The sequence below is a fragment of the Phodopus roborovskii genome, unplaced genomic scaffold (genome assembly GCF_943737965.1).
Source record: "Phodopus roborovskii unplaced genomic scaffold, PHOROB, whole genome shotgun sequence".
Taxonomy (NCBI): Eukaryota; Metazoa; Chordata; class Mammalia; order Rodentia; family Cricetidae; genus Phodopus; species Phodopus roborovskii.
In genome coordinates this window covers 1,333,568-1,405,182 of record NW_026126645.1, presented here as the reverse complement: position 1 = coordinate 1,405,182, position 71,615 = coordinate 1,333,568, and the positions used below count along the sequence as shown (strand labels likewise).

The window sequence follows — 71,615 nt, the reverse complement described above, 5'->3', positions numbered from 1 at the left end:
CACGTAAATATCCCCTTCCTTCTGGCTCTTTCGGGGTCACTCCTGATCAGCTGTGTTGCTCTGCTCTTACCCATTTTCCTTTGTCATCCTCACTCCTACAGGTCCTGGGATGTGCATCTCTCAGCCTGGTCTTCCAGGCTTATGCTGTGCAAAGCCATCCCTGTTAGCGACAGTCAGGGCCATGGTGCTTGGCCAAACCCTTCTCAGTCCAGGAGTGGACCCAGCAGCAGCAGGGCATGGGCTGGCTCACCAGAAGAAAGGAGTCCTTCCAGAACCACACCTCCAAACACAGAGGCCAGAAGCAGATGGCAGAAGCAGATAAGTTCAAGGGTTTCACTTGTCAAGAGTCTGATGGTGTCTGGGAGGGATCAGCTGAGACAAGGGGCTGGTTCTGCCACAGGCTGTTCCTGGCGTGTTGTGGGACGAGGCTGGGCAGAGGCACACAGTGTTCTGCAGGAAGGCAGGCAGGCAGGCTCCAAATACGGACATGCAATAGGAAGCTTGGCTCCAGGAGTGCAGACGCCTCACACAGGAAGCAAACCAACCAGCCCAACCCAGCTCCCAAGTGTCACACAAGCTGCCAGCGAGGGAGGGAGGATGGGGTTGTCCCGGGCATGGGGTGCAGCTGGGAAGACATCAGACCCGCACAGCTGCTTCTGATTCCTGCCTTGCAGGGGCTCTGCTGGCTGCTGGGATCCCAGGGCACCTCAGAACTGGAGAGCGCCTTTATTCCTTGGGAAGTGAAGGGCTCTTGCCATCTGGGAAAGGATATGTTCGCTGTTGAGTTTCAAATGGCTTCATGCCCCTTCTGCTTGAAAGCTGCAATGCCAGGAACTGATTGTCTAGGCTTCAAAAGACCAAATAAATAAGCCGATAAATGAACCGTGAACCACCAAAGAACCCTGAGCCACCGAAGAGGGGAAGAATGGTCCTCAGTCAAACCAAACTTTCTGAGGAGGGCTGGCCTACTCAGCTCTGCTTTTGCATAGCCGCAGCTGAGAAGCTGACCATCCCTGCGACTCTCCCAGGGCAACGCTGGCTGCCCCTGCACTTTTCAGAATGGGAAAATAGCTTCATCCGAGCCAGGGCCACCAGCTCCACGGTGAGGACCAATTCTCTATGTTGAAGGTCAGGTTTCTACTCTGAGTTGAAAGAATAACTGGAAAGCCAGGCATCTGGAAGACTCCTGCCACCCTGTTGCCACCCACGTGATAGCTGATGGTGACTGGGGGGCAGTGGGCTGTGAAATGTGCCATCTGAAGTCAGAGCAGACTTGAGTTTGAACACCAACCACCCCCTCCACTTACCAGCTGTTTTACTCTGGTAAGTAATGTATTCCCATTAAGCCTCCACCTCCATGTGTTAGAAGCACTATGACACTCAACCTGGATGGTGGAATGGAACCAGACAGTGAAGTCTCCTAGACTGATGAACAAATGTCTACTCACCAACCACAGACCAAAAAAAAAAAAAAAAAAAAAAACACCTCATATCCTTGACATCCTTGTCTGGCTTGGTGTAGCAGTGAATTTAATTAGGGTTACTTACAGGTATATGGCAGCTTGTGAGCTTCTACACACTGGAGAAAAGGTTTCTTACTCTCCCTCAGTCACAGTCCATATATCCTCAGGAGGAGCAGGGTCTTGTAAACCTCTTGCTCCAGGAACCTTTAACTGTTTTTGTGCACATAGGAATGGATGGCTTGAAGGCTCTCACCCAGTGCTCCTGTCAGTCACGGAAACAAAACTGGCTATAAATCCTTGGGTCAGAGCTTCAGAAGCCTCTCCCTAGCAAGGGTTAACTTTCTCTCTCTGTCTCTCTCTCAGTGTGTGTGTGTGTGTGTGTGTGTATGTGTGTGTATGTGTGTGTGTTCCTGGGCTTCAGAACCACTCCCATCTGGAGAGTTTAAATGGCTCAGTCTTTGCAAGTTTCTTTTGAGTAGTCCCAGTTGCTGAGAATTCAAGGCAAGGGCCTTGTCATGCGTAGAGGACAGATAGAGTTCCCAGCAGATGGCACATTGCTGTGCATGCGAAAGGCGCATATTAAGTGTCCCATAATCCTCGAATGAGAACGAGATGATGGTGGTGATGATGATGTGAACTTTGAGTAGGAAGATGAAGCCAGAGTGAGCTTGAGGCAGATATAGGGGCCAACCAATGGGCAATAGGTGGCATAGGATGACATTATCCAGACAGCCGGTTCTATCCATTTTCAGAAACCTTCAATCGAATTTTTTTGGAGGGGGGGTTTGAGACACGGTTTTTCTGTAGCTTTGGAGCCTGTCCTGGTACTCACTCTGTAGACCAGGCTGGCCTCAAACCTGCCTCTGCCTCCCCAGTGCTGGGATTAAAGGGATGTACCACCACTGTCCAACTCCTTCAATAGAATTTTAAAAGCTTTTATTACTCTCTCTCTCTCTCTCTCTCTCTCTCTCTCTGTGTGTGTGTGTGTGTGTGTGTGTATGTGTGTCCATGCCCAGACCACAGCATGTGTGTGGACATAGTAAGACAACTTTTGTTTTGAGATAGGATTTCCCTATGTAGCTTAGGCTGGCCTTGAACTCATCATATAGCCAAGGCTAGCCCTGAACTCCTTATAATCATAAGTCTCCAGTTTCTTAAGTGTTAAGATTACAGGCTTGCACCATCACACTCAGCTCAAACTGGCTTATATAACAGACTTACCATCAAAGTGACTCATTAATCTATTAATCCTGGCTGGATTAATCCATTCCTCCAGGCAGAGTTCTCTAGACTAATCGTTCCTCTAGCCAATGAGATGGCTCAGGTGCCTGGTGATGGATCTGATAATATGAGTTCAGTCTTGGATCCTACATGATGAAAGGACAGCACTGATTTTTGAAAGTAACGGTCTGGGGGCTGGAGCGATGGCTGCTCTTACAGAGGACCCGGGTTTGTTCCCAACACCACATGGAAGCTCACAGCTATTTGTACCTGCAGTCCCAGAGGATATGACACCCTCTTCTGGCCTCTGTGGGTACTGTTTGCACATGGTGCACAGACAAAACACCCATACCAAAAAAAAAAATTGTTTGAAATACAGATTTTTTTTTTTTTTTTTTTTGAGACTCTGTGGATCAGGCTGGCCTCGAACTCACAGAGATCCACCTGGCTCTGCCTCCCGAGTGCTGGGATTAAAGATGTGCTCTGATTATCTCAACCAATTAAACAAGTGTTTCCAAACCCTCTCCCTTGTTCTTCATAGTCCGCTCATTTAATATTTTCACACACACGAACACTGTGGTACCTGTGCCTCTCTCCTCTCTCCTCCCATCTTGTAGATGTCAGGAATGAAACTCAGGTCATCCAACAGCACCTTTGCTTGCTGAGCCATGTGGCTGGGAATGTCCTTCATAGCCCTCATTGCTGTCTCCTAGCTTGAACATTTTGGTTTGGGTACTTGTCTATTGAAGTCTTTTCAAGAGCCAAATTGCTGTCCACAGCTTGACGTGTAGTAGCCCCTCAACAAAGATCAGGGGCTAGCCAGATGTGGGAGCACATGCTCCGAGCACAGCACTCGGGAGGCAGAGGCAGAAGAATCTTGGTGAGTTTGAGGCCAGCCTAGTCTACAAATTGAGTTTCAGGACAGCCAGAGCTATGACACAGAGAAAGCCTGTCTCAAAAACCAAAAACAAACAAACAAAAACAATCAAGTCAGTGGCTTGAGTAAATAAAGAGATGCAATTAGACTACATAGGACTTAACTGTATATGCTAGTGTGTCAGTAGAAGGTCCTCCTGATGGAAGAGATTGGATTCAGAACACTGACCTTATTTGGGTGGAAGGCCATCCAGGATTCAGCTGCAATGTGTATCGGTGCAGAGGGGTGGAGGAGGAGGAAGTGCTTCCTCTCTCCAGAGTTAACGGCCTCCCTAGGAACCCAATCCAATTAAGGGTCTGGCTTCAAGTCAACTTGGGTTCCCTTCCTGGCTGGAACAGCTTCCAAGTGACAAAATGAAACCGGTGACTTCCCTAAGACAAGCCAGTCTTTTGGCCACAGAGCTGAAAGGGGTAGGTAGGGGGCAGGGTTTCTTCTCCCAGGGGAACAGGCTACTAGGAGCCTAGAGGATTTGGGTGGCCTTGGGGGAGAATAGAGCAGGGCTGCTGTGAGCAGAGACAAGGAGCTTAAAGCAGGTCAGGGGTCAGGGGCTAGTCTTTTTCTGTTTCCATCTACCTGGAGATAGGGAAGGGAACTAAATGAGTCAAGGAGGAAGAGGCTGCCTGAGGCCAGAGTACCTCTCCAAAGAACGGGAAAGACAAACAGCTGGCCCCTGGTCGGGCTCAACTGCTTACTGGGAAGGCACTAAAAACTGTTTTTTGTTGCTTTGTTTGTTTTTTTCTTTTAAAAATGTATTTTGTTTTAAACTGGGCATGGAGGCACACCTTCAATCTCAGCACTCAGGAGGCAGAGGCAGGTGGCTCTCTGAGTTCGAGGGCAGCCTGGTCTACAGAGTGAGTTCCAGGACAGGCTCCAAAGCAATACAGAGAAACCCTGTCTCAAACAAACAAATAAAAACAAAACAAAACAAACAACCCCCCCAAACAACAACAACAAAAAAAGAGAAAGTTCTAGATTAGCCAGAGCCACATAGCAAGTCCCTCCCTATAAATACATAAATAAATAAATAAATAAATAAATAAATAAATAACTGTGTGCTTAATCCCAGTACTCAGTTGGCAGAGGCAGGCAGATCTCTGAGTTCAAGGCCATCATGGTCTACAGATCCAAAACAGCCAGGGCTACATGGAGAAACTCCGGGGAGGGTGGGGAGGATGAAGCGAAGGCTGGAGAGCTGGCTCAACTGATAAGGGCATTTGTTGCTCTTAAAAAGGGCCTGGGTTGCCTGGGAGGAGAGGAAAGAAGGTGGGAAGGGGAAGGGGTTAGGGCTATAACTCAGAAATAGAGGACTGGATATGGTGGAGTATGAGCTAGGCACTGGGCACTATGCCCAGCTTTGCTTAAAACAAGACATCACAACAGCCATTTGTTTGTTTGTTTTTCGAGTCAGGGTTCTCTGTGTAGCCCTGGCTATCCTGGAATTTGCTCAGTAGACCAGGCTGGCCTTGAATTTACACAGATCCACCTGCCTATGGGATAAAGGTGTGTGCCATCACAACCTGCTTCAACAACAACTAAATTTTTAAAAAAAAATACAATGGTTGAGGGGGCTGGGGAGATAGCTCAGCATTTAAGAACATGGATGGATTACTTGTCCAGTGGACCAAAGCAGGTCTCATTATGGAATCCTAGCTGTTTTGGAACTTGTTATGTAGGCCAGGTTGGCCTGGAACTCAAAGAGATTTGCCTTTCTACAGTTCTGGGATTAAATGAATGTGCCATTTTGCCTCAACATATCTTCTGAGGACACATTCCCCCACACAAGGAAGCTAATGTGAAATGATTTGCCTAAGTAAGCAAGCATCGAGTGGGATTTGAATGAAAGGTCTTTAGCAGGAAACCATGAAGCAATGGACAGATAGAGCTGGAGAGTGGGTTGTACAGAAAAAGCAGGGAATGTCTGGGGGCATCTACAACTGACCATAACTCCATAACTGTATACTTTTTTTTTTAAATTTAGTTAGGCATGGTGACCCATACCTTTAGTGAGGCAGAGGCAGGAGGATCTCCTGTGAGTTCAGAGCACACTCTATTGACCAGGTTGGCCTCAAACTCAGAGATCAGACAGCCTCTGTCTCCTGACTGCTGGGATTAAAGACATGCACGTTGCTCAGCATGCCTATTGTTCTGAATTCCCCCCTACCTCCTCCTTGTGATTCAAACTCAAGCCCTCTTGCTAGCACAACAAACACCCTGAAATTATAAATGTGAGCCTCCATGATCAGTTTATGGTGTGTTGGGGTTCAAACATAGGGACTTGCACACATTACTCAAACACTCCACCAACTGACCCACGTTCACAGCCCTACCTTGTCCTTTATCTTTAAATTACGTGTATGTGTGTGGGTGCGCACATAAATGCAGGTGCCCTTGGAGGTCAGATGCATCAAATCGGATCCCTCTGGAGCTGGAGTTACAGGGCTGTGAGTCATCTGATGTAAATGCTGGAGCTACACTCTGTTCTCCTGGGAAGCAGTACTAGCTCTTAACCATGGAGCCATTTCTCCAGCCCCACACACTGTTTAATGCTTATAATAACTCTGTGAGGGCCGGGTGGTGGTGGCTCAAATCTTTAATCCCAGCACTCAGGAGGCAGAGGCAGGCAGATCTCTGTGAGTTTGTGGCCAGCCTGGTCTACAGAGAGAGTTCCAGGACCAGCTCCAAAGTTACAGGGAAATCCTGTCTCAAAAAACAAAACAAAACAAAACAAAAAAACACAAAAAACAAAACCAAAAAACCCCCAAAAACCCCCAAAACCCCCCAAAACAACAAAAATCCCAAAACAACAAAAACAACAACAAAAACTCAAAACAAAGAACTCTGTGAGGCTGCAGAGCCAGTGACAAGAAAAAAATGGATTTGTTTGGCTCTACTATTTACTAGCTGTGGGACCCTAGGCAAGCAGCTTAACCTCTCTGAGCCTTTTTTTCCCCTCACTGTATACATTGTGCCTAGATGGTCTTTAGTGAAGGTTCAGTTACAGGCTGGTGACCAGGAAGAGATTCTGAGTTTTTGACTTATTAGCATTTTCCCTGAGCCGAGAAATGTCGTCTCCACCTCTCAGGTTTGTTAAATGATTTGATCCTTCTTTGGCACTGGAAAGGTCGGTCATTCTATAAATGGTGCAATCAGGTTATAAAATTCAGCCAAAAGTATGGCTTGGCCACAACTCCCATTGTACTGACACACTTGAATTCAAAGCCAAACTGAAAATTTCCAGAGCAGAGGTGATCCATAGTGGCCACCAAAGATTAATTGAGTAGTTATTATGTGACAGGCGTCTGGAGAGAAACAGCCAAGCAACACTCAAGGGATGGGAGGTATTTGTAGTGAGATATCCACCCTGCCCACACCTGTGGCACTGACCACACCCATTGGGGTGTAGAGACAGGTGCCAGCGTGACCTGGGGGGACTAGGTCTGGGATCCTGGACCCCAGCTCTCTCTCTTTCCTGGTTGGAGACAGAGAGCATCCGGAGGCATCCTTGAGACAGGAACCTGTGGCCGTCTTCTGTTTCTGGTGTAGTGATTTCTACCCTGAATAAACATCCATCAGCCTATTGTTTCCCAGATTCTTATTTACCACTCGATAGGTGTTCATTCATACTTACATTCTTTTTTTTTTGGAGACAGGTCTCATATGGCTAGGCTGGCTTTGAAATTACTGTTGCTGAGGATGACCTTTGTCTTAGTCACTATTTTATTGCCATGAAGAGACACCTTGACCAAAGCAACTCTTACAAAAGAAAGCATTTAATTGAGGGCTTGCTTACAGTTTAGAGGGTGAGTCCATGACCATCATGGCAGGAAGCATACAGGCATGACGCTGGAGTAGTATTGATAGCTTTACATCTGGATCCATCCTAACCCACAGGCAACAACCTTCTCTGCCAGGGCCACACCCACTCTAATAAGAGCACACCTCCTCCAACAAGGCCACACCTCCTACCCTTCCAAACAGTCCATCAACTGGGCATTAAACATTTATTTATAGTTTATGTGCATTAGTGTTTTATCTGTACGTACATCTTGGTGAGGGTGTCAAAGACCCTGAAGCTGAAGTTATAGACAGTTGTGAGCAGCCATGTGGGTGCTGGGAATTCAACCTTGGTCCTTTGGAAGAGCAGTCAGTGCTCTTTAACCACTGAGCCAAATCTCCAGTCTGGATTAAGAGCTTAAATATGTGATCCTATGGGGGCATTCTCATGCAGACCACCATAATCTTGAACTCCGCCTGACCCTTCTTTCTTATCTCCCAAGTGCTGGGATTTCAGGCATTCACTACCCTGTGGGCTAGAAGGTGGAAGGCCACACAGCATGCTGTGCGCCAGAGTGTGCTGACTGATCCTGCCAGCCCCTGGAACTGGCAAGAGCTCCTGTCCTGGGCTGAGTGGCACTACAAGCACTTCCCAATTAGGTCATGGTGGAGCCTGTGAAATGGGTTCCTATTGTGTGGGAAATAAGATTCCGGGACACAAGGGACACAATATAGGCTGACTGATGTTTATTTGGGAAGGGATCACTTACACCAGAAACAGATGACTGCCATGGGTTCCTGCTCCAAGGACGCCCCTGGATGTCCTCTGTCTCTGACCAGGAAGTAAGAGAGAGAGCTGGGGGCCGGGACCCCAGACCTAGCCCCCACAGGTTACTTCTGCACCTGTCCCCAGCCCCCAATGGATGTGGTCAGTGTAACATGTGCGGGTGAGGTGGATATCTCACTACAGGTTCCAATTTAGACCTGCTTTACAGAGCACAGAGAGTGTCAGTAAGCCAACCTAAGCTGGTAAATGACAATCAGGATCGGATGGAACCAGGCAATCAGCCTGCTGAGAGCTCACTGGACATCCCAGCTTGTGCTTTGGAAAACCCAACCTGTTTTGACATGGTATTTATTTATTTACTTAGATCACACATCTCATGTAGCAGCAGGTGATCTCAACCCTTAAGCCATCTCTCCAGCCCCCTTTCCTCCCCCACTTTTATGTGGGTTCTAGGATTCAAACTCAGGTTGCCAGGCTAAAGTGTCAAGTGCCTGGGCCATCTCACTGGCCCCTCCCTTTGCTTTTTTAGACACAGGGTCTCACTAGATAGACTGGAGGGGCCTAGAGCTGGCAGATGCTTTCCTGCTTCAGTCTCCAAGCGCTGGGATTCAGGAACCTTTGGTTCCTGGTGGTTAGGCCATGTGCCCAGGTACATGATAGGTCTGTAGTATGGTTGATGTGGTGGATTGTTTCCTGCAGGCCTGGTGTGACCATGGCCATCATGGAGAGAGCAGCTGTGGTGACCCACAGAAGACCTTGACCTGCAGTCATAGCAACGGAAGAAACAAACCTATACAGGAGACACCTAAGCCTAAGGTATTGGGGCTGTTGACATTCCCTCTTTGAGAAAGGAGATCCCAGGACCCTCCCCTGAGATTGCAATCACCACTCCCTCCTGCCCTGGCCATGTCATCTTAGACATGCTGAGGACCTAGAAGGCTACAGACTAGGGTGGGACTTCTCCATGCTGGCAGCTGTTTGTGAGTCACTCTTGTCCCTGTAAGTATCCCAGGAAACTCAGTAATTCACCAGGTGGACCTGACAGGGGTTTTCTTTGTTCTGTCCCCTCCCTCCCTATTGGAAATGAAGTCTCCCCAGGAGAGTCACCCAACCGCAGGGCTCTGTCATCCTGTGTACCCTCTTATTGACTAAGCAGGGATATTAAGGAACGTAGTCATCGCTGAAACCCAGCAAACGTCTCCCCCAGAGAAGTGTGTGTGCTACTGGGGAGCAGTATGTTAGTTCCCTTTCTGTTGCTGTGACAAATAACAAGACCAGAAGCCACTTAGGGGAGGAAAGGATTTATTTAGCTTAAGCTTTCAGGTCACAACCCTTCCCTGAGGGAAGTCAGGGCTGGGACTCCGGCAGGAGTTTGAAGCAGAAGCCATGGAACGCTGCTCGCTGGCTGACTCATGGTTCAGCTCACTCACACAAGGTCGGCTTTCTTATACAACCCAGGACCACCTGCAGGGACCCGCTGCCCACAGTGGGCTTGGCTATCCTGTATCAATTATAATCAGAGGAATTCCTCACAGATGTGCACACAGGCCAATGTGATCTAGGCAATTCTTCAATTGAGACCTCTCAGATGAGTCTAGGCTGTGTCAAGTTAAAGCCACCTAGGACTATATACTAGGAATACACACACACATACACACACACACACAAAATACACATATATACACATTATACACATACACACAGTATATATACATATAATATAGACACAACATACATATATATACACACAGTATACACTATACACACACAGTGTACACCTACATTATACATACAACAGTACACACACACACACACACACACACACACTTCTGGAGAGGAAGTAAACAGAGGCTGGGCGAGTGTTGGTAGTACCCACAATGCACAGGTGGTACCTAGTGAGACTTCATTTTTTTTTTTTTTTTTGAGACAGGGCTTCTCTGTGTGACAGTCCTGGCTGTCCTGGAACTCACTCTGTAGACCAGGCTGGCCTCAAGATCACAGAGATTGGCCTGCCTCTGCCTCCCGAGTGCTGGGATCAAAAGTGAGTGTGCCACTACTCCACCCAGCTTTAGTGAGACTGCTAAGAAGTTACAATCGAGCAAAGAGCTGAGGGACGTGTGCAAGAGTTCTGGTAGACAAAGGGTTCAGAGGTAGATGAGAGCAAAGGCCCTGAGGCAGCCGTGTGCTTGATACGTCCATGGACTAGGAAGAAGGCAGGTGGGGCTGGGGTGGGGCTCACAAGGGAGAGTGGAGGGGATGAGGTCAGCGGGGTGTGTGTGGAGGAGAACACACCTCCACCCATCACCATTTCTCTGTTATAAAAACAAACAGGAACACTGGGCAGATGTAAAACGGTCTTGTCTTTAAAAGTTGGACACAAGGTGCTATGGGACCTCCCAGTATAAACACTCTTCCTTTCCCCTTCCCAGGCCAGTCCTCCCATTGCTCGTGAACATCAGAGCAGATACTGGGACCCCCTAGGCATGTCTGTGACCAGGTTCCCAGGCACAGGCTTCAGGTCTGAGCCAGGGCCTGAGGGTGTACAGGTGGACAGGGGCAGTCCTGGGGATCACACACCTTAGGGCTTGGAGGAGAATGTCACAGGTTCCCTTCTACTTAAGATTTGTATTTAAGCAAAGAACAGGAAGACTCAACACAGCCCTACTGTGTTCCTGTTTCCAGCGTGGGTCTCTCTGCTGGAGAACTGTGGGCCAGCGTGGGCCCAGCACAAAGTAACTTGGATTAAACCTAAATGGGACCCAGTGGATTCATGCACATCTTTGGGCCAGTCTGGGGTCTTTTAGGCTGTGCTGGGTCATTTTAGGTGTGCCTGTGTTTTGAACTTACCATTTAGGATCATGGTGGAAAGGGTAGGCTGCGAGGGAACTTTAATCAGCTCACAGTTCTGTGAAAAATTAACACAAGGCCCAGTTCAGAGTCCAGCCTTTACTTTGGTTTGTTTCTGGGCCACATTTTGGCCTACAGGACTATCTTCTTACTTTTCAACAAACTATCACTGAGTTGAATGTGATACCTGCCTCATCATGAGGTATCAGCTCCCCCTAACTAGTCAAGGCAGTAACCAGCACCACCCTGCTAGTCTAGATACTGAAAGGAAGTCTTGGGTTTTTGTTTTTTTGAGATAGGGTCTCTTATAACCCAGGCTGGCTTCACATTCATACAGCTGAGGCTGCCCCTAAAGCCCTGACCTCCTGCTGCCACTTCTGGAGTGCAGGGATGACACACCCAGTTTATGCAGTGCTGGGGACTGAACTCAGGGCTTTGAGCATATTAGGCAGACAGTGTACCAACTGACCTACATCCCTAGTCTAATTAAAAGTCACTAAGGAGGCAGAGGCAGAGGCAGGCAGATTGTTGAGTTTAAGACCAGCCTGGTCTACATCTCAAGTTCTGGGACAGCCAGGGCTACATAGAGAAACCCTGCCTCTATGGGCACATGCCTTTAGTCCTAGCACTTGGGAGGCAGAGGCAGGCGGATCTCTGTGAATTCGAGGCCAGCCTGGCCTACAAGAGCTAGTTCCAGGACAGGATCCAAAGCCACAGAGAAACTCTGTCTCAGAAAACCAAAACCAACCAACCAACCAACCAAACAAAACCACCTGTCTTCAAAAAACAAAATTACTATTATTGTTGGTTGCGGTGGTGTGGTGGTGGACACTTTTGACCCCAGCACTTGGGAAGTGGAGGCAGAGACAGGCAGATCTTGGAGTTTGCCAGCCTTAACTACATAGTGGGGACTTAACTTTTAAAAATGTTGTATGTGTGTCATGTTATTCATGTGGAAGTCAGAGGACAACTTTGAGTTGGTTTTCTCCTTCAGCCTTTAAGTGAGTTTCCCCAAAATCAAATTGCAATCTATCCAGACTGTCCTCAAACCCTTAGCTCTCCTGCCTGAGCCTTCTGAGAGCCATGCATGTGTCACTAAGTCAGGCAGAGGAGGTTAAGGGTCTTTTAAGGTTATCGTCAAACTGTGAATTTAAAACAGTTGCATTTCAGAGCATTGCTGGAATTGCTGAGGACAGCATCCCTTTCAGAGAGAATCTAGTAACTTGCATTGGATTGAATGAGGAGGTGAGGGTAAGTTGCAAGTTGCATCCTGTGCTCACACATCATTCCAGTTTGTTGAAGCATTCTGATCCACACCAGGATTCAAGATACTTGTCGTTGTAGTCCCCGCATTTGGCCTTTCTAATCAACTCACTCATCACCCTAACCTGGGAAGTACGCAGAATGACTAGATTAAGGAAAGCCAGAAGGCACGTTTTCCAGAGGTGACATTCACCCCAGGCATTCCACAGCAGACCACGTGTCTTTCTGGTCTCTGCCCTCAGGGTCCAAAGTACTCTGGCCCCTGCGCGCTGAGGGCGCCATTCAGGTGGCTCTAATGCGCACTGAAAATTCTCCAGGTGAACTGAGGAAAGGAATCGGTACAGGTGGTGCAAACAGCATGGACAGCGATTTAGAAGTCTGGCGCTGCTTCAGGCACCGGGGTTATGGTGGAGCAGGATCCTGTCCCATCCTTTCGGCCTAACTCGGAGCACGGCTATATATGAATTTTTGAGTATTTTGACATCTAATAGAAAAGCATCCTGAGAGGAAGTCCGCAGTCAGAGTTAGGAAAAAGTTCTTCTTAAGGACATGAAAACTTTCGCAAAAGTTTTCCAGGAAAAGGCGGCCGCGCCTAACAGAAGGAACCGAGGAGGCCGCCGCCCCGGGACCGGGCGGGGATGATGATGAGTCCCGCGGCAGCAGCGGGGGAGAGGGCGCGAGAAGGGCCACCGTATGAGGTCACCTGGCACCCAACCAGCAGCAGCTGCGGAGGACGCGGGCGAGCCCCGGAGGGAGGCGGTGTCAGGCTCCGGCTCCGGGGGCCTTTCCCTCCCTCCCCTGGGGGGCGTGGCTCGGGGATCGCCCCACCTATCCGCGCTGGCCAGCCTAGGCCGCGCCCCGCGGCGTCCTCCTGGCTCCGCAGTGGCCGGTCCGCTGAAGCTAAGGCTCCCCCCCCCGCCCCGCCTTCCTCGCCTGAGGCCACGCCCCTCGGGCCCGCCACGCCCACTTCCCCCGCAGAGTCCAGAGGCGCCGGGCTGTTGCCCCGCCCACACCACGCCCGCCGGGCCCGCCCAGCGGTTTGAAGTGGCTGGGACCGCAACCCCCTCCGAGTCGCGCGTGAGGCGTGAGGCGGTGCTGAGGATCCGGGCCGCGGGCAGCTTGAGGCCGGGGCGGGACTGTCCAGTGAGCGAGCCAGCGAGCGAGCGCGGCGGGAACCCGCAGCCACAGCAACCCCGGAGCCACAGCCGCAGCCACCGTCCGCGGAGCCCAGCCCAGCCGGCCATGGCGCTGTCGATGCCCCTGAACGGGTTGAAGGAGGAGGACAAAGAGCCCCTCATCGAGCTCTTCGTCAAGGTGAGCGCTCGCCGTCTCGGGCGGCCCGTGTCCCCCACGTCCCCGAAGCGCCCCCACGCGGCGTCCCCGCGGCCCGAGGCAGCGCCGTGCCTCCCGCGCCCCTTCCCATTGTCTCGGCCCCGCGCCTTCCCGCCTCGCAGCGGGACCTTGGCGGATCCTGCGGGTGCGGCGACAGAGAGCCGACTCCGCAAGGCGGGACGCGCCTCGCCGCGTGGGTCCTGTCACCCTCCTCGCCCTGTCCGACCCCACCCCGCCCGCGGAGCCCCAGTCTCGGGCTGCCGGGCTGATCGCTCGCTCAACTTACTCGAACGCTGGCGCTCCGCTGGTGTGAAACTGAAACTTTCATTTCGATGCAATGTTAAAATAAAGGGGAAAACCGGGAGCGGGGCTGGGTGGCGCACGCCTTAAACCCAGCAACAGGGAAGGGGGAGCCAGGGAGATTGGGAGTTCAGACTTAGCCTTGGCTCAGCCTGGGTTACTTGGGACCCCTCAACCCTGCCCTCCTCCTCCACGGGGGAGGGGAGGTTCCCCCCCCCATGCGGGCGTGGTGACTAGGCTATGACCCAGCAGTTGAGGCTTGAGTGCCTCGAGTTCGAGTCCAGTAAGGGCTACAAATGTGAATGTGAGCCCTTGGTACACACCCCAAAAACCCCAGACAACAGGAAAAAAAAAAAAAAAAAAAAAAAAAAAAGTAAAGGAAAAGCAAAAGCGAAAAGAAGGGTGGATGCCCCAGGGCTTCCGGGAAAGACAGACGGAGATTCCCGACTTGGGTTTTCCTGTCCGGTATTTTACCACCATCTGGTTTTCTTGTTTCTCAAGCGCGGCGCGTTTTTACATGATGCAACCTTTTGGCTGCTCCGGTTGGTGTTGCCACCTCGGCAAGCGCTTTTGGTTCAAAAGAAAAATTGATTGCCAGGAAGAATCCTTAGCTCCCTTGGCTTTAAAAAGCTCATTCCTCTCGCCCCCATCAGCTTTTAAATCCTGGAATTGCCTTCTTCGCCTACGAACACTATCCGAAGGCTCTCCGCGCCCCTCCCTTTAGTAGCGTAGTGAAGGAGAGAAAAGTTAACAAACATCTGGGTCCTCTGCTTTCCTGATCCGCTTTGAAACTCTGAGATTATGTGAGACACTAAATGGCCAGGCTTAGGTAGAAACAGACAACACATTAGAAATTCAAAAGGAATTCAGTCCTAGTCCGCCCTTTCTTATTTATAATTCGAAAGAGCGGAAATTATTGAGGATGTGTTCCAGAGATGGAAGGAAGAAATCTACAGGGTGGTAGCAATGTTTTTCTTAGTATTTTTCTGTCACTTGCCAGTTCTAGAAACGTTTTGGTCTAGAGCAGTTGTTCTCATCCTGTAAGTAGCTTCCCCTGGATCAAACGACTTTCACCTTAGTCCAATGGCCTAAAACCATTGGAAAACAGACATTTACATTACAATTCATAACAGTAGCAAAATTAGTTATGAAGTAGCAACGAAAATAATTTTATGGCTGGGAGTCACCACAGTATGAGGAACTGCAATAATGTGTCACAGTATTAGGAAGGTTGAGAACCACTGGTCTAGAGACTTGAAAAGAGAAAGGCATAGGACTCCCCAAATAGCATTTTCTCTGTGACTCCAGGCAGCAGACAAAATTTAACTTTGAGGTTGGTAGGAATCTGAAGTAAGAGAAAAGGAAGAGGGGAGTGGGAAATGGCATAGAGAAGGGAAAAGACTAGACTAGAGATCTAGACCTAAGAGTTTTCCTCTTCCCATGTGCTCTCTCTGTTTTTCTGTAGTCTAGGCTGCCTTGGAACACATGTAGTCCAGGCTGCCTCAGCCTGCTGGGTGCTGAGATTACAGGTGTGAAACATCATACCCAGCAGGAAGGCTTTTTGATAAACAACCTCCAAAGTGTATGTATTAATCTGGAGAACAGTGCTTATTGGTAAAACCTTAGAAGTGCTATTCAACTCAGTATTATAAACTTAGTAATACAAGGCTGGCCCTTTAATCCCAGCACTTGGTAGCACTTGAGTCGAGGTCAGCCTGGTCTACAAAGTGAGTTCCAGGATAGCCAGGAGTGTTTCAAAAAGAACCCTATCTCAGTCCCCCCCCCCAATTGCATTTATTGTGTGTCTGTGTATGGGACCACACATGCATGGAGGCCATTGGGCAATTTATGAGAATTCTCTCTTACTTTGTGGGTTCTGGAGCTGGTCTATATATTTTCCAGAGTACCTGGATCTTAAGCTACTCAGTATTAGAAAGGAGATTGCTTCTTTCCCTTCTAGGACATTTAAAAAAAATATGTTTAAAAGTCATTTTTATCTTCAGGTGTGTATGTATATGTCTGCATGTGTGTATATGCACGTGCTTGCAGATGCCTTCAGAAGAGGATGTCAGATCCCAGGAGATGGAGTTACAGATGGTTGTGAGCTGCCAACATGTATGCTGGGAATTGAACTCTGGTCCTCTGTAGGAGCAGTGAGTGCTCTTAACCCTCAAGCCATCTCTAGATAATTTGTTGTTGTTAGTGTTTGTCTGTCCTTATTTGAAATTGGAAACAGTTTTCTCTTTCTCCCCGACCCCCATTTTTGGTTTTGGTCTTTTTATTTTGGACATGTTTTTCCTTTGTATCTTAGCTGTCCTTGAACTCACTATGTAGCCCAGGCTGACCTCAGCTTCCTGAGGGCTGACAGTACAGGCATGCAACACCCTGCTCTTCTTGAAAAACTTATGTCTTAGATCCTGATGTTCTGAGTCATGAACCTTGATCCTTTGTCCTGCTCTGTGTAGCCTCTGTTTGCTAGTACCATGTGATTTTTATCTACTTAACTCTTTTTCCTTCATAATTTCATACTTCTGGACTTTTTCTGTCATTATTTTCCACCAATGTTTCTTCTTGGCTATATCCATAATTGGGCTTCCAGATTTCTGTTTAGGGAATGGTAAATAAATATTAACTCAGACCCACAGTGAAAGGAGTCAAGAGTGATTACTGACCTGTATACCTGGTGTCGCCTGCTTTTTGTTTGTTTATATATTTGTTTGAGACAGGAACTTACTGTGCAGCCCAGGCTACCCTTGAATCTGTGGTAGTTTTCTTGCCTCAGCCTCCTGAGTAAAGAGATTACAGTAAGCAGGAGGAGAGTAATTAGGAGTTTGGATTTTTGTTTTGCTTGTATTAAGATCAACTTGTATTGACACGACTCTACTTACTGTTTCTCCCTCTCACATATGAAGTGATACATTTCTGATCCAAGTAGGAGGCAGTCCTTCTGTGTTTAGTTTGATGGGCTGTAATTTCAACTTTATGAAATACCCTATTTAGTTGTGATATTAGTCTACAGTAGTTCCTAAGCTGGGATTGGAAGTGGGATTTTTTTTTTAAGACTTATTGATTCATATATTTTATGTATATGAGAACTCTGTCTTCACACACACCAGAAGAAGGAATCTAATCTTATTACAGAAGATTGTGAGCCACCATGTGGCTGCTGGGAACTGAACTCAAGACCTCTGGAAGAGCAGTCAAGTGCTCTTAACAGCTGCTTTGCTATGCTATTAATCTGCAGAGTGAGTTCAAGGCCTGGACTATATAAATATATATATAATAAATATATATATAAATATATATATAAATATATAAAAATAAATATATATAAATATATATATATTTATATATATATAAATATATATAAATATATATATATATTTATATAGTCCATGGTAGAGTTCTTACTTAGCTTGTTAGGTCCTAGGATTGATCCCAGTACCACAAAACCAAAGGCAAGATGGGGCATGCTTATAGAGTCAAATATAGTTCATGGTAAATTGAGCTAGGAGATATACATAAAGATTGAAGGAGGCTTGAACTTGATCCTGAAAAAGTAGGTAGGTTGGAGGTAGTTGAGAAGGGGGTATGAGTTTAGACATCATTTGTGAACTCCAGGAGCAGCCTACAGTGATGCTTCTGAAGAAAGGAGCCAGAGGACTCAGGTTATGTCAAGATCATGGCTAGTAAGCTGCAGCCTGTGTTAATGTGTGCATTTTCATAGCTTTCTTCTTCCTCTGCTTCTGGGGTGCTCTCGGCTCCCTTTCCTAGTCCCATTTGGGAAAGTGTGAATGGTTCCTGCCATTCTATTTATGTTTCTGTTCAAGACCAGACTTTAACACTTTAAACAACAGATGAAATGAATTTTCTATAGAAAGTGGTGCCAGCCAGGCGTTGGTGGCGCACGACTTTAGTCCCAGCAGTCGGGAGGCAGAGGCAGGAGGATCTCTGAGTTCGAGGCCAGCTTGGTCTACAGAGTGAGTTCCAGGACAGGATCCAAAGCCACAGAGAAACTCTTGTTTTGAAAAAGAAAGTGGTGTGGAGATGGAAGGACTGGACTTCAGATGCATGGTCAAGACAGTGTTCCATTTTTCTAACTGGTTTGCTCATTTGGGTTTCCAGAGAGGAACTTAAGAACTTGGAAATAGTGTAAAATGTGAGGTTAATGGAAGCTTTGTCCTTGTTACCTTTTTCCCAGGGCTCTTTCTGTAGACCTAAAGCTGGCTACTTTTGGCAAATGCCAAGTGATGATTTTGGTTGAATAGAAAATTCTGGAAGGAGTTCAGAATGAGGAAGAGACAGGAGGTCCTGGAGCCAAGGGGAATGAACACAGGGAACAGTGACAGGCAGGGGACAGTCAAGTTGTTCTTGAAGGACACCCCTGGGGTGCCTAGAAGCCAGTGGAGGAATGGTGGAGACTTCCCATCCCCTGCCTTAGCAGGGCTGAGGAGCCTCCTTTTCTTTTTCCTGTGTTTCCTCAGTAGGGAATGAGTGAGTCTCTGGGAAGTGAGTTAGGCAGGATGCGAGGGATGTATGATTAAGGCTTGATGAGTTAAGATCTTTATCAAGTAGAGCAAAAAGTGAGAATAGGTTTGCTCAGTTAAAGGCTGGTTCAGAGAATGGAAATGAGTTTCTGATGGACATTTGGGTTATTACAAACCGTTGGAATATGATTTAACTGAACTCTAAATTTAGTTCAGGGTGTACATTTGTAAATTTCTTAGGAGCTTTTAGTTCTGTTTTGCCTTTTATGAGACTTGGCCTCAGTGGTCAGTACTAAGTACCACTGTGAAGAATATCAATTAGCTTTTTGTTTTTATTCCAGTTTTGGTGGTACTTAGGGGTGGAGCTCAGGGCCTTATGTATGCTAGGCAAGCACTACCACTATCATGCCCCAGCCCCTTAAAACTTTAAATAGGTCAGGCTGGCCTTGAACTTGCAGATACCCACCTCCCTCTGAATACTGAGATTAAAGGCAAGTGTTCTCATTCCTGGCTCCTTTTTAAAAATACTAGTTTATCTTGTGTGTATGGGTATTTTGCCTGTAGTGTATTACATGTGTTTATACCTGGTACTCAAGGAGGCCAAAAGAGGCCATCAGGTCCCTGGAACTGTAATGGTAGACAGTTGTGAGCTGCATTGTGAGTGCTGGGAACCGAACCCAGGCCAGGGCCTCTGCAGGAACCATACTGAGCAATCTCTGTTGCCCAGGTCTGGAACTTTTGATCTTCAGTTTCACTAGGCCCAGCAATTAGCATTGTTTATTTTTCCCCTCCTTATATAAAATATAAATTATGATAATGTATTAGACTAATTATAAACTCAGGAAATCTAGATAAATAAGACCATATATTTATAATAAGAGCATTTAAATCTTGAGTATTGTTTGAACAATAGCAATATTGTAACCAGGACCAGATGTGGACCCCAGTGCTCCACATAATCTTATTCTTCTACTGTTGGCGGATTTTGTTTCCTTTTTCTGTGAATTTAAAATGCAACTCTAAGCTAGAAGCCTAATAATCTTCTATGCTTTTGTTGATGGTAGTGTGTATGTGATGAAGCTCCTTTCAGCTTCATGGGTGAGCTGATTCTTCGGAAGAACATTTAATTCTCATTGTCCTCGAGTTATAAACCTGTCAATCATCAGGTGTAGCACAAACACTGAATTTTACCAGCTTGAGGCATGGCTATTTACTTGTGTGTGTGGGAGCAGAATAAAAGAAAATCTGAACAAATACCGAAGATACAAAATAGCACAGTTAGATGGAGCTTGTGAGAATTAGCCAGTGCTCTGCATTTTTTCTTGCCGAACAACCAAACCAGTTGCTTTGTTTTTGAAGGTGGAGACCAGGTGGTAGATTGCTCAAGTGAGCAGTCATTAAAACTAAAGAGAAATCAAATTAGGTGTTCGTGCCATTTAGGGATACTGGGAGAGTGGTTGCTGTGAAGTCTGACTACGTACACTAATTGTGGGGAGGGATGAAGGCGGTTACCCTTAAGAAATTAGATGTTGGGTTTGGGGGTAATAAATATGCAAGGCTGTATTGAAGAATAAGCTTATGTTTTTTGCAAAAGCCCCCAAATCATGATACAGAGACTTATTATTAATTATGAATGGTTGGCCTTGCCTTATGCTTGTCCCACTAGCTCTTATAACTTAATTTAATCTGTTTTTCTTCTTTGCCTTGGGCTTTTTACCTTTCACCCATACCTTACATTTCATTTACCTTTACAGTTCATTATGCCCTACTTTCCTGCCTCTTTCATGTCTATCTGGCTGGGCACTGGTGGGCTGGCACCTAGCAGACTGGCTGTTGGCTGACTTGTGGGCAAGGTAAAACAGCAACACATCTTTACATAGTTAAACAATTATTCTGCAGCACAAATGTATCGCATAATTACATAGTTAAACAAATGTTATATTCCATAACAAGTCTGTTTTAAAAATTGAAGCTGTTTTTCAGAATTAACTTTTCCCTTCTGTATGTGTGAACTGGAGGTGTTGAGATGGTCTTTGCCTAGGAACGGATGAGTATGTGTGTGTGGAACAACAGAAGCAAACAGTAGTAGAGAGTGAATAAGCACAGGCCTTTACTGTTCTCTTCAAGGAGCTTGCAGTGTAGCTGGATGGTGGATAGGTGAGCGGTGTATGACAGCAGTCAGGTGCTAAGCACTATCTTTTTACTGTAGTACACAGTGATTTCTGTTTCATTTAGTCTTCAGAAATAAGTCCATTTGAAGCTGGGAGTAGGAGTTCATGCCTGTAATCCTGTACTCCTGAATCTAAGACTGGAGAAGTATCACAAGTTTCAGACTAACTTGGATTACACAGTGCAAAACTCTCAAAAAAATTAAAAAATACAAAAAAAGCCTGATGGTGGTAGCACATGCCTTTAATCCCAGCACTCAGGAGACAGAGGCAGGCGGATCTCTGTGAGTTCGAGGCCAGCCTGGTCTACAAAGAGAGTTCCAGGACAGGCTCCAAAGTTATACAGAGAAACCCTGTCTCAAAACAAACAAAAATATAAATAAGTTTAAAGGAGCTGATATGGTGATACAAACCTATAACTCCAGCACTCAGCAGGCTGAAAGATCTCTTAGTTCAAGGCTGAAGATCCCATACTGGAAAAGCAAAACCAAACAGATTAAAATCTAATCCTGGCAGTTAGGAGCTATGGATGATTTTCTACGTGACAGCCTAAATGAGGTAACTGATTTAGACATGAGTGGAATATTTAATGATGGAGGGTGTCATTGAAGCTGTAACTGGTTTATTAGTATTTTAAAGAAACTCATGTTTCTTTTTATCGCTATATTCTGTATTATGTTCTACAAGTTTGGTTTATTTAAAGTAAAATTGACACTTGCCTGAAATTTGTTGGTTATCGAATTAATTATAAATTCTTCTGTGTGTGCCTGTGCGTGTGCATGTGTGTTTGTGTTGAGGGGTGGGTGGAGAGGAGAAAAGGAGGGAAAAAGAAACAGAAGGAAAGGAGGCGTGAGGAAGCTTGTCACACCGGATCATCTCCAGTACCCCTTTCCCTGTATAGCACTCAATCACAAGTAGATACATGTTTAGTTTTCCTCTCCAACTAAATCCATATGCCATAATGATGGAGAGGTTGCCTACTGATGTACTGCACCTGCAACAGTGCCTGAAACAGTTACTAAACAAAGGAAATGGGAAAAAGACAACAAAAGATGGCTTTTCCTCTGCAAGCTGAAATTGGAAAAACTGGAACAGCTGTGGAAGTCTGAGATAGTTTCAAGTGGTCGGAATGGTAACAAGAATCTATGAAAGTAAAGAAGTATGGGGCATGTTTAAAACCAATCTCCTAGAACATAAAGTATATTTGTAGCCATAGTAGGAAGTAAGAATTGCTAAAAGCCAGTGGTTCTCAACTTGGCGAACCTTTCACAGGGGTTGCCTATGACCATCAGAAAACACAAATATTTACTGTACGATTCATAACAGTAGCAAAATTACAGTTGAAGTAGCAATGAAAGTAATTTTATGGTGGGGGGGTCACCACAACATGAGGAACTGTATTAATGGGTCACAGCATTAGGAAGGTTGAGAACCACTTACAAGTGATGTTTTTTGAAAATCCAGCTAAGATGTGTTCCTCCTCTTTTTTACTCCCCAAGTGCCAAAACCATGTTGTTGCTTTCTAAGTAAAAAACTAACTCCAAATTAAGCTTATACCCATCATAGTCTAGACTTGGTGAGTAGACACATGTGTGTATCTCCTGCTTCCTGGGCCTTTACCCCAGCTAGTTGGATGCTTCTGTTTCTTACGCCATATGGCCTATACTGCCCCCCTGAAGCAACTTTTCTTACTGCCTTCCCATTTGTTAAGCTCTAAGTGATTCCCTAAGTCTGTTTAAATGTCTTTATTAATTCTTTGGGATCACTTTCCTGTTACCTCTCTGTGGAAAACCTTTTTTTTTTTTCTTTTTGTCCCACATGTCCTTGCTGTAATAAAGAAAGGGCAGTATAGTAGGACCCCCTGTCAGTTCATCTTTGTATCCACTGCAGTATTTAGTAGGGCACTTGCTTCCTAATAGGCATTCCGTAGATCGTATTGAATGAGTAAATGCACTTAGGTGTAGTTGGTAACTCTGTTGCTGATTAGAGTTGGCTGGGAATGCCCTTTAAAATATTCAGTCCTTTGGAAAAGGAACGTTTATTTAACATTGTGTTTGGTGGGAAGTTGACAGAAAATAAAGCAAAGGCTGGCTGATATTGCTGGCTGTTGTCATTAAAACACTGATGACTGAGTGGTGAGATTTTGCCTGATCAGCTGTCAACTGTATTTCTCGGAAGCCTTCCACTCATTTTCTGTGTGACCTGTCCTTAGTTTGAAAGGGATTTCACCTTACAGTCTCATTTGACTCTGGCTTTGGGATAGCTTGGCATTGCTCACAGTTACTGATGATTTTTAGTTAATCTTCAAAGTCCAAAGCAGTAAATTAAGAATTTTCTTTTTGGAAGCTTGAGAGATGGCTCGGCAGTTAAAGAGTACCTGCTGCTCTTGCAGAGGACCCAGTTTGGTTCCTACAACTGCCTTAACTTTTTCCCTTGAGAATTAAAAACTTTATTATTGTACAGGGTTGAAATGGGTGGGAAAGTGTAGATGTAGCAGGCACTCGCTGCCCAGATTGGCATCTTATGCCCATCCTGGTGGCCATGAACGCACCAGAGGTTCCACCACTCTGCACCATGGTCTTCCCAATGCTGCCCATCAGCTTCCAACCCTGAATTTGGGTCCTGAGACAGGAGAAGGTGCTGAACTGCATCCGGGGCACCATGCCCACCTTCACATGGTTGAAGCAGCTGGTCTAGGACTGCCAGTAGGGACCCATAGCTACCGGCATACACCCTGCCTAGAACCCTTAATTCCAGAGAATCTGATGTTCTCCTGGCCTCTGGCACTAGGCATGCATGAAATGCACATGCAAAGGCAAAAACATTTATACACATAAAATAAAAACGAAGTAAACACCCATGTCTTTAATCCCAGCACTCGGGAGGCAGAGGCAGGTGGATCTCTGGGTTTCAGGCCAGCCTGGTCTACATACTAAGGTCAGTCTCACCACCCCTACCTGGGGCAGGGAGTGTGTGTGGAGGAGATGGACAACCAAAAAACACAAAAACCAACAAAAACACAAAACATTTTAAAGAATTTTTATTTTTCTTTTTGTTTCAAGTGCCTGATTAGGTTCTCCACCCCTAGCCCCACCCCAGGACTGAACTTTGAGACAGGGTCTATAGCCAAAGCTAGCCTTGAACTCATGTAGTTCAGGGCAGTCTCAAATGCATGGTAGACTGTCCCTGCTTTCTGGTCGCTGGGATTACAGACATGTGCCACCACTCCTGGCTCTAAGTAAAGCTTTCAGGGCATGATTCATTTACTTACTTTGTTCATTTGAAATGGGGTCTTGTTCTACAGTTCAGTTAGACTTTGAAAGGTAGTGTTGTTCATATGGTAAACTACAGGAGTCTTTTCTCTAATGCCAGAACTTAGAGCAGTCCTTCCCAAAATAAAATGGAATTCGACCTTCCATCAAACCTGCTTTCAAGATTTAACTTGATTTTCTCCATGCTGCTTCTGTCTCCCGTCACTTCGTAGACTTTGTACTGTTGCTTTTTTTCCTTGTGTTTTTTGCAGTTACCACTTTAAATATATTTCTCTAAGTATGCTGTGATGCTGGGGCATCGAAAATTGCCAAAACCTGTCATTCTGTCTTGTTTAAAATGATGTCACAAGCAAATTTAGGAGTCACTAATAAAGCACATTGTGTTTTGTGACCTCTTCTCATTGCAGTTTCTTCGTGAATACAGAGAGGTACAAATTAGTGCCAATTTAAGCAATTTTCATTCAACTAGCCTTTACTTAAGTGCCTGTTAGATAACCGGGAGCTGCTCCAGGCCCAGGGGAAACAAAGCAGATGCACTCTGAGCGCCTGTGGCCAGAGCAGCTATAGTGTAGGAAGGAGCACTCCGCCCAGAGTCCCAGAAAGCTCTTTCCTGGGAGCCATTGTAACTCCCTGGCTGCAAGGCTTTTTCCCCTTGCAGATGCTTAGTCTCACTGACTTATTTTTATGTTGCATTTCCCAAATGAAGGGTAGAAGGAATGCATGGAAGAGTGCTCCATACTTAATTGAGCTGATACAGACATTTGTGGAGTGTTGTGTGTAACTGCATTGTGGACTAACACGTTGGCTTATTGTTCAATAAAATGCTTGCTGAAGAACTGTGCTGGCCTCCCCTACCCCTGCTCCAATTCCACTTTGTACACACTTTATTTTAGAGGTGGCTAGTTAGAAAAGAAACAATAAAAAAGAAATTACATGACTTGGAAAATACAAGTGCTTGTTAAATTCACGAGAATACTCGTACTAGAAGCCAGATAGATAGGTAGAAAGGGTGAAACAAATACTGGGTTGGGGCTGGGGTAGAGTGGTAGAGTGTTTGCCACAAGCTCTGGGTTTGATCTCCAGTACTGTAAAACAAACAAACAATTGAAAAAAAAAACAATAAGGAAAGTCACTGCCTTAGTTCATATTGTTTTCCTTTAGTATCTCAAAAGTGGTTCTTAGGATATACTCAAAAGAAAGCTTAACTCCTTTTCCTCCCCCTCCCTCCTCTCCCTCTCCTGCTCCCTCCCCCACAGGTTTTCCGTATAGCCCACACTAGCCTTGAACCCACCACAGTCTTCCTGCCTCAGCCTCCAAGTGCTAAGATGTATTTGAGATCTGAGTTCCCCAAGTTAGAGTCGGAGGGTGTCGTCTGTGTTTTCTAAGTTGTCACTAGACTGTTGGTCCATTTAGAAGGTGCAGGTGATTAAAGTTCATGTTTCAGAAATACAGTTAAGTTTAGTGCATTGCTGTTTGTCAGAGTGTACTAGATAAGAACGGATACTGGAGAGTTAGGGGGACGGTTCAGTGGGTAAAGTGGTTGCCATGCTAGTGTGAGGACTTGAGTTTGGATCCCCATGACCCATTGAGCCAGGCACAGTAGTAGCTTGTGCCTGTTATCTCAGTGCTCCTGGGAAACAGACATGCATAAGAATCCCTAGACCCTGCAGGCCAGCTAGTCTGATATGGGGAGCCGTAACAAGGAAACCTGTCTAAACAAGGTGGAAGGAAGGTGAGGACCCATACCCAAGTTTGTCCTCTGACCCCTGCACACATGCTGTGGCACATACCCCTTCTGCCCCCCATTTTTAAAAATTGCATGTCAGAACTATGCAGCTGGGTTTAAACCCTGGCTCTCCGATTCAGTTGGTATCTCCATTGTGGTAGAACCTGACTCTTGGGCTTTGGTAAGATTAATAGTATTAATAAGGAAACCACTTAGAGTGTGACACACAGCAAGCCACTCACTCACTCACTCACTCACTCACTCACTCACTCACTCACTCACTCTACGCTGCCTCTGGGATGCAGTTAAGACTGTACTGGCCAGTGGTTAGTTATATGTGCTGTATGTGTGGTTTCAACCTTGGAGAAGTTATTAAGATCTGCTTGGCCAGCTTTGCAAATAGGTGGAGGACTTTCCATTCTAAATCAGAAGTGTAAAGCTCGTATGAAAAATATCCCAAGATTAGATAGGGATTCCTTTCCAACTAACCAGCAGCTCACAGTCTAGGGGACTGACAGCTCCATCTTAGTCCTTCTGCCTCAGCTCTCAGGACTAAAACATTAGCAAGAGCATTTGTCTTTTCCTCATCTTCTACAGTGAAATTTCCAAAGACATCAAGAGTCAGTCTGGGACACTGGATATAGTGGTTCTGTATGAATGATTTTTGGTTTTCTGTGCTACCTAATTCCATGCTTTTTTATTGTATGTAATTATTAAATTGATTGGTCATAATATTAGCTAGTATTAAATAATGCTTTCTTTAGATGTGTTTAGATATCTTAAAATCTTCTCCATCCCAAGATACTGAGTTCATTTCAGTTTAACAGAAGAAATAGAGGTAGTGTAAATTTACATGATCCCCTCCCCCCCTTTGAGAGAGTCAACTTATGTAGCACAGGCTATCACTGAAATTGAAAATCTCTGGCCTCTGCTTTCTGAGTGCTGGGTTCCATGTTTATGCTCCCACACCCTGATTTACAGGTTTCATGCTTAGAGTTTTCATCTCTAGCTGGCCTGGAACTGAGATGTACTGCTTTTGCCTCCTGATTGCTGGGATTAAAGGCATGTGCTGTCGTGACCAGCTAGTGGTTTTTAATTGTAAGAGTGGAATTGCAGGCTCCTAGTCTATTCATTTCTAGAGTCTTAAGTGTCTAGTTTCCTCCTTATATCAGCGGGATTGTAATAAAGCTATAAACCTTTAGTGTATGGCTATAATTAGTATGTGACTCAAGGATCATAAAGTGACTTTATCTTTTTATCTTATTACAATGTTATAAACTTTTTGAAAGTACTTAATTTACTCCCACACAGAACAGAGTAAACTGATAAAAGCCAAGATGTTAAAGCCAGGATAATAGACAGCACTGGGTTCTGATTATGTGCCAGGCACAGTATACCAGCCTCTTACATGTGTTAGCTAAATTAATCCACACATAACCGCTGTATTAGGCATGTCAATTCTGTGTCATATGTGAGGTTCAGAGAGGGCTAGCAAGAAAATAGCAGGGCACCAAGGCATTTGAGAGTTCCTGTCTGAATCTTTCTTTTCTTCTCTCTACCTCTTTCTTTTTAGGTGCTAGCTGACTCCTGAACCCCAGGCCTTACACATGATACTCTACTACACTCTGCTAACACTTCTTGATAGGATTTAGAAGGGAATTACAGGCTTTCCATTGCTTTACTTCATCTCTTTGTGTTTTGGGGGTCTGGTGAGTTAGTCTGTTTAAAATATTTCCAAGGGTCTTTAGAAGCGCAGTAGAGGAGCCTCACTTGAACATTGTGTATTGGGATTTCAGAAGTGTTTTCCAGTTTAGAAATGTCAAACCTGGCCAAGTTTAATAAGCTACATCCTAATTTGTTCATGGTTTTCTCGTCATTTCTCTTTTTTGAACTCCCTCCTTCCCTTCCCTCCTCTCTCCTCCCCTCCCCTCCCCTCCCTTTCCTTCCCTTCCCTTCCCTTTCCCCTTCCCTTCCCTTTCCCCTTCCCTTCCCTTTCCCCTTTCCTTTCCTTTCCTTTCCTTTCCTTTCCTTTCCTTTCCTTTCCTTTCCTTTCCTTTCCTTTCCTTTCCTTTCCTTTCCTTTCCTTAGCTCCCCCTTCAGAGGAGCCCACCCTTGTATTGTTGATAGAAGAAAAGCAAGGAAGTTTCTTTTTGTGGGGAGAGGAAATGGCTCCGCTCAGGACTTCATCCATATTAGGTATAAACTAAATATAGCTGTGTGATCCAGGGGTGAGGTCACACTTACACAGTTTCCTAAGCAGGGCTAATGAGGTCCGCCAGTACTTTTCAGTCTGCCTCCCTGGCTGTTTGGTTCACTGAAAAGGCTACTACATGGCTTAGTCCTGTGGCCTTCAATATATACCTCTGTCCCTTAAAATAAACCACTTATAGGGAATCTTGAGTAAACAACTAAAATTTCTTGACTTTATCTCATCTTATCACTCCCCTTTTCAAGCTGGCTATATAAATGTTAAACCTTTGTCAAAGATATTTTTACTTGGACTAGACTTGTGTAAGAGACATGTTCTGTATAATTTTGTTCTTATTGAGTGTTTTCACTGGTTAGATACCAGTGTTCTGATTGGCTACTTATAGAGGTAGCAGAAGAACCAAAAGATGGGATAAATCTCCTGGTTTTGGCCAGAGCACATGTTGTTCTCAGATAAGGGCTCTTGAAGTGAAGCTCTCTTCCCAAAGCATTTTTTTTTTTTTTTTTTTTTTTTTAAACTCACAGTAAATGTGTTCAGCTCTTGCGGCCCTTCCTAAAGCTCTTTGCAAGTGTGCCAAGACATGCTTCTAAGGGAAGCCTTGTATTCACTTATGGCATGTCTTTTTTCAGTTTTTTTGAGACAGGGTTTCTCTGTGTAACAACCCTGACTGTCTTGGAACTGGCTTTGTAGACCAGGCTGTTCTCGAACACACACAGAACTGCCTGCTTTTGCCTCCCAAGTTAAAACAAAACAAAACAAACAAACAAACAAACAAAAAACCCAAAAAAACAAAACAAAACAAAAAACCAACTTTGAGAGGGGATCTTATTTTACCCCAGGCTGGCTATAACTCACTGTAGAGTTCAGGCTAGCCTCAAACAGTCTTGCCTTAGCCTTCCCAATGCTAGGATTTGTAGTTATGAGAAGCCACCCTGGTCATATAAGGCACAACTTTAAAAAGCTTTTGAGAATTTCTTTATGTAGACAGTCTGACTCTAGTTCTGGCTGACCTGCAATTGTAGAGCTCCCCTTGTGCTGGAGTCACAAGCATGTGCCACACACAATGCCTGGCTGCTCATGGCATCTTTTGAGAAATAACTTAGAGCAGAACTTACACTTAAAAATTTCAAGGGCCTTAGGGAGTCAGTTTATGAAGCTAGATGTTCTCCGAGCATCAGTTGAAAGAGCTCCGCACCCTTCTCTGATGACCTTGCTGCCTTAGCAGAGCAAGTCCCTTCTCTGGTCCAGCAGCTTGTGCCCATTCTGCCATTCATCCAAATCATTTCTCAGCTTCTTTGTTGTTTCTGGCTGATGTGAATTCCAGGAGTTCAGGATCAGGGGTGTTCTGGTTAATCTTCACTCAGTCTTAACCAAGAGGTCAAGAAGTTGTGTGATGGTTAGTCTTCATTGTCAACTGGGTGGACTTGTAATCACCCAGGATTCACACCTGGGAGTGTCCAAGGGCGTTTCTAGAGAGGTATAACCAAGGATTGAAGCTCTGCCCCAGATGTGGGTACCTTCCTCATGTGCTGGAATAAGAAGGGGGAAAGGAGAAAACCAGCTGCATACCAGCATCCGTTTGTGTGTTTCCTAACGTTGGATGCTGAGTGGCCAGATGCACTTCCTGCAGTCCCTTCCCTTCCATGATAGACTGGTCTCTCTATTGTGAGCCAAATTCTCCCTTAAGCTGCTTTTGTCAGGTATGTTGTCTTAATAATGAGAAAAATGAGTTATCTCCTTTATAACTCCTATTTGTCATAGTAGGATAAATGTCAGTATAGGAAGTAATCCATTAACTCTGTAAATTTTTGTTAGGGTTATGGGGCAAACTTTTATGTCTATTACAGGTATAAAAGCGTGTAATGAATATTATGTCTGTTGCTGGTGTGGTGTTCCATATTACATCATAGCAAACACCACAGATAAAAGTCTTTTTGGTCTTTAAGCTTACAACATGCAATTTGGGTTTGGCCAGGGGCTTATTCTATAGCCACTGGTCTCAACTTAATAACAGGTTAGTGAGGAGGCTTAAAGTCTTAAAGTCATGTAACTGGCAGGCCAGGCTTAACTCCTGCATGTATGGTGATGGCTGTTGTCTATGAAGTGGGTGCTGTCTAGGTTATTTTATTTGCCAAGGTTGTAGCCTTGGGATTGGGGGGGGCACACGCACATGTGTGTGCACACACCTAGCATGCGTGAGGCTCAGAGGCTGATCTCTAGTCCTGCATAAATTGGGCTGAGGCCCGTGCATGTGACCCCTGTAATAGGAAGGTAGACTCAGAAGTTCACTGTCATCTTGTCTCTGCAGTGAAGTCAAGGCCACTCTTTGACCCTGTCTCAAAAAATGGGGAGTGGGAGGTGGGCGAGAAAGTTGAGACCTGAGATTCCATAGCCTGGCCCAGTATTGTTTAAACTTGCCTGTATCATATTTTTGGAGGGGACTTGTCTTTAAAATAGTTACTAAAAATTTTAGTAGTAAACGTGCTATCTTATACTGTCCAGATTTTTAAACAATTAGGTCTCCTAAGGAGGTTAAGACGTTAACTAGGAGTTCTGAATATTAAGTTTTAATAGCTGGAACAAGATAATTTTGCTTATAATAAGTTTTAAATTTCATTTTTTAAGTGTGTAGCTTTGGCTGTCCTGGAACTCACTGTGTAGCCTAGGCTGGTCTTGAACTCCGAGATCCACCTGCCTCTGCCTCCCGAGTGCTAGGATAAAAAGCATGCACCACTATCACCTGGCTCTAATTCTGTTCCTAAAGTTTACCCTCATATAGATTTATTTATGCTCTGAATTTGTTTTGTTTGTGTTTGAGACAGGGTCTTATATAGCTCAGGCTAGCCTTGGACTCAAAATAGTCCTCCTGTCTTAGGCCTGGTAACATGTAATCTGCTAAAGAAAGAAAAAACTACCTAGCAAATTTAGTTATTTTTGGAAGGGAAGAAAAGATTTTGTAGTTGAGGATGTTCAGGCAGGAGGCTCACACAGTTCAGGCTTGCCTGTGTTACATAGTGAGTTCCTTTCCTCTGTGGGCATGTCCTTGAGACCCTGGCTCAAAATAAAAAGTAAAAATAGGGCTGATGATGTAGGTCAATGGTGGAGTGCTTGCCTAATATGCAAAGCCCTGGATTCAATCCCACTGCTGGGGTTAGGAGTTGGGGAGACCAAACCAAACCAAACAAAAAGGATATAGTAGTTGCCTGTTAAATTTAGGTAGCTGGGCTGGAGAGATGACTCAACCCTTACGAGCACAGGTTCAATTCCCAGCAACCACATGGTAGTTTACAACTGTCTGTAACTATAGTTCCAGGGAACCTAACACCCATGATAAAACACCAGTGCACATAAAATGAAAATAAAATTAAAAAGAATAAATTCAGGTAGCTGCCATAGCATAGATGGGAGGAAGTTTTCATTGGTTTTAATTATTTTATTCATTCCCAGTATTCTTAATAATTTAGGTTGTAGTTAATATGTGCTGAGGTTGGGAGTGGATTTGTTGTAGATTCTCCAGGGGAATAGACTTTGCTGTGCCTTGATGGCTGGACACTACCCTGCAGCGGGTTCTAGCTCTCCCTCCCCCACCTAGGCTTTTCTCTACCTGGGTGTTTAACACAGGCTGTAAAGCCCCTTGAGCACAGGATTGTACTTTTGTGGTTTAGTTTGACGCATTCTCTTTCTATCTCCATTGCCTCTAACCAGTCCTGCCCATCCTGGCTCCCATATGTCTGTCATCCGTTCACACCTGCAGCCTGAGTTTTTACTTGGTAGGTTCTTACTACCTTAAATGGAAATTGGTCTTTGGCCTCAGTGTCCCTGTCAATACCATTCATTCCTTCTTCAGTGATGACCGCTTGTCCTGTGCTGGGATCTCATCTCTTCTTCCTCCTGCCACGCCCATCAGCCCAGAACTACCCTCTTGGCATTGCAGTGTATTCTTACTGATCACTTTCCATATGTTGACCAGATTTTTAGAGATTTTCACCTGTTTACTCATTGGATAGCTATAATAATTTGAAGTGCACGTTCTTCCCCATTTTAATGGAGAAAAAACTTGAGAATCAAAGAGGATAAGTCTCCAGTATCACACAGGTAGTTAAACAGAAACACCTGTATGCTTCAAACCGGGCATTCTGCTTTCTTTCATTGTTAGAGACACGGAGGTCAATGCTCTTGTTAGGCTAGGCCTGTGGTATGCACCCTTAATTCCAGAACTTGGGAGTCAGAGGCAGGCGGATCTCTTTCGTAAAAAGCTGAGGCCACTTATCTAGAGTGAGTTCTAGGACAGTCAGGGCTGCATAGAGAAACCCTGACTCGGAAAAAAAGGAAGCAAGTGAGCTCTCGATAAACATTTGCCAAGCAAACCAATGAATTCTTTCTTCTTTGAGCATAAAAATTCACCTTTTAATGTGGTTTCAGATGTCTTTTGTAGCCTGGGCTTGTGTTCACTGAGCCTAGTCGGAAACTCCGTTTTCCTTAGTCTAGGTGATGTCTGTTCTCTGAGTACTTGGCTGCCCTTAGGCGCTTAGCGCTGTTGGAATATTTATCTTGATACTGCCTGCTTCCTCACGAGATCAGGTCTGCTCATTCCCACTGTTTGCCTGCTGCAGTGCTTGGGAGCACTGCTGAGAAAATAGAGCTGGGCTCCAGGCACAGGGCATTCTGTATGATGCTTTGCTCTCAGACCTTGGCGGACACATGCTACCCAGCCCACTCATGGCTTAGAGTAGTCTAGATGGCAGCCTGTGGGAAAGAGTGGCACCCTGGGATGCTGCCGGTGCTTCTGGGCAAATGAAGAGTTTTCCTTTCCTTGTTCTCATCACACATCCTTCCATCCTTCATACTGTGCTGCCCCTTTGGGAAACCGTGGAGATTAAATCCCCTGAGCTAACCCCAGCCCTTCCAGCTACTCTAAATTCGAGGGAAACAGCCCTATTGATTTAGCTAATTGTGATTGTGAATAACAGAAAATCTGGTCGAGTTCAGTGTGCATCAACAGTCAAGGAAACACATCGATGGAAGTACGGGATGAGTATGGCTCCATGTGTGGCAGGCACATCACATACTAGCTGCTTCTTCCTGGCTCTTGGTTCTGTCTTCTGGTGTTTATTTCAACTCCAACAGTCACATCTAAGGAGTCCCTTCTAGAATTTTTGGGTGTATGTGTCTGTGTATGTATGAGATTCCAGGAATTGAATCTCAGGCCTTTTGCATGTGAGGGAAGCTGTCTCATTTGAGAGAGAGAGAGAGAGAGAGAGAGAGAGAGAGAGAGAGAGAGAGAGAGAGAGAGAGAGAGAGAGAGAGAGAGAATTGTGGCTGGCTTTGAATTTCTATGTAGCCGAGTATGACTTTGAATTTCTGATTTTCCTGATTCTACCATTCTCATACAGGAATTAACAGTTGTGACCATACAGTGTGTGCTGTGCTGAGGGCCTCATGCCTGCTAGGCAAGCCTTCTACAAACTGAAGTACACCCCAGGCTCCTTAGTTTAAATTTTTGATAAAAATATGTTAGGAAAAAGTAATTTTTTTTTCTTTTCTCCCCCCCCCCCAACCCCTCAAGACAGGGTTTTTCTGTGTGGCTTTAGAGCCTGTCTTGGCTCTTGCTCTGTAGACCAGGCTGGCTTCAAACTCAAGAGATCCTTCTGCCTCTGCCTCCTGAGTGCTGGGATCAAAGGTGTGTGTCATCAATGCCTGGCAAGTATTACCTTTTCTGTGGTACTGGCCTTAAACACATTCTTTGTAACTCATAGGCTTTAATTGTTCACCACTTATCAGCCTTCATTGATTGGTTAAGTGTTTATAGTAGATGAAGTCCCATAGGGAGTTAGAAAAGTTGTGAGATAGTCAAGCACAGGGCAAAGACATGCAGGCAGGAAGAATGCAGGCAGGAAGAGTGGCAGGTGATTCAGGAGATCACAAGGAGAGTCCTGACTTAAAAGGAAAAAAAAAAGGGGGGGGGGATTAGGCTTGCTTTAGCCCTTCAGTATGTAAGGGTGAGAACCTTGTTCATGACCCCAGAGCCACAAAATCAGGTGCTTCACTTTTATAAGCTCGCACAGTCTGCTGCAACAGATCTTGAGAGGTCAGATGATTGGTTTGGGCTAGAGTAACCCAGAAGCTTCTTAGAAGTGGGATTTGGGGCTTGATCTGAAGGGCCAGGATAGCAGAGTTTCATCTCAGATGGAGGAGACTTTGGTTTTAGTTGTGCACCATACTGTCCGGGATGGAAGGGATGAGGTGTAGTGCTGCTGGGGCTCCCTGAGATCTGAGGGAGGAAGCAGAGAGCTCTGCCAGACCTCAGTCTTTTTTTTTTTTTTTTTGTGTGTGTGTGTGTGTGTGTGTGTGTGACTTTTTCTTTTTAAAAATAGAACTATTAGTCACAGTTAGTAGCTGAATCAGAATTTGGTCATTTACTGTTATGAGTAGATTTTTCCGGCCTGTCTGCTGCGCCAGCCCCAAATAACACACAGAGACATTGTATTAGATATAATTCTGTTGGCCTATTGTTAGTATTTCTTATTGGCTAGCACTATCTTAAATATTAACCCATTTCTATTAATCTAAGTATTTCCATGGCGTTCTGCTCTCTCCATCCTCCATCTTGAATCTCCTCCTCCCTACATCAGGAAACCTCCTTGTCTCCTAGTCCCACCTATCTTGCTTTCCTATTGGCCAACAGTGTTTATTCATTAACCAATACGAGAAACATATTTACAGAATGACATCTCTCATCAATTTACCAAGGAAACAAGACAAGAAACATCACAAGTCTAGAAAGTGAAACGTCTTTCCTAGCTCTACAGGTGTGATCATGGGTAGCAGTGACCATGGACAGCTGTGACCACGGGCTGCTGTGATGAAGAGGATGCATTAGACTTGTACTTAGCAGGGCATTTAGCCAAAACAGTTGGCCCATTTTAGTTAACACAGTAAGTTGGATCCCAGGTGACCTTGGTAGTACTGGGTTACATTTGTTTCAGATAGGGAGAACAGTAGCTGCTGTACTTCAGGTTAATCGACTCCCCATTTTATTTATTTATTTATTTATTTATTTGGATTTTTAAGACGGGGTTTCTCTGTATTGCTTTGGACCCTGTCCTGGAACTAGCTCTGTAGACCAGGCTGGGCTCGAACTGACAGAGATCCATCTGCCTTTGCTTCCCGAGTGCGGGGGAATAAAGGCATGCGCCACCAATGCTCGGCAGAGATGGCATTCTTTTTAATTTTTAAAACTTTTTAAGAAAGGGTTTCACTGTGTAGCCTTGGCTGGCTTGGAATTTGCTCTGTAGACCTTGCTTGAACTCACAGCAATCCTCCTGCCTTTGCCTTCCTGAGGGCAGTGCACATCACTATGGACCAAGAAGCATTCTTTTAATAGGGGGTAGGGGAGTCTCACTGTTATTTACCAACTGGTTATCAGTAACTGGCCTTCAAAGAGCAGAGTCCAAAGGAGAGATTAACCATGGAACAAATTCTTTCCAGGTGTTGATTTTTTTCCCCTCAATTTTTTTTCTTTGTCAGGGTTTATGAAAATACAATGTACCCACCAAATGCATCAGACTTTGAATTACTAGAAGTGTTGTATAAAAATTGCAATGTCAGACCCCCACCACAGGTGCCCTGAATCACACCCTAAGATGGGATCTGGTAATTTGCATTAAGACTTTGTTTCTAGGTATTTGGGACTCCTGCTTCTGTGGACTTCTCAAAGATTCCCTCATCTCCAGAGCTTTTCCATATTATATCCATTCTGGAACCCTACTTCATTTTCACATATTTTAGGTAGAAAGTTTTTGGTTTACCTTTTGGGGGTGGTGGTGAAAGGTTCATGTCCATATTGCTAAATACTGTAAATTTACATGTCAATTCTGTTAATTGCAGAATTATACATACTGAAAAGTAAGAAAGGGCATACAATGAACAGCAGCCTCTTCCCCTTCCTTTGGAGCCGCGTGTTATTTCTAACCCTTTGTATGTGGTAACTGTTGATTCCTATAACAATCCAATGAGATCTGTTCCGTCCTTTTTTATAGAAGAGGCAAACAGCCTAGCAAGGGCAGGTCACTTGACTAGAGGGAGTGGGTGGGGTTTTCTGACAGTTTGTCTAGGTGAGTGCTCCTAGCTGCCACCCTCTGCTGAGTGAGCGGGTCCAAGTATTAACTGGATTAATTCGAAGAGCTTGCTTTGCAAGAGCAGAGTTCATCTTCAGGGGTAAATGCTCTATGTGCTGGCCTGGAGTTGCATCTAGCTCTGCTTGGTTGTTTATAATTCCAAAGGGATTGGTCAGCTCCTCTCTCAGTGGTATAGGCTTCAGGAGCTGGCTGTGCTGATGCAGGGCAAGGGAATGGAAACACCTGAAGCCCGTGCTCAGTTTTATCATATGGAGTTACTAACTTATTGCATGCCCGTGGGCACAGGGTGTGTGTGTTACAGTGTGTGTGTTTGCACTGTATGTCAGAAGACAACTTTGGAGTAGATTTTTATCCATCTCCCTTTACATGAACCCTGGGGATTGAACTCAGGTCACCAAGGTTGTGCTGTAAGAGCCTTTATCTGCTCAGCCATCTTATTGGCTGCGCGTGCGTGCATGTGTGTAAAACACAGTCCATAGGCACCTGCATGCACATTGTGTACAAAGACAAGCTAGCACATATGCACAACACAAAAATTAATGGAGAAAACTTACAAAAAGGTTCTTAGAGTCTTTCCTGTTTTCTGAAAGACAAGGGACTCTGGGGGTCCTAGTGACTGAGTGTTTGAATTGAAGGTCTTATTAGGCTTGTGTTACTTTTATTTTTATTTTTCTCAATGCTAGTGAAACAGTCTTGAAATGATGTAGTCTAGGCGTCTTGACTGGGTTTGTTTTCTCTGCCAATTAAAGAATTAAAGGCAGGAGAAATCTGAAGTGCAGCATGCAACAAACAAACAGTCTCAGAGAAATCTCAAGCCCAGCAGACATAATTAATTAGTTGAGCCAGTTTATCAGCAGGGGGCTGCTACTCAGCAGGCGGTTGAGGAAGATGGCCATCTTGGAAATTCTCTGCCTTTATTACCTAGCCTTGGCTCCTCCCTGGTGTCTCTGTCTACCAGAGTCTCCCAGTCTCTCTCTAGGCAAGCGCTTTACCATTCAGCTGGTGTCTCAGCATAGTCCTTAATTATAGAAGGCTTTTAAAAATTTTATTTATTTATTTATTTTTGAGGTAGGGTTTCTCTATGTAACAGCTCTGACTGTCCTGGAACTCTGGAGGCTGGCCTTGGAGGCCCGCCTATATCTGCCTCCCAAGTACTGGGATTAAAGGTGTGAGCCACCGAAGTATTTTTAAATTTAAACATTTCCTAAACTCTGACCATGTGCTGGGCACTATGGGTACCCTGACCTAGTCAGTCCCTTACATTTGAGTCAGCTTTCACAGATAAATGTTAGTTTACTGAAGATTGCACAGCTAATGAAGAAGTCACTGTTACTCCAGATGTATCTGAGTCTGAATTTAGGTACTCCTGTGTACTCTACAGACCCAGTGGAAAGATCGAGACCTTGAGAGCCCACACAGTGATTTCAGCACACTGACCAGAACTTGGAGATGGGTGGTAGATGTTAGGGGTCATTCATACTTTGCTGCTTTGTGACTTGTAAATAAATCTAAAGCACAGCAAGTCCCTCCCTCCCCCTCCTCCCTCTGTATGCACTGAGAAAATGTGTGGAGGGAAAGAATTTAATGGTAAGGAGACCATTCTGTCTTCAGCACCCCCCCCCTCACCATCACCTCTCACCCCTTGTCCTGGGAAACAAAGTTATTAAAGCCCCCTTTTAGCTATTTTTAAATCTGACTAGTCTAAAGACTGATTAAACTAGGTTTTCTAAGTGAGCAGTTCCTTAACCTTGACTTAGTAAAACATTAAAATGTTGATGGCATCTGTTCCTGACCCCTATTCTGCAATATGGGAGCTAATCCAGAGATTTCTCGTTAAATGCCAGTATTGTGCAATTGCAGAATTACGACAGGCTGGGGGAGGAAAGGCTAGTGAGCAAGATCCATGGGCAGGCACATGTAGACAGAACACCCTTTCCAGAAGAACAAAAACTCAAGTGAGTGCTGAGGCCTACCCCCACCTCCCATAATCCTGGCTGTCTTGGAACTCAATCTGTAGACCAGGCTGGTCTCCAACACAGAGGTCCTCCTGCCTCTACCTCCTGAATACTGGGATTAAAGTCATGCACCAATACCACCTATCCTCAAATGCTTTTTTTTTTTTTACCCCAAAGGAAATTCAAGAATTCTAGTATGTTGCATAGGAAGTGTAATGCAAATTGCCTTCTGCCCATGGTTCATATGGTTGTGTTTGCTGTGTGTGTAAACAAGCAGATGGATTTCCATATTTCTGGCACCTTTTTTGCTTTGGTAAGTCCAAACCCCAAAAGGACTCATCGTTTGAATGAAGTGGGATGCGAAAATAGTGGTCTTGGCCACACTTTAGGACTAGTGGAAGTGACCAGAGTGTTTCTATCCTGTCATCCTGGCTTAGGCTGGTCTCCAGCTTGCTAGGTAGTAGAGGAGAACTTTGAACTCCTGATATTTGTGCCTCTACCTCTCAAGTGTTGGGGTTATAGAATGTGCTACCATGCTACCCCCCCCCCCCACCCGTCTCCCTTTTAATCTTGGGGCATACCTGATAAAAATTAAAGACTTTGGAAATTTCTACCTTGTTCATCATTGTACATCATTGTTCATTCATGGTTCAGGATTAGGAAAAGCTTATAAAAATGTCTGATTATTATCTTGCTCCATGAATAACATGAGTTTAGGATCTATATAATGAGATATGATTAATAGTTATTTAACTCTTTGGAGTCAGGCATCTATAAATTTCCTGGTTTTATGTTGTCTTATACGGTAAGTATACTGCTATCAGCTGTGATGGCACATGCCCTTAATCCCAGTATTTGGGAGAGTGGGGCAAGCAGCTCCTTGTCAGTTTGAGGCCAGACTGGTTTTTGAAGTGAGTTCTAGGACAGCCAGGGCTACACAGAGAACCCCTGTCTCCCAACTCCCACCCCCCCAAAAAGAAAACTGTCAAGACCCATGGCAGACTTTGCCTTATGTCAGGGATGTGTGTGTCTTTGGGGATTGTGCACTTTTCAACACAGCAGCCTGCATTAGTTAACTTTCTGTTGTTGTGATAAAACACCACGGCCAAGGCAACTTATAGAGGGGAGGGTTTAGTTTGGGCTTCAGGGTTCTAGAGGAATAAAAGGGAGTCCATCACTGTCACAGTGGGAAGCATGGCAGCTGGGCACTGTGCCTGGCTGCTGGAGTAGCAGCTGGGAGCTCACATCTCAAACCACAAATAGGAAACAGCAAACGGGAATGACTCATGGCTTTTGAAGCCCACACCCAGTGACATACTTCCTCCACCAAGGCCACGCCTCTGAACCATACCCCAAATGGTGCCACAAATTGGAGACCAAGTCTTCACATGCCAAAAGATTTGGGGGACATCTCAGTCAAATCATAATACAGCTATTAGCCAAACATGACCTTTCTTTTCTTTCAAGACAGGGTTTCTCTGTGTAGTCCTGGCTGTCCTGGAACTTGCTTTGTAGACCAGGCTACACTCGAACTCAGAACAAATGTGACTTTTAAAAGAGAAGCAAAATGAAATTGTCATTACATTGGGACTGTCCTTATTTTAAGACGTCATTAGCCAGATGTTGCTGCTGGTTGCCACACTGGAAAGTGGTAATGGAATCTCCTTTTCAGTACAAAGTCATCTGGGATGGGACAGTGCTCTGCTGGACTGCTCATTTCTAAGAAGAGACTGAGGCAAATGAAAGACCAAAAAATTAGGACCTGTATCTCCACCCTCCTTGCCACCCCAAATAAACATTTGTGATTGGACTATGTCGGAAGTGCTGCTGAATGAGTGTCCGAATTTTGACGTTGTTTTTAATGTCTCTGTTTCCAGGCTGGCAGTGATGGAGAGAGCATAGGAAACTGCCCCTTCTCACAGAGGCTCTTCATGATTCTTTGGCTCAAAGGAGTTGTGTTTAGTGTCACAACTGTTGACCTGAAAAGGTAAGACATGGCTGTGGTAGGGAATTGGTTTGCAAGTGTGTAGTTTATCTTCAGCTTGGAACCCCTTCCTGCCCTTTGATTGGATTGCACATGAAGGAAACACATATTAGTCAAGTTTTCTGTTTAGGGCTAGATTTAACATGTACAAACATTAGGGTTGAGGGTGGCGGCGGCGAACACCTTTCATCCCATGGAATCTCTGAGTTCGAGGCCAGCCTTGTCTACAAAGCAAGATCTAGAACAGCCAGGGCGTCATGAAGAACCTTGTCTTGAAAAACAAAAACAAACAAACAAACAAAAAAAAAAAGTCCCTTCCAAATGATAGTATCTCCATTGGTGCTTCCGCTGCCCTTGGCTGTGCTGGAGTCTCCCTTGGCTGTCAACCTGAAACTCCCTGAGCAGCACCTGAAGCCACACTTTTAACTATGGATGAGCAGAGCCACGAAGAGCTTTGCTTTCTGGCTGACATCTCCCTGATCTCAAGTGTACTAAAATGTGAGCAATAGCATCTGGAACCCTTGCGGGGAGAACCAAGGTGGGGACATAGCTTAATGGTAGAGGGCTTGCCCAGCTAGCACACACAAAGACTGACTGGACAGTCACAGTGTGAGGTGAGCCAAGACAAGGACAGGAGCTTTAGAAAGCTGGATAATATGTGGTCTGTTCCATTGAAACTATTTTTCAGAGAGTACCGTGTTTTCTGTGATATTTAAATCAAGGCTGGTATAAAATAAGATTAATCTTGCAGGGTGGAGAAGATGGCTCAGCAGACCCAGGTTCAATTCCTAGCACCCACACAGCAGCTCACACCTGTCTATAACTCCTGTTCCAGGGGATCCGACATCCTTAGACAGACAGACAGACAGACACACACACACACACACACACACACACCAGGCAAAACACCAGTGTACTTAAAATGCAAATAAATTACTAAAAAAAAAAAACAGTCTTGCTAGTTAAAGATGTGTGCCTAGGCGTCTCTCCATAGGCCAGAGTAAGGGAAAGTGAGAAGGGTTCTGACAAGTAGGAGGCTTTTTTAAATCCAGGAACTTCTACTTTTCCTTAGCAAATATGTCTCAAGAACACTTACGTTCCCTTAGCAAATATGCCTGAAGAACACTTACATTCCCACAGTTCCCAAAGTCAGATCTCAGTAGGTCTCTGGTCAGTCAGCCTAGCCAAAATGGTGAAGTTCAGGTTCAGTAAGAGCTTGTTCTTGGGGCTGGAGAGGGCTCAAAAGCACTGGTTGTTCTTCTAGAGGACCCAGCTTCAATCACAGCGTCTACATGGCAGCTCACAACTATCTGTATGTAACACTAGTTCCAGGTAATCAGGCACCCTCTTCTAGCCTCTGGAGGGCACCAGACATGCAAGTGGCACACATGTACACATGTAGTCAACATACACACAGCACACCAAAAAAAAAAAAAAAAAAAAAAGTACCAAATGGAAAATCTAGGACCCAGCAGTGAAAATTAGTCATTTTTCTGATGGTGTATATTGAACCCAGGACCTCATATGTGCTAGGTTAACACTGAACCATCTCCATAGGCCCACATAGTTAGTGTTCCTGACATAGATACATAAATGCTCTGCCTGTGTTTACTAATTACTTTTTAAGTATTTCAGGTTGTTAATAGTGTCTGGGGAAAACTTGTGTGGCTGCCATTTGAGGGGTGGCAGAACTGATGGTTGTTTACCCTGAGAGTTGTCGTCGGGCTGTTCCCAGTTAGGTTAGCACCCTTGGGGTCTCTGCCAGTGCCTTGTCATTTACTTTTTACTTCTTCAGGACAGTTTTTGAAATGTGAAGTTTTAAAAGGGTATTTGTTAGCTGGGTGGGTGACTCTTCTTTGGGAGGTAGAGGCAGAATTGTTGTGTATTTAAGGCTGGCCTGAGCTATAGAGTGAGAGAGACTGTTTGAAAAAGGAGGAAATATGTGTGTTTGTTGAAAATAACCCAGTCTCTCAGGAACCCCTTTGGAGATAGTTTATGAATGTAGAAAATAAGCCTTTGATTTCAGATAGTAAGAGTTAAAATGACCGCGGTCCCCTGGGAGGACGTTGGTCTGTTCTTGTTGGACAGAGCTATTTTAAGAATGAAGTAAGTCATACAGTAACCCTGCTATTATTTTTATTTTTCTACATATATTAAAAAAGGAAGTTTCTCAGTATAACTCCTAAAAATAGACCATACACCGGGCACACACCCTTACTATGTCCTAAACTACATGGTGTTCTCCTGTTCCAGCTTTAGCTTGGAACAGATGAGCTGACTGCCATGCTTTGAAAAGCCTTCTTTGAACAGTTGAGTACAGTGCCTGATTGTCTAACAGACCAGGGATACCAAATCTGGTGGGGGAAATGGAGTGAGTGCATTAGGACCATTTAAAATTTACAGACTCTGCGAGGCATTATTGGGGCAAGTTGATTGAAACTTGAGGGCTGATATATTTGAGAGTATTGTATTCATATACAAAAAGTGACACACAGAAAGTAAGTATTTGGGGTCTTACAGGCAGAAAGTACCAAGGATGTGCATTTTCTATGGTTATGTATCAGATCAGTATCAGAGAACAACTAAAGTTGAGGCCTGAGGGGTTTTGGTTTTCTGGTATGTCTAAAATAATTTTCCCTCCTAGGGACAAGGATTGCAATATGGTGGCAATTCTGCTGCCCCTGGCCTCCCATGCCCAAGTACAGATGTTACAGGTGTTTGACACCACACTCAGCTTAAACTTTCAGGAGGGTAAAATGAAGGTCCACAAGGCCCATGTTGACTCCCTCCCCTCCAGCCAAGTCATCGAGCTCCTATCATGGAGATGGCTGCTTTGAGTCATGGTTGTGATGTTTATATCTGTTCAGACCTTTCCCATGCACTTACAGAGTTGTGAACATTTTTTAAAAGAAAGTAACCCAAGAAAATGAACACTGGCTCAGAAACAATATGTAATAAAGTTGTCACCAAAGAGTGAAGGACTGCATGGTATGAAATACCTTCCATAATATATACTTAGTTTTTAAAGCTTTGTGACTCTTTAGAAATCTGTGGGGGAGAAAATACCCACTGAGCTTATTTTCCTGCAAATCTTGAAAATTGCCCACTTCCGCAGTGAAAGTGCCGATCCCAGAGCATGCCAGTGCAGAGTGACGGCCCCCTGAGAGCTCCTGAGAAGCCCACTCTACTCCCTGAAGCAGTGATTGTTAGCTTTCATCCGTAAGAACAGGCTGTGTCTGGCTCGGGCACAGTGGCGTGCGTTCTGAGTCTCAGGCGGTGTTAATGATTGTGCTGGCATATGCGTGCCTTACAATTGTGAGCCTTCCCACACTGCCATAGCATGCTTCTAGTGCAGCCTCAATACTGTTGTGGGAGGTATTTCCAAGCCTTTTCTCTGTTCATGATGAAGTTGTATTAAAGACATTTTAGATAAAATGGCATCCAGGCTACAGAAAGAACCTCTATGTCAGCAATTGATATTTGAACAAAAGCTGCAGACAAACATGTGTTAGAGCTGAGAATCCAGCAGCAGACACTGTCTCATGTCATCATGTGGGGCAAGAAGTAGGGTGGCTTGGGAGAAAGGAGTAAGGCCTGGATCTGTTCCGAGAGCCCCCCCACCAGAAGTTCTCCTGAGTCTGAGGGCAAGTAGCCTCACCTCATCCAAGTTAGGACTGTGTGGATGGGCACTGTTCAGGGTTCTGTTGACTCTTCAGATCTTTCTTTCTTTCTTTTTTTTTTTTTAAATTTATGTGACCCCCCCCCCCCCAGACAGGGTTTCTCTTTGTTTAGCTCTGGCTGTCCTGGAACTCACTTTGTAGATCAGGCTGACCTTGGACATCTGCCTAACTGCCTCCTGAGTGCTGGTATTAAAGGCATCCCCCCCCCCCAAGCTGGTTTTGACCTCTTAATGAATAGAGTTTATTGGTTTACAAGGCTTGTGTTGGCTGACAGGCTCATGGCAGTAACCAGGGTCTTCATTTGAAGACTTGTACCACCCTCACTCTGCCCAGAGTTCCTGAGTCAGAGACCAATATCTCTATTGCTATTATATCATAGTCAAACCTAGGCATTAAAGGTCAGAAAGGCAGAAAGAGCCCAAAGTATAAGAAGGTGAAGGTATGCTTATGGGAGGCAGATGCAGGAGAATGGAGCTCAGTTGAGTTCCAGGCTAGCCAGAGCTACGTAGTGAGATGTCTTAAAAGACAAAACCAAAGTATAAGATTAGTGATCCTAGGAGAGGCAATCAGAAGGACACATACTAAGTCACTTGCCTCTATATAGCTGATGATCTCTGGTTTGGGGAAATGCATAGGAATGATAACGTTAAGAAGTTAATGTCTGTCTGTCTGTCTGTGGTGTATTCATGTGTGTGCAGCCAGAGGGGAATGTTGGGTATCCTGCTCCACCACTCTCCATCTTAGCCCCTTGATAACAGGCTCTCTTACTTTATGGATGTTTTGCCTGCATATATGTCTGTACCACTTGTATGTCTGGTGCCCACAGAGGCCAGAAGAGGACATCAGATCCCGTATATCTGGAGCTACAGATAGTTTGTGGCCTACTATGTGGGTGCTGGGAATTGAACCTGGGTTCTTAGGTAGGACAGCCAGTTCTCTTAACCTCTGAGCCCTCCTCTGTATTGGAGAACAGGTTTCACTATTATGGCCAAAGTTGGCTCTTGAGCTCTGCCTGTCCTTCCAAGTTTTGGGCACATGTGGCCATACCAGGATTTTACATGAATCCTGGGGATCTGAACTGTGGTCCTCATGCTTGTCCAGCAACCACTTTCTATACTGACCCATTTCCCCAGCCCTAACATTAGCCTTTTATCATAAAAAATCAGTCATGTTTGAGGCCAGCCTGGGCTACAAAGCAAGTACTAGGACAGGTTCCAAAGCTACACAGAGAAACAAACAAAAGCAGCCATGTCTGATGGAATACCAGTGATTTGTCTGTGTGCTTTCTCTTGAGAGAATAAATGGAGGTCATTTTGAAGTTTTGGCAAATGTATAGTTCTGTGTTAAACATGAAAAATCATCTTACTTGCACTGCCACAATGATTTCCTTCTCCAAATGTAGGCATAGTATTTGTAATATAGTGATTAATCAGACTGAGAGTCAAGTTACTGTAGTAACAAAATAGTTTAGACTTCAATGTAGTTTCATAGTAGTTTAAAATGTAACAGCAGAGCCATGAAAATCAGTGTGGAGCCTTTTAAAGGGAGCTATAAACTCAAAGCAAAATCTAATTTCCAAATAGACACACAAGGCGTTTTCAGTTTTATTATGTCTCAAGCTGGGCATGGCCGTACATGTCTGCAATCCTAGAATTATAAGGAGCAAGAATCTTAGTTCCAGGCCAGCCTGGGCTACACATGAGGCCCTGTCTCAAAACAGCCACTGTGACATCAGCAACCATCCCTCAAAACAATAGCCACCATCATGTATGTTTGCCTTGTCCTACTTCTGGGAAGTTGAGAAATGAGTGACATTTCCTGGTAGCTCTTCAGTGACAGATGCATGGATGACACATGCAGAGAGTAAATGTAATGGAACAGGAAGGCCTTCTAGAGAAATTGCTGGTTTCCTGTGGCTGTTAGTCATTCAGGAAAGAAAGGCAACTTCATTTTTCTCCACGGAGCTGCTGAGACTCCTAGACCAGCCCTGTAGTTCATCTCAAGACAGTCTCACAGATTCTGAACTAGATACTATATGTCTGTTTGTCTGTCTGCCTTTCTGTCTTCTTCCCCCTTCCCCCCCCCCTTCCCTAAGAGAATTTTGCTATTGCATGTTTTTGCATTTTTCTTTTTCACTCCAAGAGAATGTCAGGGAGTAAACCCTGAGGCTGCTAAGAGTGAATTAGAAAAGTGATTAGTGAACATTTTTCTTTTTTAAAATTTTATCTTTTTTTTTTTTTTTTTTTTTTTTTGGACAGGGGTTCTCTGTGAAACAGTGGTTTATCAGTTTTTAAAGATATTTTTTATTTTTAAATTATGTATATGTGTGGACACCAAAAGAGAGCTTCAGATTGATCCCCTTGAGCTGCCTGCTGTGGGTATTGGGAACTGAACTCAGATCTTTCTAGCCCCATAATGAATATTTTTCAAAATCTCTTATTAATACAAATTCTACTTACACATTGTGTTATTAAGATGTGTCCTGAAGTATTGCGTGATATTTTACTTTTAAAATACTGCTTCACAGCTGGCCATTGTGGTGCACACCCTTAATCCCAGCACTCAGGAAGCGCAGGCAGCCAGATCTCTGTGCTCTGTGAGTTTGAGACCAGCCTGGTTTACAGAGGTGAGTTCCAGGACGGCTAGGGCTACACAGAGAAACCTTCTCTAAAAAACAAACAAACAATATATGTACTCCAATATACGCTCTCTCTCTCTGTGTGTATGTATGTAATCTTCACAAATTGATAATGAAATAGACAAAAATCAATGAGCTGAATATAACACGTAGCAAAGAAAATCAGTGAGGTCCTGTAACCACTTCACCTAGACAGACTTTGGGAAGGAGGCGCCTGTGACTGCTTAGCCATCCATGACTTCATTAGTGAGCCAGAAGATTGCAGATAGTAAACAGTAAGGAGCAGCTAACTGAAAGAAACCAGCACAAAACAATTAGAGGTTCCTGCTACTAACTAACCTTTGTGGGGTTTTTGATTGTTTATATACTGCCAAGTATTCTCTTGCCATATATAATGCTGTGCTTTGAAAATTGGTACCTTTGAAATGGAACTCAAGAGACAGTCCTTTCCCCTCCCTTTCGGAGACAGGTGACCCTCAAGAGCCAGCTCCGGTGTGGGTTATCTGTGCTGTGCTCATTTTATACCGAGCAACTGGAACCAAGCCACCAGCCTCACGCTTTCCTGTTGTTGCAAGTGGGATGAATTAAATTTTAATTGAAATTAAGCCACTTAAGCTACTTAACAGTATTAGCTCCAACTGGGTTTCCTTTTTCCTTTCTTGTTCTTTGTTTTTGCTTTTCATCTAGAAATGGGAAAGAACTGAATAACGTATTTCAGTTAGATCTGCTAGTAAGCCAGAGCTACAGTCAGGGGCAAGGCCCTCAGCTCTGGAGTCTCTGCACAGCTCAGACAGAATTTCAAGATGTCTTCGGGGAAACTTAAATGGGCTTGACAGAACTGCAGAATATGGGCTGAGAGCCTTTTAGGAAATAAACAGAAGGTGTCCTAGCTGTTGCCACTGTTGGGAAAGAGGCGCAAGGGGGGGGGGGGCTGTTGTGGGTCACATGGGACACTAGGGGCCTTACTGTGCTGGAGGGTGTCGGGGGTTTAGCAGTCATCACAGAACCTGTGCAAGAGTTGCTCCCTGCCTGGCACTCCTGTTTTTTTCACTGCTGCTGCTACTTACCATTGAGAGGCCTTGAGGTTGTCCCCAGAACCTCTCTCAATGGAATCAGTGGGCTTTTATCAACAACTAATCCCTAAAGCAGTTTTATGATCTTTGTTGTTTCCAAAGTCTGTGTAGCTTTCAGGTAGAAATAAGATAGACTAATTACCAGTCATTAATATTAATGGAATTGGTGTTCATAAGTATGCCTGGCTTTGTGTCCCATTGTCAAATAAATCTTGTAAATTAGATTTTATTATTACAAATCATTTGATCCTGCATAACCGATACTGAGGCCTGGACTCCATTAAGGTTAAAACTGATGTAACCTACTCCTTATAGAATGCTTTGTTGTCGTGACAACGGAAACCCTAATGACTTCCTTCATTTGTGTTACCTTCCTTTAGCTGTTATTGACTTGGTCAGAGGTAGAGCAGGTACTGTCCACCCAGCCATGCAGTTGGAGGCTTTACCCAGTTCTGTTCAGGGCTCTTCACTTTACCCCTTCCTCTAAGAAACATGTTTTTTTTGGGGGGTGCTTAAAAGTTGCCATGCCTAATTGTAGAAGTAAGAGTTAGTTATGTTTGTCCCTTCCATGGGCTACTCTTAAAGCATTGAGCCCTTTCTTCCCTTTTATCCAACTCTAACCTGTTCATAAAATAATATTTATAGAAATACAGGCTTTATTATGTTTTACTTTACATTTAGGCATATAATTTGCTGTATGTTACAAACACGTTGATAAAGTTAATGCTTTTGAGTGATGAAATTATTTTCTAGGTAGTCAAAATTTGCACATGAACATTCTTATCGTTAGCATCATTCTATGCACAGCACACATGCATGCATGCATGCATATAGTGCTGGGGTTAAGGCTTTGTGCACTGGGAAGATGTTCTGACACTGAGCCTCCTCCATGGCCCCTCTTTGTGCAGTTTGAGTTTCTACCCTTTGTTTTGATGAGATACTATTTTATTATCTTCTGCTTTTGAACTTGAAACTGAAAATTTGAAAATGTGTAAACCTTGAACTGTTAGTTTCTGGACTCTGTACAAGTTGAGAAGGAAGTAGATTATAAATAGAAACAGTATGCCAGGCAGTGGTGGAACACCTTTAGTCCTAGCACTCCAGAGGCAGAGGCAGGTGGATCTCTGAGTTCAAGACCAGCCTGGTCTACAGCGTGAGTGCCAGGATAGGCTCCGAAGCTACACACAGAAACCCTGTCTCAAAAAACAAACAAAACAACAACAACAAAAAGAGAAACTGACTTGCAGACAGAAGACCACCAATGTTAGAGAACTGTGGTTCTTTTGGTGATGAAAGACCAGCAAGCAGGCCTCTGGCTGGGACATAGAGACCCCCACCGGCAATGAGGTGGAGTTAGTAGTTCTAATTTAAGTTACTTTGAAAAGCAGCTGTAACAGTGTTACCTTAATCACTATTAAATAAAGGTGGGTCTGGACCATGGCTCTGGGCTGAACTTTTCGTCCGCCAGAGTGAAGACCACTCAGGCAAAGAAGGAATTGAAAACCAAACCAGACCCTTTAGCAGGTCCTCTTCTGCAGCTGAGATTCCTATAGACATCTGGGCCGTGATTTTCTTGGAAGAGCTGGACTATAGTGCCTGGGTAAAGGGTGGGCTCTGAGTTAAAATTTAACTAACCCAGTACTGAAAGTCTTATTTTTGTTTGTTTGTTTTGTTTTGAAACTGGGTTTCTCTCTATAGACTGGTCTTGAACTCAACTTGTCTGTGCATCCCAGTACTGGGATTAAAGACATCAAACACAGCTAGTTTTTATATCTTTGATTAGAATGTATAGCCAAAGAAGGAGGTACTTTTTTGCTAATCTAAATTAAAATGGAGCCAGAGAGAAGGTGCGAATGAATGGGACCTGGAGAAATGAATATAGCAGGACTAATTGTCATTTGTAGGATCATTTCTTTTGGAAATCCATTTTATGTCAAAGTAATTCTCCTTTGTGATATACTTAAAAATATTTTTAATTCAAATTCTTTGCATTTGTGGTCAGGAAGGAAGGAAGGAAGGAAGAGGGCAGGCTGGCTAATTAAAAAAAAAAAAGATAACTAGCTCTGTGGGCTGCGATGTGTGGGAGGCTATTTGAAGGGATATGTTTAGCTGCTTGTTTAATAATTTAATATCAGAATAGAATTAGCCAGGTATGGTAGGTGGCCCATACCTGTAATCCCAGTACTCCAGAGGCCAAGGCAAGAACTACAGAAGTTCAATGTCAGCTTGGAGCTAGGTTTAAGTGACTTTGAACACAGTGAATTTGGGGCCAGCTTGAGCTACATGAGACCTTGTTTTTTTTTGGCGGGGGAGGGAAAAGGTAGAAAATACTTTTCCATGTCTCCAATTCAGTCCCCAGAATTTATCATTTTTTTGTGCTGTTCTATTCTTAGTCTCTTTTCTGAACGATTTTAAAGTAATTCCTGGCATTTCCATCCTAGTTCCTTAAATGTATCTCTCCAGGTACTGTGGATGTTTTCTTTTCGTTTGCCTCTCATCTGTGGCTCATGCTGACCTTCAACTCTATACAGCCGAGACTGATCTGTAGCCAAGTGATTCCGCCTCAGCCCCTTGAGTGCTGGGGTTGCACGTGTCAGGTTACCACACTGGGCTATGAGGATGCTTTATTTAATATTTGTAATCATGTGTGTCTGTGTGTGGCTATGTGCACATGAGTGCAGTGCCCCAGGAAGCCAGAGGCATCAGATCCCTTTGAGCTGGAGTTACAGGTGGTTGTGAGCCAAAACTGAACACCAGTCCTCTGGAAGCGTTATTATATATTCTTGACCTCTGAGCCATCTCTCCAACCTAGGTGAGTTTTTAAACATGGGCTGCAAAACAAAAGGGTCTTAGGCTTACTTTGTTTATTGGTCTTTTTCTTTTTTCTTGTTTTCTTTTTTCTTTCTTTTTTTTTTTTTTTTTTTTTTTTTTTCACTTAATGACAGAGTCTCTATATAGCCCTAGTTGTCTTGGAACTCACAGAGATCCACCTGCCTCTGCCTCCTGAGTGCTGGGATTAAAGGTGTGTATGCCACTATGCTCAGTTTAGACTTGGCTTTGGGAAGTATATGTTCCAGAAGCAAGATTAGATTGATGGTGAAAGTCATGGTGCTTTGTCTTGTCACTACCAAATACACTAACCACCCCACTTGCTGATGCTGGGTGAGCTTTTTAGCCAGGTACGAGCAACAGACCTTGCTGATGATGGTTATAATCATGAAGTTCAGCCATCTTTATCAGGGTTTCACAATATTTTCATTTTTTTTTCTAGTGGGAAAATGTCTTCCTTGTTGCGTTTTGGATTTCTTTAGTGTAGATTTAACCATGTGCCCACTGGCTTTTCTCTTATCTCTATTGTTTTTGAGACAGGAGCTTGCTTTTATAGACTCTTCTGTCTTTGTTGTTGGAGTGGTACCCAGACTGGCCAGGGATGACCCTCCTGTCTCGGCTTCCTGGATACTTGGATTATAGGTGTGTCACCACTCCCAGATTGCCTCTTGCCAGTTCCTTTTTATTTTCATTTTATATGTATGGGTGTTTGGCCTGCATGTACATCCCTGCAGTGCCTGTGGAGGCCACAAGGGGGCAGCTGATCCCCTTGGACTGGTGTTCCTGGAGTTACAGCTAATTCTTGACCACCATGTAGGCACTCAAATTTAAACCCAGGTCCCCTAGAAGGGCAGCCATTGCTCTTAACTGCTGAGCCATTTCTCTAGTCCTCCTCTCTCTTACACAATTCTTTGAACCTATTTCTACTTAATCTTCATTTTGAGACAGGGTCTCTATACCCTTGGCTGGCTTGGAGCTGGCTATGTAGGCTAGGCTGGCCTCAAACTCACCAAGATCTGCTGAGAGTAAAGGGGTATGCTACCATTTCTGGCTTTACTTTATCTTTTGATGACTTAAAAATCAATTTGGACAAGTCCTTTCAAAGCGTAGGTATTTTTTTACACACTGAATACTTTATCAATTTTGTGCTATTTCCTACCTTGCTCATATCTTCTTTTACGTATTGGGAGACTAGCTAGCCTCCCAATCATTTTTCTGTGTGTTAGTCTGACTCGAACGGAGATGGTAAAGGGATCAGGATTTCTTCTTATAGTTCAGAACTGTGGGAGCTTGCTGGTTCTTCTTTGTTTTATGTCTACTCCCCAAACAAAGTAAACAAAGAAAATTAGGAAAGAATTCAGGCCTAGAGAGGTTTGGCCTATGGGTCCTGGTCAGAGGTAGTTAGTGTCACGGTTAAAGCTGCAGGCGGACTTTCTTAAATCTTTGCCCTTCATTTTACCACCAACTTTAAGCAACCTAGTTGATTTGGAGTGAGAATGAAGGACTTTGTTTTTATCTTTTTAAAGTTTTTATCTTTATTTTTAACTGTGCGTGCGCGTGTGTCTGTCCGTCTGGGTCTCTGTGTGTATTGTGTCTCTGTGCACCAGTACTGGTACCAATGAAGGCTAGAGGAGTGTGTCAGATCTTCTGGGTCTGGAATTGCAGGTGGTTGTGAGTTGCCCTATGTGGGTATTGTAAGAGCCATGCATATTCTTAACTGTTGAGACTTCTTTCCAGGCCCAAGGATCAAGAATTTGTCTTTTGGTTGATGAATCAGTGACTTCCCCCCCCCCTTTTTTTTTTTTTTTGAGACAGGGTTTCTCTGTGTAGCTTTGGAGCCTGTCCTGGAACTCACTCTGTAGACTAGGCTGGCATCCAATTCAGAGATCTGCCTGCCTCTGCCTTTGCCACTGCCTCCTAAGTGCTAGGATTAAAGGTGTGTCCACCACCACTGGCAAGTCAGTGACTCTTAATGCTCTCATCACACGGCATTATGTGCCATGTGTGGGGTTGCTGCTTATTACAGTGCTGGGCAATCCTTAGACTTAGTGAATAAACATTGGGGCTTGCTCATTCTTACAAACTCGAAGAGTTAGAACTGCCTGAGAACTTAATGTTGCCTTTTTAGAGTGGAAAGTGATCTCATCTTGACCACTGTTTTGCCTACAGGAAGCCTGCAGATCTGCAGAACTTGGCTCCGGGGACCCACCCACCGTTTATAACCTTCAACAGTGAAGTCAAAACGGATGTAAATAAGATTGAGGAATTTCTTGAAGAAGTCTTGTGCCCTCCCAAGTGAGTATCAGAATGTGTGGACACAGTGCTGCCGCTTTGAATAAGGCTTTATTGGTCTGCAGACACTCTTCCTGATGTGATGGCCTTTAGATTCTCAGAGCGTTGAATTTGATAACTAGGACTGCCTTGTAAGATTCATGCATCCTCAGTGTCGGATGGGCTGTCTGCTTGGCCATTCTAAGAAAGGCAGGAGCTACTGGTGGGCAAGACAGGTTCCAAAGCTGCACCCAGTTGGAAGGTCTAGATGGACTGTGGTGCTGCCAGACCTACGATATGCTCTGAGGCAGCTTTGCAAGGTGTCTGGCATTCCCTAAGTCATTCCAAACTTTCCAGTTCTGGTAGCATTGTAATGGAAATTAAAACTACAGATAGAAGGTTTTGTATCCTACTTTTATTTTCAAAGTGTTATTAGTTTTCTTTTAGGCTTTATCATCTTAATTAGCCTGGAAATGTGTTTCTTTTCTCTCTTTTTTAAAGTTGTGTTTGTGTGTTTTATATATATGTGTTTTGTCTACATGTATGTCTACATACCAGAAGATAGCATTGGATTCCATTGTAGACATTTGTGAGTCCCATGTGAGGGCTGGGCATTGAACTCAGGACTTCTGGAAGAGCAGCCAATGCTCTTAATCATTGAGCCATCTCTCCAGCCTTATTTTATGTTTTAAATCAGTGAGTGGGCAAAGTGATATATCCACTTTGGCCAAGCAAACATTTTCTTATGTTTCTACTTTTCAGCAGCAACAAAGTCAGTTCTTATTGTTCCTTCTTGGTATAGCACCTCAGAAGAAGTAGGTACTAGTTAAAAATACAGCTAAACCCAAAATATTCTGGCTTCTTGGCATCTGATGTATTGAATTGGACCTTGGAAATAAATATTTTTCACTGTTCCTTTTTCTTTTCATTATTTATGTACTTATTAAGACAGGGTCTTACTATGTTTGTCTTGGCTGCCAGGCTGGCCTCTAACTCACAGATCCGCCTGCGTCTGCTTCCTGAGTGCTGGGATTAAATGTGTGCGCTGCCACATCTGGCTACAGCTTGTTGTTTTTCATATAGAAATTTCATGTCTGTTTTGTTTGGGCAGGTTATAAAGCTGCTATACCTGGAGATGGATTTTTCTTCCAACACTGAAGTCTTTTTGCCTTAGTGTGCTAAGTTTTCTAGGGTACTTTTCTTTTTCTTTATATACAGCCTGAAGAGTTTCTGGGTAAAGTTTTATATGTAGACAGGCTTTTTATTTTTATTCTTAATCTCTTTCCTCTCTCCTTTTCTCCAAAAAACCCCAAAAAACAAAAAACAAAACAAAACAAACAAACAAAAAAACAAGGTCTGATGTAGTCTAGGCTGGCTCAAGCTCACTATCTGCAGCTCACTCCAGGCCTAATGAGTGCTCTTCATGCTGTGTTTGTACAAGGCCCTGTTACAGGTGAGGGGGTTGGGCAGCAGGTCTGCCTTAGCAGGTAGACCAGCCTGTCCAAAGGCAGTGCTTGGAGCTGTGAGCACCGTAATGCCACCCCTGCAGGGCAGATGCAGGCGCTCCGGCATTTCCTGAGATGTGGTCACTCGTGCAAAGCTGAACACACAGAACTTTTCTGTGAGAAACTACAGGGTCTAATGGCTTTCTCTTGTCCTCTGGGGAAAGCATCATCATAATCATTATTAATTTGTTACTCTTATTTATTTACTGTATTTTTTTTAAGTAAAGGATTTCCTTATCCACAAAGCTTTAAAACTTGGTTTTAAAAGTTTTATTTAATATGTATGCCTGTATATGTGTACACCTGTGTGTGCAGGAGCCTGTGGAGGTCAGAAGGTGTTGGGTCCCCTGAAACTGGAGTTACAGGTGGTTTTGAGCCTCTGCATGGGTGCTGGGAACAGAATCAATGTCCTTTTCCTGCAAGAGTAGCAAATGCCCTTGATCACCGATCTGTCTCTCTGGCCTCCAAACCTGGGTTTTTGACTAAACTGTGCTTTGCTACTAGAGATGAAAGGTTGGGACAGAAGATGACAGATGTCAGTGTGTAACTCCAGAGGCTCTATGTAAGATGGGCCATTTTATTTTGTTTTGTGGCTTCAAATTCATGATCCTCCTTACCTCAGCTTCACCAGAGCAGAGATCAGTGTACACTGTCACCTCTGGCAGGAGTAATCGTGCACACTGGGCTAGAGGAAGACCCAGATGCACTCAGGGACACTGTGTTCTCTGCACTGGCTCTGTTGGGATGTTTGTGTGGCTCTTCATTGTGAGAGCAGTTGTTACACTGCCACTGCAAGCTGCTAGTTTTCAGAGTCAGGGAAAATTCGGGGATGTTGGCCTTGGGATTAACTGTCTCTGCTCAGGTGGTGGAGAGAGCTCTGTACTTAGGAAGAACATTCCTGCATGTTTGTGATTCAGATAAACTCATTAGATTCGTTCACTACATAACTTGGTGTAATGTTTATGGGAGAAGTTTCTAGTGTTAAAAATTGAGAAATTGGAGACTAGGTGGACTTACTAAAAAGGAAATGAGCTTGAGGGTTTTTTCCCTGGTTTTTCAAGGTTGAGGTTTTTAGAAGATAAACCTTTACTGAATTCACAATAGTGAGCAGAAGAAACAATAACTATGTTGATTCCAGCACTCAGGCCTGTCTGGAATGTATGTATGTATGTATGTATGTATGTATGTATGTATGTTGTTTGTAAATGTATACGTGTGTGAGAGAAACACACAGAATTAAAGAAAACATTGGATTGTAATGTTTCTTTCCAATTTTGTTTCCCCTTCATTTTAATTTAAGGGAACTAGTCCAGACAGTATCCTCTAGAAAAAGTTGAAATGAGTAGGTTAGTGTGAAATTTTACCTTATTTGGCAGGGCCCTCCAGCTCATTAATATTCTCTGAAGCAGAGTCCCCAGGCCAGACTCTGAGAGGAAGCAAGCCCTGTTGAGGGAAGGAGGAGTAGCCCAGCTTTTCCCACAGACTTCCCATCCTAAGGAAGAAACACATTGATTATATGTGGTTGGAATTTAAACATTTAAGTATGTGTGTGTGCATGTGCACAACTCTTTACAGCTGGTGTGTCATGGCTTTCTTAAAGTTGAAAACATGGTCACAACACAAAAGAGGGTTCAGTATAATGTCTGACATCCTGTTTGTTTATTGGGCAGCACTACAGTCCTAAATAATACAGCATATTTAGCACAGAGGGAGTGGGGAAGGCGGGGTGCTGTTTAAAAGAGAATGGTCCATCTACTATTTTGTCCTCAGTTGGCTGTGGATGATCAAGATGCTTGACCAGCCTGGGCTCCTCCTGCTGTCTGGTTCCCTCATGCTGCTGCACAGTGCCAGGCCAGTGCCCGGCATACTAAGCACCCAGCTGTGAGAGCTGTGTCTTCCCGGTTGCTGAGAGTTTGAGTGTGACTTGCTTTGTTTCTTTGTGGTTCTTTTAAAGTTGTGTTCTGATAGTGCCCTGGCACTAGTGGTGCAGCTGGACGTGAAGCACCATGGAAAGCTCCCTTGGATGGCTTGCTTGAGAAGTCTTATTCTAGGACATCTGTTCCTCTGTGTTCTCCTGGCCCCTTAACAAGCCATTTCCTTAGCATTCTAATCATCAAATGGAGGTGGGGAGTGGATGCCCGTTGACTGCCAAGAATATTAATATGTGAACAAAAATACCGCTTTGTTTCCTAAGGGGGAAAATGTAAAAACTACCATAGAAAACAGATGGCAGTGTTTCTTAGATCAGTAACTGTTCAAAGACGTCTGGTGTCACCTGCACAGTGGTTTGCTGATTGATAGGACTTGGGGTAATTTCTCTGGAAGGATCTGTAATCCAGTATCACCCTTTCTATTTAGGTACTTAAAGCTTTCACCAAAACACCCAGAGTCAAACACTGCTGGAATGGACATCTTTGCCAAATTCTCTGCTTACATCAAGAATTCAAGGCCAGAGGCTAATGAAGGTAAGGGATTTTTAAATCGGATTGTCACAACAGAAAGCAAAATGAGACAAAGGCCCACATAGCAATTTGAGCTGTTAGGATGACAGTGAGTGTAAGGAGTGTATGGAGTTCAGGCTTGGCTGTGAGCATCAGACCTGTCCCAGGGAGGGTGATGGGAACCCGGAGTAAGCGGTGAAATTGCAGCTTTCCCAGCGCCAGTCCTGGAGCCTGGGAGACAGGAGACGGGAGGGAAGCCATAGTTCTCAGACACTGAGGACTTCACCTCAAGGGAGCAGTGTGAGAACTGAGGGCACAGCCAGAGTGATGGGCAGAGGGCTGTGGTGATGAGATAGATAGATGGCTTTGGCTCTGACTGACTGATTACTAAGCCACTTGTTTATTGTGGGGCTCTGGCCGGTGTGCCTATGCTTTGTCGTGTATGTGTGTGCTAATTGCTGTTCCTGAGCAGTTTGGGGAGTGGCCTTTAGAAGGTGATTAGACTCACCAGCCTTCAGATCTCTTTACATCCTAAAACTAGAGATTTTGTTTCAGGACGTTGTTATGGTGAGGAACAGTTTAGTAGTGTAGATACAACTTGTTTGTTTTAATGAAAAGATATGGAGTATGAGGCCAGCCTGGGCTACATGAAATTCTGTCAAAAGACAAAAACCAGCCCTCTTGAGTATATGCTGAGCCTGCTGTGGCTATAGGTAGCTTGGGCTAAAGGCTGTGGCAGCCTGTGGTCTAGGGCCAGGGGCGACAATCAGTGTTGTCAATAGCAGCAAACACCTAAAGCAAAGTACTTGCTGACTTCTCTGTATTTCCGTATCCAGTTATTCGGGCTCCCTTCTGATAATCTGGGTTCTTTAATGAGGGGGAACAGGGGTGGGTGTGGGAGACAGTTTTAGTGCCCAGGCCTGGCTTACATCTATTTTTATAATGTTCCAGTGACTGCCTTGGATAGAAGTAATTAGCTGTTTTCCTGACTAAAAATGTTTCTCTCTAAGCAGTTTATACCCTGAGTAAATGGTCAAGTTGGAGTCCCTTCTTCAGAGAGAGAGAGAGAGAGAGAGAGAGAGAGAGAGAGAGAGAGAGAGAGAGAGAGTTTTGCTCCCTGCTTGTGCAAGCAGATGTTTTCACAAAGCTGGCTTTTATACCCAGGTCTGCTAGCTGACCAGCCTTTTGTGCTCTTTCACGGTTGTTATGGTTTATTTCTGTGTGCAGTTTTTGAGGGCTGGAGAGTTGGTTGGATTTTTTTTTTTTTTTAACTGCACGATGGGGAGAAGTAGGGAATAAAATTAGTTTGTCTTTGCCTTGGGGGATGAGGGCTGGGGAGAGAGAAAGTGACTCACTTAAGTACAACTTTGTACTCTATGTTTTTATCTGTCAAGTTGTTATATTGCCTTAAATGGCCACCTACGCCTGCTGTCTCTAGAGTGCTTCAACCAGTGCTCTAGAGACAGCAGAGCGAGCACCTAATGTACAAGGCCTTCTTTATAGTCAATACCTACTGGTAAATAAGTTGAGGTGCCAAGCTACTTTTTCCCCATGGGGACCTGTCATTGCCCTGAGGCTTTGGAAAACAAATTTGAGTTGAATGCTTGTCCCCTGTGTGTTTATTGCAGTCCTCTGTCTGCTGAGAGCAATTGCATGCTTTTAATAAGCCTGGGCAGCGGGGCATCCATCTCCCGACACCCACATTCAGCACTTTACAGAGGTGGATCCTTACTTTCTCCTTGACAAGTTTTTGCTTTATTAGCCTAGTAAGTAAACACTTGTAAAATCCAATATATATATGAAGAGTTTAAAGACCTGTAGGACCTAATTCTAAGGGCATAGCTGTCTAGATGCTATCACATTAGTCTAGAGTGTTATGCCCAAATCATTGAGTTCCCCAAAGACCAACAAGGAGACAGACAGAGTCCTGTATGTAAAAGGCAAAGAGCCTTTATTCAAGCGTAGGTTTGGACTCTGTCTGTTGACAGCCGAGAGAGGGTTTTTATCATAGCAGAGGTTGGGACAAGGGATACCTAAGGTTCAGGATCCCCGATTGGCTGACATTTATCTGGGCTGTCTTGGTGTTAGGGAATGGGTGTGTGTTAGCTTAAGGGACATCAGGTGATCCTATCTACAATGGTGGGATGGTAGCAATTTCCTTTGGAACCTTAGGTACTTTCTCCCTTGGAGTCTGTTTCTGGGTGGTGCCCAGGTGGTCCCAGCTTGTGGTCTCTGCTGGAGTCAGGTGTTGCCCCAGGTATGGAAACTTCAGGCCGACTTCCTGGTTGGTCTCAACTGAGCCTTGTCTGGCAGCCGTGCAGCCAAGGGGCCAATGGGCACCAGGTTGCCTGGGCCCCAGGTGCTAACATGGGCTAGGGACAAGGATCAGTGCTTAAGTTGATGTATATATTTTAACAGCAGAAATGTTTACGTCACACTCAACACTTCTGCCTTGAATCTGCTCATTCTAATCATATAAGTAATAGAGGAAGTTTTGCTTCTTGGAAAAGCCAAGGTTGTACAGGGAAAATTTTTATTTTTTTAAATTCTTAGAGACTATCATACGCCTGGTGTAGTTTGATCCTATTCACTCTCCTCCTCCCACTACTCCACCCGATTCACCACCGTCTCCCCACTTATTCAACTTAATTTTTTAAAAGAAAGAAATAACCCACGGATTACAATTTGTGCTGTTCATATATATTCCTGGGTGTGGGACCATCCATTGGAGCCTGGGTGACTTACTAGGAGTCACACCTTTAAAGAAAACTGACTCTCCTCCCAAAGCCATCAGCTGCCAATAGTTCCTGAGCTAGGGATGGGGCTCATGGTCTCCCCATTCCCATGCTGCAGTGCTGACTGGTTGTCTCTGCAGTGATCACAGATGCCGAGAGTTCATGAGTGCAGGTGTCCTGTTGTGTCCAGAAGACACGTCTGCGGATCCTTTCTGACTTAACAATATAGTGTCAGGATGTAATTCAGTAACAGACCCCAGGTGGCTGGGAGTTATTTTATATGGAACTGTTGTTGTGATGCTCACACTATAATGTATTAGAAATGCTTCCTGCTACTTGTGACCCAGCACTCAGGAGGCTGCAGCAGGAGGAGATCACGAATCGCACCACCCCCACCCCAGTCAAAACAAGCCTGCCTCGGGATTTAATAGGATTTGTGTTTGCCATTTCCCAGTTGGACCTTGTAGATGGCTTTTGGCTGTGACCATGCTACCAGTGACTGTCCTTGAGCTAGATTCCAAATGGGTGTAGGAAGGCTTGAGCCCTTCCTCCCCCTTTGAGATGGAGTCTTACTATGTGGCTCTCAGGTCTCCTGGACATAGAGCACAGGCCTGTGCCACCATGTCCAGCAATTCTATGCATTTTACACTTTTGCCAAAATTTCAAAGTCTGACCAGTTTGTATTTCCACTACCCTCAAAATGTTCATTTTTCCATATACTTCTGACTCATGGGGATCTTCATTTTAAAATTTAGCTATATTTCCACAGGCCAAAATGTTATTTTTTATTCTCAGAATCAATTTTAAGCTGTGCATGCTGCATTGCACTTTGTTTTGAAGGTTTTGTTTTGTTTTGTGTTGGTGACTTACTACTGCCTCCCAGTGGTTAGTTTTGGTGTTTCCCTGCCCTCCCAACAACAGTCTGCCTGTGCTGAGTTTAGGACTTTGTTCATTCACCTCACTGGCTAGCACGGTTTTTGGAACCTCCTAGTGCCTGCTTTGTCTTTTCTGTTGACCACACCTTATGATGAGCCATAAATTATTATTAATAATGATTAACATAGATTATTACTAATTTCTTCTCCATTTTCAATGGTTCTTTTTTTTGTTTTTTGAGACAGAGTTTCTCTGTTTGCCCTGGCTGTCTTGGAACTTGACTCTGTAGACCAGGTTGGCCTCGAACTCACAGAGATCCCCCTGCCTCTGCCTCCTGAGTGCTGGGACTAAAGGTGTGAGCCACCACTGCCCAGCTGTTTCTTTTTCTTTTGAGTATACCACAAGATGTTCATCATGCACTTAATTCCTTACTAACCCAGCTTTCTAACCCTGGATTCTCATTTGTTCATATTATTAATAATTTATGTGTCATATTTTAGCTATATACGCCTTACCATCGGCTTGTATAATATTACCAGAAGGTACTATCTGTTGCTGTGTGTTTTTAGTCTTTTGTTTTAAATGATGGTTATCTGCTGTGTCTTCAGGTCCAGCTGAGTGCTCATAATTCCCCAAATTTATTTCTGAATTCTAGCACCCTCTGCTGTCTGTTTTCCCACAAAATAAACTGTTAAGATTCAGGCATTTAGAATCTCACACTGTGGCCACACCATACACCATACACTATACACTGAGCATGAGATGCCTAGCAAAACAGGACATTCCAGGCAGAGGGAAGATCCCATCTCGAGGGAGATGGGCTTAGCCACAGTGGGATGTGACTGACCGCACTGTGACTAGACAGAGACAGACAGACAGACACAAGGAAAGGAAACAGGGAGGGGCAACCCCCTCCCCCCAAAAACCAACTAGAGTTAGGTACACATTTCAGCCATTGGATCTGTGGTAGAAGTTGTAAAAGTCTTGTGAAATATGGGGATTTGGAGTGCTGCTAAGTGGCACTTTGGAAGGGGTAGGCCCATTTCCATGAGTGGGGTTATAGGGACCTTGGCCAGATCCCATGCAGGAGGGGAACAACAAACATGCCAGGCAGACAGAGCTTAAGTAGGAAGCTTTGCTGGGGGAAAGGGAAGGGAGTGGGAGAAGGAAGAGACAGGAAAAGTCCTGTCTGCCCCTCAGAGGAGCAGTGGGAAAAGAGCAGAAGAGTCTTAAACCTTTGCACCTGCCTGCAGGCTAGACATAGCAGCCATAGGACCCTGGGCTGGCCATGGTGCTGCCTGAGTGCATTCTGCCAGGTGATGGGGGGGGGGGGGGAGAGGAAGGCCAGCATACGTCTGAATCCTAACACAAAGACGGGAACAATCCTCCTGTTTGACTGTAGAAATAGCTAGGGTGATCTTGATGAATCCAGATCTATGTGCTTCTCATCTGTCTGTAATCAGATTATTTCTTTGGGCAGCCAGCCCCCCTCCCCCCAAATGACACGGAGACTTTTTTTTTTTGAAAGTTCAGCCTATAGTTTAGGCTTGTCCTACTAGCTCTTACAACTATATTAACCCATATTTTTATTAATCTATACCACATGGCCTTTCTCTCTCTCTCTCTCTCTCTCTCTCTCTCTCTCTCTCTCTCTCTCTCTCCCCCTCTCTCCTTCCTCCTCCCCCCCCCTCTCTCTCTCACACACACACACACACAGGTCTCCAGCAGCAGCAACAAAATAAAGTGAAGTGGGTAGAGACAGTGGAGGCTCTGTCTATTGCTCTATTTCCTTTCTGTAATGGCCCAGCTCCCTCGTCTAAGGCTCACTGACCTGACTCTCCAGGTGCATGCCAATGGCTTAGTCCAGCTTCCCGAGGCATAGCAGCCATAGCATCTAGTCTCTTGGCTCTCAAGGAGGCTGCTCGTTCAGTACGGTCATTATGTCTTTGCAGTCTGAACTCGTGTGTTGGGTAAGGCAATCCTATTCTTGGCCTCTTGTGTGTTACAAGGCAGAGTGAGACCCCATGCTCCCAGGCTTTCTGTGTAGGTTGTCTGCTCAGGCATTGGTACTTCTTAACACATTTCTCCATGGTAAATCCAAAAGATCCTGGTGAGCAGGACTGTGCTCTCCATCTCGGCAAGGATTTCTCCTAGTTTTGAATTAATAGACTTATGTTCCCCACCTATCTTTGCAGTTTAAACATCAACAGTGTGGGGCTGCATCGCTTTGAAGGGGGTGAGGCATTTGTTGGTTGGCAAAATAGACACCACTCTTGTTTGTTTGTGCCCTTGTGGGAACGATTGTGCGGTTAAGCTCCAGGGATAGGAACCTTCTGTCTTGCTCTCGAGAGCTGAGGGCACAAGTGCTCCTGCTCAGGGCCGGACTTGTCAGTGTTCCCAATCTGTTTCAGCACTGGAGAGGGGGCTCTTGAAGACGCTGCAGAAACTGGATGAGTATCTGAACTCTCCCCTCCCTGACGAAATTGATGAGAACAGTATGGAGGACATCAAGTTTTCCACGCGAAGATTTCTGGACGGTGATGAGATGACACTGGCAGACTGCAACCTGCTGCCCAAGCTGCACATTGTCAAGGTAGGCCTGGCGGAAGTACGGGTGCTGCCTGGAGCAGCGCTCCCCTCATGGAAGCCATTCTCCACCTAGCCAGAGTACACAGAGTCAGCACATTCTGGAGCCAATTCAATAGAAAATAGAGGTAGGAGCTTCAGGACTCCCTCTCAAGGCCAGAATGGGCTATATGAGACCCTGTCTCAGGGAGAAAAAAAAAGTGAGACTTGAACAAGAATTTTTTTCTTTTCCTGTGATTGAGTAAAAACTCAAAGATGTCACTTTCATCCTACAGGTCATCTTTTCATTCAAAACCAAAAATGCCGAGTGGTTATTTTTTTATTATTATTAATATTTTTTCTCATTTTACATATTGATCCCAGCTCCCTCTCCCTCCCATACTCCCATGCCCCCCACCCATCCCATCCCATCCCCTATCCACTCCCCAGGGAGAGTGAGGCCCTCCATGAGGGATCATCAAAATCTGTCAAGTCATTTGGGGTAAGGCCTAGGCCCTCCCCCGTGTCTCTAGACTAAGGGAGTATCTCTCCTGAGTGGTTATTATATGAGACACCACGGTAATTTATTAAATGAGCATTAGTTGTGCAGTAAAGATCTAAGAGAAGAAAAACAGTTTTAGAAGCTGCTATGCAATCCCAGAATTTGGGTGATGGAGGCAGGAGAATCAAGAGTTCAAAGCCAGCATAACTACCATGAGACTGTACCAAAAAATAGCCCAAACCAAAAAAAGGAAGGAAAAAAAACAAACTTAAAATAGTACGTGTTTTAAAAAGACTTACCCGGTGATTATACTCAGCCATCTCCCGATGTCCAGGGCAGGCTTCTGTAGCCACTGTCGCATTTCCAAGTGCATGGAGTAGCAGGCAGTTCTGGTCTACGAGTGAGATGAGTGAGGGGTGGCTTGCTCTCTGAACATGTTCACCTGGGTAGCGGTGGAGACCAGAAGGGGGTGCCTTTCCTCTCGGAGTTACAGGCAGTGTTGAGCTGCCCACATGACAGCTGAGAACAGAACTACAGTCTTCTGGAAGAGCTCCCACCCCCAGAATATGTTGACAAAGGTTCACAGAATTAATAGTCACTTAAGTCAGACATGCCTAGTGTGGAGACTTGGAAAGTAGGTGTGACTCTTGATCTCTTGCATTTCAGGTGGTGGCCAAAAAATACCGCAACTTTGATATTCCTAAAGGAATGACGGGTATCTGGAGATACCTGACAAATGCCTACAGTAGGGATGAGTTCACCAACACCTGTCCCAGCGACAAGGAGGTGGAAATCGCATACAGTGATGTCGCCAAGAGACTTACCAAGTAAAGAGCACTTTCAAGAGATGCCTTCAGATTTCCCCAAAATACGCTTTCCTAACAGACTGCTCTGCCTCCTCTAAAGTAGAAGTGTATTTTGCATGAACATGCAGTTATTCAAGTCTAGGATTAAAGATAGACAAAGTGTAATAGTTATCTCCATACACACTCCTAAGCAGTATTATTCTAAAATCCTCTACCCGGCCCACCTGCCCTGCCCTGTCCATCTGCTGTCCTCCAGTTCGGAGGTACTCTGCACAAGCTCATCACACGAGAGGCAATTTGCCATCACTCTGGAGCCCTGACCATCATGTCCATTCACTGTGTAGATGGCAGGACTTGAGGTGCAGTGTTCAACCATTAGAATAGTAGCCGTGACATCAGTGGACCCCACACTAGTGTATAATGCACGGTACAAAGAATATTTATCGGGGGAGAGTTCTAATATTGAATAAGGAATATGGAAGGATTGCTACTGTGTTGGACATGCTGTTTCAGTGTAGTCTGTCCTGGAGTGTGCTGAAGGATGTTGCTGTCTGGAAAGACTGCCTTCTGTATGTAGAGAGACTGCTGTTTTCTTGGTAGATAGTTAATTTTTGCCTAAAATGTGTCATTTGTATAAATCATAACATCTGATACTATGTAGAAACTGAAAATTCTCAAAATGATAAGAGAAGATGGGTGGGTTCTCTGTTGTGTTATCTGCTGTGGGCTTTGCCCAGGACTATGCATACATTTGCAACAGTATTGCTGCCTTCATTGTAACAGCTCCCTCCCCCCCCCACCTTTTTTTGGGGGTGGTGCTTGGGATAGAACCCAGGACTTTGTAGACCTGGCAAGGCTCTGTCCCTGAGCCACACCAAGCTCCACCTCCCTCTTGTAAAAAGCCCCTTTCTGGGTGGAGGTGTATCTTCCTGTCTTTGAGCAACACTGCACAGGCTGCCGCTCAGCTGCCGAAGCTCATGTGAATCATTCAGAAGCTAATCGGGTTTAGGGTCAGCTTATTGAAAGGTCAAGTACACTTTGCTCCTAAAGTTTCTCGGGGATGGGGTGGGTGGGTAGAATGCATCATCTGGCCCATCTTAAGCTCCCATGAAGCATAGGTCACATGCTCCCATTCCACCGCCTTTTGCATTAGACCGAGTGGGAGGTCCTTCACTTCTGGGATAAATAGGGGTTGTTCATAGTGAGGGTGTATTTCCCACAGTTTTGCCTAATGCCAATTGCCACACTGAGGAAGGGCATTCTTGTTTTTTTCTTGTCATTTATTTTGAGATGAGATGTTTCTCTGAAGCCCTGGGACTTGATAGGTAAACCAAGCTGGCCTCAGAGTTGTGGCAACTCCTGCATTTGCCTCCTGAATGCTGGAATTATGAGCCCACACTGCACCATCACGTCTGGCTTGTCTCATTTTTTAAATGAAGTCTAAGCCAAAAGTTATTTGAAGTCTAACAAAGGAGAGTGAGTTTGATAAAAGGAGATATGTGCTGTCTTTCCTTCCTCTCTCCCCCTCCCCAAACAAAGTGGACTTTTTCACTGTAGTCCTCCAGAGCCTGGCTGTGACTATACTCCATTTTCAGTGATTTTTTTTTTTTTTTTTTTTTTAAATATAACTTGTTCAAGAAGTGCTGTTTTCCCACAGGCTTTCTGCCCCACGGCTTTAAGGCAGTAAATAAACACAGACTCCATGGAAAGCATTCTGACTCATCAGCAGCCCCTACCAGAAATTCACTTAGTGTGGGGACAAGGAAAGGTTTACCGTGTGCCCCTGTGGCTCAGGGAGATGCCTCGGCCATGGCTTTCACCCTTACTGCTGATCAGGGTGTGACACTGGGCAGTGATGCGCCTGGTTCCAGCTAGAGGCACGATTTCTTCTCCTTTGAGAAATGACCCTGCAGTGTCTCCTTGGGCAGGTGTCCCAACTTTACATAGCGACAACTTGTCCTTGGGTGGGATTGCATCTTTCATGAGGAAGGTTCCAGAGAACGAATGCCCACTCTTCCCGAAAGTAGATGCAGTGAGGGCTTCTCACTCCAGAGGTAGTGCAGGGCAGTAGGAGGACACACGGAAGCTGGCGTGAGATGCCCGCCCTTGGGTGTTCATTCCCCATGGCTTTCTAGTTTTCCTCATGGTTGCTCTTGCTGTCTCCAAGGAAGGGAAGCCTGACTTGGTTTTCACAGAGGCAGAATTGGTTTTCTCAGTAGAGTGGTAGATTTTAGTTTTAGATGAAGAGAGTCAAATTTGAGGTTGGCAAATGGACAAGAGTGATAAAAGGGAAGGAAGGCCTGCAGCATGTGCTGGCCCCTCCATCTGTGCAAGATCATGGCTTGAAGGCTTGAGATTGGACATGGTGAAATGTAAACGTTTCCATGCAGTTGATGCAGTGTGGGGCTGGCACACGGGGTCATGGTGTCTCATGTCCCCTGCAGTGACCTTTAACACCCTTCCTTTACACACCCTTCGCCTCAGAGAAGGGGGATCTGAGCTGAGCCGCCCTCCCAGTTTCAGTGGCTCCCGAGAAACTATTAAACAGTGGGAAAGCCTCACCGTTCCATTACTATAACTTCCTTTGTTCTGTAGATGCAGGTTTTCAATGTGGTGCAAATAAGATTTTCTCAGTAACATTAGCTTCCAGAACTCTAAACTCTTGAGCAATTTGCAAACCATTATGAGATTGTGTGTGGTTGTGCACTAGGTGGGTCAGTTCTAGAATTTAGGCATTTATACTTCTGCTGAGTTATTCCAGAATCTTGCCAGAGTTGCATGTAGATAGGATTTATTTCTTCATATTAAAAAAAAAAAAAAACATTTAGGAAATATCTACAGTGTAAAAATGAGGGGAAGTAGAAATTATTTCTTGAAGATTTTGGTCTACACCTCATCAGGTGGCAATGGACTCACCAGTTTCTTAGGCTGGCAATAATCATTTGGGTTAGAGAGAGAGAGCACATTTGTTACGAAACTCAAGGTAGACTTCCAAAGGTTCATCTTTACAATTACCAAAGTGGGTGGCAACTAAAAGTATTTTATCGTAGAAAAAACATAAGTCCCAAGCCATAAAAATTCAGCTCCCAAGCCACAGTGCTGAACAGGACTGGAGTGTTTCTTTATAGGATCCCTTGGGTAGGAATGAAAGCTCAGCACAGAATGCTTGCAGTTTCTGTCTTCTCTCTGGAACATCACCACCAGAATATTGCTGGCAGCTATTGTATTAAACAAAAAAGTAAATAAATATATTTTCACTACCAAAGGGTTCTTTTTTCTCCTTCCTGGAAATAACTTGGTGTAGAAGTGTTTGGGACTCATTTTCTGATCTGATTCAGCACATTTACTGTCCCGCGCTACCCTCTCGACAGCAAGAACGACACGGCACACTCAGGATCCTTCTGCAGTAAAGCTTTAATGCATCTTGAGAGGGAGAGCATAAGCTTACAGAGCGGAGACCCCAAACATCCAAAACCCAACCCTTATATAGGTTTACAACCTTCGCCTCGGACGTGTCACCTCCTGATTGGCTGCAGCCCATCGGCCCATATGACGCCACGGGGGAGGCAGAGGCCAAGGGAGGGAAAATCACCCTGCACCTGCGCACTGACTTGTTTATTCTCAACAGCCGGATGCAGGCGCCATCTTGTAATGGAGAATGCAGGGACGGCTCCCTACAATTTACAAGCAAGGAAAATGAAATCCTTATCAACTCAACCGGTGTAGCGAATGACACAAACTTGTACTGAAAATTAGACCCACTCTTGTGTTCTCAGCTGTTTTGGGGCTTTTATCAACCTGACACTATACAATCACTTGGGCAGGGTTCTAGACAGATTGTCTCATGTTGGCCTGGGAACATGTCTTGGGGGGTTTCTTTGGTTTTGTTTGTTTGTTTGTTTGTTTGTTTGTTTTTGTTTTTTTTTTTTTTTTTTTTTTTTTTTTTTTTGTAGGCAGGGTTTCCTCTGTATTGCTTTGGAGCCTGTCCTGGCGCTTGCTCTGTAGACCAAGCTGGCTTAGAACTCACAGAGATCCACCTGCCTCTGCCTCCCAAGTGCTGGGATTAAAGGTGTGTGTCACCACTGCCTGGCAAGGGAAGTTCTTAAATTCCTTGAATCATAGAAATCTTTTTTATCTTTGGTTAAGCCTATACCTGGGCTCCAGAAGCTTTTGTTGATGATTTTTTTTTCTGATTTCTTAGAAAAGATTCAGCTCACTCCTCAACAAAACTCATTAATATTTTTCACAAAACTGTATGTGTGTGTGTGTGTGTGTGTATGTATGTATATGTGTGTGTGTGTGTGTATATATATATATATATAAAATATCCTGGCTTGTATGGAAGAACAAAATACTCTGAACAGCCAAGATAATCATAAGCAGAACAATGTTGGAGATACCAAATTATGCTACAGAATCTTAGTAACAAAAATAGCATGGTACTAGCACAAGCTCAAGGAATATAGACCAATGGAATAGACTAGAAATCATCTCTTATGGCTACAGCTACCTAATACTTGATGAAGATGCCAAAAGCATACATTGGAGAAAAGACAGTAAGTGGTGCTGGGAAATTAGAGCAAAACTAGATGCCCAACTCTCACCCTGTGCAAAAGTTGACTCAAAATGGGTCAGAGCCATAATGTAAGGCATGAAACATATAAAATGTAGGCACAGTGTTAGTTTCACTTTGATTGCTGTGACAAAATACCTTGCCAAGAAGTGTGAATTTACAATTCCACGTAATAGTTAATTCTTGCAAGAAGACGAAATCAAGAGCAGAGAGGGATTAATGCAGCGGATTAATGTAGCTGTGCCACCAGCTTGCTTTTTTGCCCAGCTACTTTCCTTCACTCTTACACAGGGCCCAGCCTAAGGAATGGTGCCACCCACAGTAGGCTGTGTCAGTTAATTAACAATACCCATAAGCCAACCTGATCTAGACAATTTCTTACTGAGGATCTCTTCCCACACGTTTCTAGGTTGTGACAAGTTGACATTTAAAGCTAACCACCACCAGTAAGGGCATAATAGCAAGAACAGACATGTGGGATTGTGCTATGCAAAAGCAATCACCAGAATGGAGAGCTACCTACAGAATGAAAGACAATTGTTGCCAACTGTACATCTGACTGGGGACTAAAAAAAAAAAAAAAAAAAAAAAAAAAAAATGAACTGAATATAGCCCTAAAAGGAACAAATACCAGTAAATATTTGAAAGACCATTCAACATTCTTAACTAACAAGGAAATGCAAATTGAAACTATATTGAGAGTCCATTTTATCCTAGCCAGAATAGCTATTACCAAGAAAACAAACGCCTCATAGCTGGAGAAGCTGCTAAGCAGTTAAGGGCACTCCTCTTGCAGACAACCTGAGTTTGCTTCCTGGCAACCACTCTGGGTGACTCACAACCCCCTGCAACTCTAGCTCCAGAGTATCTGTCCCCTCTGGCCTTGGAGGCACCTGCACTTGTATACATCCACACAGACACATTGTATAATTAAAAAAGAAAACAAGTGACAAGTGCTAGCAAGAATGTGAGGAAGAACAGCCCTTATTCAGGATGGTGGGAATGCAAGCTGGTGCAGCTTACTATGTAAATCAAAATGGAGGTTCCTTAAAATATTTCAAATAGAACTACATCACCCAGCTATTGCACTCCTGGGTACTTACCCGAAATCCTCTAAGCCAGTGTATCCCAGAGATACATTGTTGTTCATTGGAGCACTGTTCATTCCTAATAGCTAAGCTACAGGTCCAGAGCAGGTGTCCCAATGAGAGAGACATGCTGTGGTTTATGCACAATGGAAGTATTTTCAGCCCTAAAGAATGAAGTCCCCTGCCTTGGAGCAGCCTGCTCCAGTCTCTGTCTGAAGTGTTTATGTTTAGCTTTGCTAAGTAAACTTCCACTGAAACTGAGAAGAGGGGGAGGAAGAGAATAGGAAAGTTGTGTCCTCTGCTGGAAAATGGATACAGCTGTGACTAATGGTAGCCTGGGAATTAACTCAGAATCTCGGAAAGGTAAGCGCCTGAATGCTCCTGTTTGTGAGTCCTGGATTTTATATAGACACATACAGTCATCTGTGTAGAGACATGGAAGTAGAAGTGAAACTGGGGGGGGGCGGGGACAAAAGGAGGAGGGGGAGGGGAGGGCCGTGGAGGGAAGGGTGGTGGGACATGGGGGTGTGCTCACCGTATATTATGTATTTGTTTGAAAATGATCTTATGTGGCCCCAGTTAGTAAAGTGAAATGGGGGGGGGCATTGGTGGGGGGAGGGAGAGCTGGGATCAGGAGGATGTGTGTGAGGAGGGAATTTAGATATGAAAGCAGAAGGGGGCCGTTTGGAGGGAGGAAGGGTGGGGGAGTAGTGTGTTCACGACACCTTCAAGCATCTTTATAACTGCCGTCTGCAGTACTCAATAGACACAGCTCTCACATCCGTCTGTCTAGTGGATTGACGTGAAGATGGACAGTGAGTAATACATGAAAAGGTATGAGGCAGTGCCAGATGCCACAGCATGAATGAACCAGAAAAACAGCTCTGTGATACAATCCGGACACTAAAGGTCACAGATTCTGCGTATTTCCCGTGTCCTCGTCCTCAGTACTGGGGAGGTGGAGACAGGTGGGGAGGGTGTGGTCCCTGGAGTTTGCTGGCCAGCCGGTCTAGCTAAAACACTGAGCTGTAGGCTGGTGTGTTGGAGGGACCTGGCCTCCACCTATGCACATTGCTTACACATAAACATGAGCACACATATACATACGGGGTGGGGGTGGGAACGGGACACACCTATCCAAATCTAAGCAAAGAAAGGAAAAGTTACAAAACAACTGAAAACCAGGAAAACAAGATCCACATGAGAGCAAGGGCCCTAGCCTGAATGTGTGTATTGGAACCTTGGAAGGGCAGGGCAGGGCAGGGCAGGGCGGGGCAGGGGGTCAGGAGCTGCATTGGATGAAAATGCAGAGAATTTTCTGAAAACCAATTAAAAGAGTCAACCCACAAATCCATGAAACGTCTGTAAAGTCCATGTGAAATAAAAACAACCCGAGCATGTCATGGTGAAACTGCTGACCATTAATAGCAACCAGACAAAAGGTGCACAGCCAGACAGGGTACCACAGGGAGACCAGGGCAGCTTTGCAGCTGGGGGAAGTCCACCATACTCAGTGAAGAAACCTGCCACAAGGAGAAAAACGGGCAGAACAGGCTGTAACTCTAAACAGGACTTGGTATGTCGCCCAGATGCTGGAGCAGTCGCTTAGCCAGCTTGAAGACTCGGGTTCAGTCCCTAGTACTGTGTAAACCTGTGGCCTCAGCTCTGGGAAGGAGACAGCAGGATGTGAAGCTCAAGATCATCCTTGGCTGGACAGTGAGTTCAAAGCCACCGTGGGATGTATAATAACCTGTCTCAAAAATTTTTGTTTTTCAAAGAAAAGAGGTGTGTGTGGGTGGGTGGAGTGATATTTAAATAACAACCAAATAGATTGTTCTATGTAGAATTCTACATTCGTCAACTTCAAGTGCACATAGAGCTTCCGGCAAAAGAGAGAATAGACTTTGGCCTGTAATTCAGGCCTCCGGTAAATACCCTCTCTGGCCAGTGCTGACAGGCTTCCCAGCCATGTTGCCATTTTAAATGCTTTCGTTTAACAAGTGTGTATGTATCACATTAGTAGCTACTCTAAGTGCCTTAGGGCACTTCCTATTAGGGCACAATCCTATTATAGAGTATTCTCATTTAGTGGATGAGTAAACTGAAGCACCGGGCGCGGGGGGCGGGGTAAGACACTTGTGTAAGATCACCCAGCTAGGAAATGACTGTC

The 71,615-nt window shown here is 44.6% G+C and overlaps 1 protein-coding gene across 1 annotated transcript; it reads left to right on the top strand.

The window, feature by feature from the left end:
- Positions 1–13,358: 13,358 nt before the first annotated feature.
- On the top strand, positions 13,359–63,961 carry Clic4 (chloride intracellular channel 4). The gene is made up of 6 exons (XM_051173448.1): positions 13,359–13,606; positions 39,757–39,866; positions 52,253–52,378; positions 56,218–56,324; positions 62,323–62,504; positions 63,645–63,961. Exons 1-6 carry the CDS (start codon positions 13,535–13,537, stop codon positions 63,807–63,809), a joined length of 762 nt encoding a protein of 253 aa, XP_051029405.1. The 5' UTR covers positions 13,359–13,534; the 3' UTR covers positions 63,810–63,961.
- The last annotated feature ends 7,654 nt before the right edge of the window (positions 63,962–71,615 follow it).

Coding starts and splice junctions, on each gene's coding strand:
- Clic4 (XM_051173448.1), top strand. CDS start 13,535: ATGGCGCTGTCGATGCCCCTGAACGGGTTGAAGGAGGAGGACAAAGAG. Junction 56,325..62,322: donor AAGGCCAGAGGCTAATGAAG/GTAAGGGATTTT, acceptor AATCTGTTTCAG/CACTGGAGAGGGGGCTCTTG. Junction 62,505..63,644: donor CCAAGCTGCACATTGTCAAG/GTAGGCCTGGCG, acceptor CTTGCATTTCAG/GTGGTGGCCAAAAAATACCG.